General features: G+C 42.2%; 4 protein-coding genes across 5 annotated transcripts; 3 read left to right on the top strand and 1 right to left on the bottom strand.

Moving 5' to 3' along the window:
- Positions 1 to 18,529: 18,529 nt before the first annotated feature.
- On the top strand, positions 18,530 to 23,719 carry fabp3 (fatty acid binding protein 3, muscle and heart). The gene is made up of 4 exons (XM_047382752.1): positions 18,530 to 18,711; positions 21,224 to 21,396; positions 23,169 to 23,270; positions 23,354 to 23,719. Exons 1-4 carry the CDS (start codon positions 18,639 to 18,641, stop codon positions 23,405 to 23,407), a joined length of 402 nt encoding a protein of 133 aa, XP_047238708.1. The 5' UTR covers positions 18,530 to 18,638; the 3' UTR covers positions 23,408 to 23,719.
- An 11,260-nt stretch (positions 23,720 to 34,979) lies between these two features.
- On the bottom strand, positions 34,980 to 43,335 carry zcchc17 (zinc finger, CCHC domain containing 17). 2 transcript variants are annotated; one of them, XM_047383400.1, is made up of 7 exons: positions 43,252 to 43,335; positions 41,635 to 41,803; positions 36,677 to 36,777; positions 36,490 to 36,581; positions 36,314 to 36,414; positions 36,039 to 36,178; positions 34,980 to 35,727 (listed from the first exon to the last, which is right to left on the bottom strand). In XM_047383400.1, the coding sequence occupies exons 2-7, from the start codon at positions 41,771 to 41,773 to the stop codon at positions 35,560 to 35,562; spliced, it is 741 nt and encodes a 246-aa protein (XP_047239356.1). In that variant the 5' UTR covers positions 41,774 to 41,803; positions 43,252 to 43,335; the 3' UTR covers positions 34,980 to 35,559. The 2 variants fall into 2 exon arrangements, with proteins under 2 accessions (XP_047239356.1, XP_047239355.1); XM_047383399.1 differs by lacking the exon at positions 43,252 to 43,335 and adding an exon at positions 43,098 to 43,245.
- A 32-nt stretch (positions 43,336 to 43,367) lies between these two features.
- snrnp40 (small nuclear ribonucleoprotein 40 (U5)) lies at positions 43,368 to 52,836 on the top strand. The gene is made up of 10 exons (XM_047383398.1): positions 43,368 to 43,623; positions 44,814 to 44,943; positions 45,042 to 45,135; positions 45,406 to 45,571; positions 45,716 to 45,838; positions 47,804 to 47,924; positions 48,009 to 48,091; positions 48,332 to 48,393; positions 52,103 to 52,206; positions 52,362 to 52,836. The coding sequence occupies exons 1-10, from the start codon at positions 43,513 to 43,515 to the stop codon at positions 52,409 to 52,411; spliced, it is 1,044 nt and encodes a 347-aa protein (XP_047239354.1). The 5' UTR covers positions 43,368 to 43,512; the 3' UTR covers positions 52,412 to 52,836.
- Positions 52,837 to 58,797: 5,961 nt separating this feature from the next.
- nkain1 (sodium/potassium transporting ATPase interacting 1) lies at positions 58,798 to 69,727 on the top strand. The gene is made up of 8 exons (XM_047383402.1): positions 58,798 to 59,235; positions 59,540 to 59,927; positions 62,406 to 62,543; positions 62,646 to 62,726; positions 63,754 to 63,951; positions 64,087 to 64,147; positions 65,658 to 65,739; positions 68,364 to 69,727. Exons 2-8 carry the CDS (start codon positions 59,874 to 59,876, stop codon positions 68,371 to 68,373), a joined length of 624 nt encoding a protein of 207 aa, XP_047239358.1. The 5' UTR covers positions 58,798 to 59,235; positions 59,540 to 59,873; the 3' UTR covers positions 68,374 to 69,727.
- Positions 69,728 to 70,826: the final 1,099 nt, after the last annotated feature.

The raw sequence follows: 70,826 nt of genomic DNA, 5'->3' as shown, positions 1-70,826 counted from the left end.
CTATTCTACCAATCTCTGTCTATATGTTTATGTCTATAGCGTGTTTTATTGTCCTTGGTCGTGGTCGTTTCATGAAGTTTAAAATATCAGTTCAACCATCAAAGGATAAACACTAACTGTACTACCAGTTTATTACCAGCAGAGGGGGCAAGTAAACCTGGTGTATCTGGGAAGGAATTCTACTTAGACTTGCTGTCCATAAACGTGAATGCTATGCCGTAGTAAAATCGTTTTGTGGTATAGAGAAGTATTATTGTTAAGGTTTGGGTCTAAGAGTGGTGTGTATAGCAAAGATTTTAAAAAAAAAAATAAGTGGGAGGAAAACCTTAAGTGACCCTGTCTTCTTTCCATGTTTTCTCATCTCAGACTGGTTGCTGGCTCCCAGAAGGATTTGCAGAACAAATCAAGGAATGCAATCTTAATCCTTTATGTGGAGGTGATACAAAACACATACATAAACAGTGCATAACTGTGCCAATAAATGTTACCATGAAAAGGCAGTATGTTCTACTAACCAACCAGGTCAGATTTGACCTCTGTTAAAACGTGCAGGTTAATGGGCTCTTCAGATTTAACTTTCAGTTTTTACATGTGTTGCCAAAAAGGCAGCAGTTTGTACAGTTATTGTTTATTCACAGTAGACACACTAGAATAGACAAAACAGATGTTCAGTGAATACTTGTACCTTTTGTTGGAACAAAACACAGAAACTGCATCCATGTCAAAGCCAAATAAAGCATGATACATCAAAATACTGAAGCACCACAGTCTACAAGGCTCAAAATAAAAATAATACATGATATCTGAAGTTCTTTACAAGTATTAATCTAAAATGTGAGGAGTAGATTTGTATATATTGTCCATTATTCGGATTTTACTTAAGAAAAGCAATTGCAACCAACTGCCTTCAGATGTGATGTAATTAATAATTGGTGCACCAGTGTTTAATCTAATCTCAGTGTAAATTCAGCAGTACTGTGATGGCCTCAGAGGTTTGTAAGGAAAAAATAGTAAAAAAAAACAGCATCATGAAAACCAAGAAGCACAGCCGACAGGCCAAGAATGAAGTTGCAGAAAGTTTTAAGCTTTAGATATCTCACAGGGACAGTTTAATCCATCATCTGAAAGTGGAACAAGTATAACAGAACTCCAAACCTACCAGGATGTGTCTGTCTAACTACACTTGACAAAAATGTGAAAGAATGTGTCCTGGTCAGATAAGACCAAAACTGAACTTTTTGGCCTAAGTCCAAAATACATATTAAACTAGGGCTGAACACTGCATCTCTACTGTAAAACATGTCGGTGGCCACATCATGCTGTGGAGATGCTTTTCTACACCAGGGACAGAGAAGCTGGTCAGAGTTGAGGAGATGGAGGAAGCAGTGAAATATTTTGCTTTAAAAATGGTAAAATCATCCAACTTTCAGTTATTTATTTTGTTCTAAAAAGCACTTCACATGAGAAATGAAACACTTCAGTAAATAAGAATTGAAGACAGGGTGGGGTCTACTTAGTCACTTTGGATAAACATCGGTTTAAAACGTTCATTATGTAATCTAATGGCATTAAATTGACCTCCGGTAATAAAGTAAAAAACCTTGGTGTTATTTTTGACCAGGACATGTCATTTAAATCCCATATTAAACAGGTTTCTATGATTTCCTTCTTTCACCTCCGGAACATTGCCAAAATTAGAAATATCCTATCCAGGAGTGACGCTGGAAAAACTAGTCCATGCATTTGTTACTTCAAGGCTGGACTATTGTAATTCGTTACTATCAGGATGTCCACAAAATGCAGTTAAAAGCCTTCAGCTGATTCAAAATGCTGCAGCAAGAGTTCTGATGAAAATTATAAAGAGAGATCATATTTCTCCTATTTTAGCTTCCCTTCATTGGCTCCCTGTTAAGTCCAGAATAGAATTTAAAATTCTCCTCCTCACATATAAAGCCCTTAATGATTTAGCTCCATCATACATCAGAGATCTGATTGTTCCATATGTTCCTAACAGAGCACTTCGTTCTCAGACTGCAGGTTTACTGGTGGTTCCTAGAGTCTCTAGAAGTAGAATGGGAGGCAGATCTTTAGTTATCAGGCTCCTCTCCTGTGGAACCAGCTCCCGGTTTTGGTCCGTGAGGCAGACACCCTGTCTACTTTTAAGGCTAGGCTTAAAACTTTCCTTTTTGATAAAGCTTATAGTTAGAGTGGCTTAGGTTATCAGGGAGGGAGCCTTCTTCCCTCCCTGTTGGTTGGAGTAAAGGGGAGTCAGGTTTAGCCTAAACCGGCTCAGTTATGGTTGAGGTGCAAACACACCCTCCATTTCTGCTACCTGTATGACCCCTTCTCTTTTCCAATGGATATAATCAGTCTGACAGAGGGAGGTATCCCAATCATTGTGGTTTTTAGTATAACAATGACCATCAGTGGGACCCTTTGTGGGGTGCCTTGAGACGACATTGTTGAAAATAAGTGCCGTTTAACTAAATAATCTGAACTGAAACTATCTGTGTAGTTATGCTGCTATAGGCTTAGGCTGTTGGAGGACATATTGACCACTTTCACCCTCTTCGCTACATTCTCACACTGCTCTCCAATTTTGCATTATTTGCTGTTATATCAGCTTTTAACTTAGTTCTCTCTCTTTTCTCTTCCTAGAAGCTACACCTGGCATGGCTCTGTGTCTGCCTGTGACACCTTTCTGGAGAGGGGAATCGTCTGAGCTTCTGCTGGCAACAACTTAATGCTCACCCTCTACCGATGATCCACATAGCCCTGTCTTTTAGTGTTTAACCCTTTCTCTGTCCTAGAAATGGCAATTGACTGAGCTTTTACTGTAACTAATTACATGTGCTCTCTTTCAGACTCTAACCTTGAAAACTGGCTCAGAGTTTATCTGTTCTTTCTTTCTAGGTGAAACGACTAAAGGAGCTACATCCATTAACATTTACTGTTCCTTCCCATTGAAAGTACTCCTGGGTCAGTGCTTATTTGTTCTCTTTGTGTCTCTGCTCTGTTCTCTCAAACCCCCAGTCGGTCGTGGCAGATGGCCGCTCACACTGAGCCTGGTTCTGCTGGAGGTTTCTTCCTGTTAAAAGGGAGTTTTTCCTCTCCACAGTCGCTACATGCATGCTCAGTATGAGGGATTGCTGCAAAGTCAACACCAGTGACTGTCCACTGTCTCTATATGCTCATCCGGGAGGAGTGAATGCTACAAATCTCTGACTGGATGCAATCTGCTGGGTTTCCTTAGACAGTGCATAACTGTACATGATTATTTAAAGGTTGATGTTTTTTGTATTAAAAACACTTTTCTTTTATTGGTCGGATGAAATATGCTAATTTTGTGAGATAGGAATTTTGGGTTTTTATGAGCTGTATGCCAAAATCATCTGTATTAAGACAATAAAAGACCTGAAATATTTCAGTTAGTGTGCAATGAATCTAAAATATATGAATGTTAAATTTTCATCATGACATTATGGAAAATAATGAACTTTATCACAATATGCTAATATTTTGAGAAGGACCTATATTGTGCTAAGGGGAAACAGGCTGTGTGAGGTGCTACAGTACCATATCTCTTCAACGTCTTCACATTCAGTCACATTACAACAGTAAACTAAAATGTATTTTATTTGGAGTTTCATCTGATCGACTAATGCAAAGTAGTGCGTAAATATGAAGATAAAGTAAATGATAGATGAGTCTTTTTTTCACAAACATAAATCTGAAAATTGTGGCCTGCCTTTGTATTACGTCCATCTAGGTTATTATTTTTGCAGAACCGCCTTTCACTGCCATTACAGATGCAGTGTCATGTTTTAAGTATTTGAGACTCTGGAGCAGGCGACAATTAGACACAGTGCTGACTGGTTGAAAAGGGTTTATTGTGTAATATGTACCAAGATGAGGTTCTGCTGACTTCAGGACTGCGTTCTAGGACACCACTAGGAGGAGAGATTGGTAATTAGTAAGAGTTATGGAAATGATAAATAATGACCTGAAGTGAAGGGAAGCAGGATCTTACTGCTGCTGAGTCAATCCATAACCAAGGTTGGCACTAGACTGGTTCATGGTGGAGTTGTAATGTTTGGCTTTTTCCTTACAGGGAGGCGACAGAGAGGTGAAATGTTGGAGGGTGGACATGCAGGTGATTGAAGTGAGGGTGGCGATAGAAATCTAGATAGCTGTTACCAGGAGGGCTGCTAGAGGAGAAAGATTCCAGTAGGTTCCAGGATCGAGGAAGCAAACCGCTGGAGCCCAGGATTTGGTCAACAAGTGTTTGGTTTTTGTCAGAACACAAAAGCAAGAAAGCCTAATTACCACTCATGTGAGCAAACAATCTGGGATCTGCCTCATGGAACCAGCTCCTCGTTAAGCTCCTCCTGATGAGACTTGATGAGCTGCAGCTGTGGAGCCTGCACCTGCACCTGCTGTCACACCCTGGACAGAGAGGAGAAGAGACACACATACACCAACCTGTATACAGTTCTGTGGATATGACATTTAGATATAGTCTTTAGACTTTTACTGGACCTTCTAATAAACACATGCTCGTAGTTCTGGCTTCATGTTTAGGGTTAGGGTTCACCTTCACCCGTGTCTTAAGTGTTTTGCGTGCTTAAACAGGTTTTCTTTCAATTCTGTCCTGTATTTACCTCCACCAAAGAAAAGCATCCCCACAGCATGAGGCTGGCACCACCATGTTTCATCATGGGTTGGTGTATTCAGGGTGACGTGCAGTGTTACGGGATTTCTTATGGAGTTCTTTCAACATTGGCCTTGTTCCTACCACTCTTCCATAGAGACCAAATTTGTGGAGTGCCCAACTAAGAGATCCTCCCACCTGAGTTGTGGATCTTGCCTAAAGGTCAGTTAGATCGCCATGTTTTAGTGGGTTTGCAGTTCGGTCAGACTGCTAACATTGTCAGATTCAAAGAGATCAGAATTTAGCAACTGGGGGCAAATGTAATACAAATGCACAGAACACATTTTAGTTATTTGTTTGCAAAGGATTTTAAAACCATTTTCTTCCACTTCACAATTCTGCAGTATTTTGTGTTGGTCTATCTCATAAATATGTCAGGACTTGAGCAACGGACGAACCCAGAATGCAGACTAGCAGGCAGCATGACAGTAGGTGAAAAAAAGATTTAATAACAAAAAACTCACTCAAAGAAGGAGGCAGGAACCAAAACAATAAACAGACAGGCAAGACAGGCAAAAACAGACATGGGCAGCCTGGCAAGACAGGCTTGGCGTGAATGACAGGACAAGAGCATGATCTGAAAATGTTTCTGCAAGGAATAAACAGAACGGAGGTGTATATATGGAGTGTGAACCAGGTGAAGCAAGGAGACAGATTAACTAGGTGCAGGTGAATTGAATAAACTTAATCAACAGGAGAGAACAAACGTAACTGAGCAAAACAGGAATTCAAGAATACAAACTAATGGAAACATAACTAGAAAAACATGAAATGAAAGCATAACCAGATCCAAAAACCAAACTTGACAAAACATGAACAAAAACATGACCAGAAAAATAAACAGAAACATGATTCAAAACTTCAACTGTGAAATAAGACCAACAAAACCCAAAAACACCCACAAATCATAACAAAATACTTCTTTATATTTTTAATTGGACAAATTGTGAAAAAGTTCAAGAAGCATACAATATGTTATTGTAAGGTACTGTATATATGTGGGCTTTAATCACATAAGCAAACAGTTTCACCAGAAATCTGAGGAGAAAACCACATGTCATGCACTCTCAAATTAGATAGATCCATATTCAATACAAACTCATGTGATGGGGTTGCAGTGGTCACAAAATAGATAACTGTTGTTACTTACATGAGTCTTTATGCAACTTTTAGCCTGTTATCTGTATTTGTCCATGTACTGGATAGTCCTCATAAAGCCAGAAAATCCCTTGTTTTATGCAAGATTGCCAAAGGTCATAGAGTGCCCTTTACAATGAGGGTATGCAAAGGGATCAAGAGAAAAATCAATTTCAATGTGAGTTATGACCTACCTGTCACCTCAAAGTGCTTCATCATGTAACTGAAAAAAGATCAGACACACCCATACACATGTTGAAACACATTTGTGGCTCTGCCTGGGAATATACTCCACTTTAAGCAGACCCAATTGGATCCATATTCCACCCTCTTATTTATATTGTTTTACATTTAAAATCAAATGAAAGGATAATATTTTATTTGTAACCATAACACACAGTGTCAAGGAGCGTGGTTGCAGGAGTAGGACCCAATTGTAGACAGGGAGGCAAGAGTAGCATGGTGAGTTGAAGGATTTGAACAGAACCTTAAAGACTGGCACAAGAAGAACAGGACATGGATCATAAATCATCAGAAAACAGGCAGAAGAACATGGGCTAAACATGCATAGTGACAGGCATAGTACAGGAATAGAAGCAACATGGAAACAGGACTGAACACAGAATCCATGTATATAGAACACTAAAACACAAAAGAACGGACTGATAAGGAAAACACCTAACAATAATAACCATAAGGATAAAAACTAGGCAAGACCTAAAGAGCATAATAAACAGCAATAGTTAAAATACACACACAAAGGAAATTTAAAACCAAACACCTCTAGATCATGACACTTAACTCAAAAATAAAACGTTCAGCTGAAAACAGATGTTTATATACACAAGGCATGAATAAATACATGCCATTTTTTCAATATCTGAATTGAAATCAAACTAAACTTATTGGGGCCTGCCATAGCATGCCCCATGCATTGCATGGAGGCACCTATTACTCTACACCTCTAAACTGGACTCTTTATTTTTATTTATTTATTTATTTTTCTTCCGTCCACTTTAATGCGGCCCGAACCGTAGCGCGCACCCCCACAATATACATCAAAACGTCCGGCTCGGTCCGCGGGAGGTGTGCTATTACTTTTATCGGTGTTTCGAGTTACCATGGCGACGTAATTAACGAAAAACCACCTTCCAAAATCCCATGGAAATGAATGGAGTCAGGGGAGGAAGGAATCCTCAAAATTCAATGTTTTTGAGGCTCTGCTGCATCGCCATACTTTCACCTAGAAACACAGTTTGACTTTCAGTTTGTAGAGAAACCCGCCGGCTTTCAGAAGTGAAAACGGTTTGTTGATAACTGCTACGGTTTCTCTAAAATTTGACTTCAAGCGACACAAAGTTTGCGAGAAATTCCCATTCCTACAGTGGAGATGGCAGTTACTAGAGTGTAGAAAGAGGGGATTTTTTCAGGAAAAGTTATTTTTAACTCGCACTCACAGCCACAAATGTCGCTCTAAAGTCACCATTTTCGGTCAGTTTGTAGGGCCGGGCCTCTGCTTTCACACAATATCTTTAAAATTGTTCTAAGTCTCATAGTTTTCTGTCAAACCACCCTCGATTGCCAAGAGTCAGGAATTCTGTAGGCCTTCTCCCTTGTATTTTCAATGAGAGTTTGACCAGTAGTCCATGAGTGAAACCATTTCTTTCCATTTTCCTATTTTATACTGTGAATGACAAAGAGCTATGAAAATCTCCATGATCGGGGACAAGAGACGGCTGTCGCCCACAGTTAAAAAATTATTCACATACCATCTACGGTTTCCGAGATATTAGACTTTGTTTGGGAGCATGTTCAGGCATTTTTGTCTTTTTCTCCATTTCCTCCCTCTTTTCACCTAGTGTTGTGTCTTTATTATTATATTTTCAACAAAAAAGGATGAATATTAATGTTCCCCTTTCCGTTCTGATAAAAACGGTCCAAGAATGACATCGATCGCCCCTACGGTTTCCGAGTTATGGCCAGTTGTTCGGGAGCATGCGCCTCCATGTTATAAAGCCTAGACCAGGGGAGACAGAGAGAGAGGTGCTGCGTGAGTGAGAAACAGCAGGTGTCAAGTTACACTGACGCTCTTTGCTGATTGGCTGATTCATTCCTCACTGTTCTATTTATAGCTCTGTGTATCTCCTACTGTATATGTCTGGATGTGATTCTGTCTTTCTTTCTGCCTCTCTGTGTCTCACACACATCCATGGATTACTATCTTTCTGAGGACTTTGCATTGACTTTCATTGATTTTCATTCATTTCTATGGCTTAATCCTGACCCGACCCCTAACCCTTTGACCATCTTCACAGGAGGCAACTACATGGCAGCCATTTTGTGTGGGGAACTTAAACAGCGTGCACTGCTGTTCCAACATCCAGACAACAGTGATTAACCCTAATGGGCAATTTCTTTCATCAACCTTCCATGGTTACTAATGATTTTTGAAAGCTGATAATAGCATACACAATAGTTTCAGAAGAGTGTTGTGCCACCTAGTCGACCATAATATTCTCTTAAAAAGGCTGGAATATACTGTAGGGATCAGGGGAACAGCGCTAGGCTGGTTTAAATCTTATCTGTCTGACAGATTCCATTTTGTTCATGTAAATGATAAATCATCTTTAAACTCCAGGGTTAACTGTGGAGTACCACAGGGTTCAGTACTTGGACCTATTCTCTTTACTATATATATGCTTCCAATAGGTCAAATTATCAGGCAGCATAGGACACATTTTCACTGTTACGCTGATAATACGCAGCTTTACTTATCCATAAATCATGATGAGCCCAATCAGTTAGATAGACTACAAGCATGTCTTAATGACATAAAAACTTGGACGACTTTACAGTTTTTGCTTCTAAATTCAGACAAGACAGAAGTTGTCGTCTTTGGACCGGAGTCTTTAAAAAAGAAACTGCTTAGTCAATCACTTAACCTGGATGGCATTAAATTGACCTCCGGTAATAAAGTAAAAAACCTTGGTGTTACTTTTGACTTGGACATGTAATTTAAATCCAATATTAAACAGGTTTCTAGGATTTCCTTCTTTCACCTCCGGAACATTGCCAAAATTAGAAATATCCTATCCAGGAGTGACGCTGAAAAATTAGTCCATGCATTTGTTACTTCAAAGCTGGACTATTGTAATTCTTTACTATCAGGATGTCCACAAAATGCAGTTAAAAGCCTTCAGCTGATTCAGAATGCTGCAGCAAGAGTTCTGATGAAGGTTGAAGGGAGAGAGCTGGTGGTTCCTAGAGTCTCTAGAAGTAAAATGGGAGGCAGATCCTTTAGTTATCAGGCTCCTCTCCTGTGGAACCAGCTCCCGGTTTTGGTCCGTGAGGCAGACACCCTGTCTACTTTTAAGGCTAGGCTTAAAACTTTCCTTTTTGATAAAGCTTATAGTTAGAGTGGCTTAGGTTATCAGTATGAGGGAATGCTGCAAAGTCAACGCCAGTGACTGTCCACTGTCTCTACATGCTCATCCGGGAGGAGTGAATGCTGCAAGTCACTGACTGGATGCAATCTGCTGGGTTTCCTTAGATAGAAAAACTTTTTATCCAATTTGAATAAATAACTAACTCTGACTGCACTGTTCAATGGTTAGGACTAATTGGAATGGATGTACCTGACTGTTGTGAAGTGCCTTGAGACAACATGTGTTGTGAAATGGCGCTATATAAATAAAACTGAATTGAATTGAATTGAATAGTGTCACCTAGTGTTGTGCCTTTATTATTATATTTTCAACAAAAATGTGTTAACATTCTCGTTCCCCTGTCCGTTCTGAGAAAAACGGATAGCCCTTACAGTTTCCGAGTTATGGGCAGTAGTTCGGGAGCATGTGCCACCATGTTATAAAGCCAGGCCATGATGAGACACAAAGTGTGGTGCTGCGTGAGTGAGAAACAGCAGCTGTTGGGCGCTCATTAGTTACCATAACAACAGAATACAGCTGCCAGTGAACTTAAGTAACCTCTGACAGAGAGTGGCTCTGAAGCTGAGCTCAGGCTCAGAAGCTTCCATGAGTGATCACAATAAGTCAGTCATAGCTGATGTGGAGATATATTATGTGTGTGCATCATTATTATTATGTTCATAACCAGTGTGGGAAATAAAATGTATAACGTGTGTTAGTATAAGACATTGTGGCCTGCAGAATTGTTACTGCACAAACCTGGCCTTGAGTGTGATGAAGCAGAAAAATACTGAGAGCTGAAGGAGTGTGTGAAAAGTAGAGACTGACTTACTCCCTGCTTATATCAGTAGATACGGGGTGCAGGTGCAGGACATGACTGTCTAAATATGGTAAGCCGGAAAAAATGTGTACGTGACTACATGTGAGAAAAAAACTGTAAACAGGGCACTGACCATTTTCATGTGTGTTTTAATAAAAACAATGTGCCCAGTGAGAAGCTCCGAAGTCGTCTCGGTGTGTGTCCTGATCACATGAGAGCTTCCCCTGGTCCAGGTACTTTGAATAACATACAGCTGTCTCCGTGTGATTTATTCTAATGTGTTGTGAATTCCTCCAGGTTACGGTGAATAAACGAACGCGCAGAAGGCCTCTTTAAAGATGTACTTCAACACTGACAACCACACTAGACTTTCAAAATAAGACCTACACATACTCTACAAAATAAAAGCCTCTTTTTACACTGCACAGCAACCTTCCATATTAACAAATTATTTTTTTTAAAGCTGATAACAGCATGAACAATGATTTCAGCCGAGCAAGCAGGTTCTATATGACCAATGGAAATAACCCAGACTTGGAAGGACAACCCTGCTAGATTTTCAAAATAAGACAAAACATGCTCTACAAAATAAAAGCCTTTACATTTTAAACTATATAAAATTGCAGCACTGGGCTTCACACTAATGTTGGAGCTCATCCAATGTAGGAAATAGGAACAGGTCAGCCCTTTAAAATAAGACTTACTGAAATTTTCAAAATAAAAGCCTCCACCTTTCATAGTTACTAATGATTTTTTAAGATGATAATAGCATTGACAATGATTTTAGAACAACTAATTGAACTAACCCAGACCTGAAAGGACAACCTTACTGGACTTTCAAAATAAGACAAAACATGCTCTACAAAATAAAAGTCTTTAAATTTTTAACTATACATCATTGCAGGACTGGGCATTACACTACTGTTGGAGTTCACCCAGTGTTGGAAATGGGAGTATGCTGGTCCTTTGAAATAAGGCTTACTGAAACTTTCAAAATAAAAGCCTCAGCGTTCCATAGTTTGTATTGATTTTTTAAGCTGATAATAGCATACACAATGATTTTAGAATAGCAAGCAGGTTCTTTATATCTAGTGGAAGTACGCTAGACCTAAAAGGACAACTATAGTGGACTTTCAAAACAACACATAGACATACCCTACAAAATAAATGTCTTTATATTTCACACAGCAATAATTGCATCATTGGTCTTAACACTATTGCTGGGACTCTGTGATGGAAATGGATCTATTTTATCCTTTCAAAATAAACTCACTGATATTTACAAAATAAAAGCCTCAACATTCCTTAGTTGGGGCCTGCTATAGCAATGAAGGGAGAACAGTGAGTGGCCTGACTCCCATGCCATTGCCTTGTGGTACCTATTATTACAAATATCTAAACTGGACTCTTTATTTATTGGCGACTGCCAAAGCAATGCAAGAACGCATGATCACTGGTGAAACAAGAACAGGCCTAGATAGACATCTTAACCTTCTGCCCTCAATCATGATGCACACTGTTCTGTTGCTTTGGTTCTGTACCTCAGCTCCACAACCTTTGGCTCTGGTCCAAGAAGCACGCACCAAGACGCAGGCCCTGTCTAAATTTCTTCTGAAATTTTCTAGTTCTGTTTATTCTGCTCTGTGATGACCACTCTATAGCATTAACCTGGTTGTCATTAAGCAGCTGTGTAACTCATCCTCAGCGGTATGCAGAAGATCATTGTGCTTTTGGAAGACCCATTTGTGATCAACCTTTACCTTGTGGCTGATGTCTTGAGATGCTGCTTCAGTATTTCCACATTATGTTCTTTATTTACTATGCCATCTACTGTGTGATGGTGCCACCCTTGTACTTTAGGGTGGTGTTCTCAGGTTTCCAGCTTTTCCAAACGTCGCAATGGTCATTATGCCAGAATGCTTCAGTTTTAGTTTCACCAGACCACAAGATATGTCTACAAAGATGAAGGTCTTTGTCCCTAAGTGCATTTGCACACTGCAGTCTGAGTTTTTATGTTACTTTTGGAGTAATAGCTTCTTCCTCACTGGAATAAGACCAGGGTGTGTTTCACTGTGGATGAAACAGCAAAACATCTTCGTGATGTTCCATTTTTCTTTTTTCTTTTGTTGCTACACATATTTATCACCAAAATACTTTGATTTCTGCGGCACAGAGCCCATCCCTTTCCTGAACAGTTTGATGCCTGGAAAATATTACACTGGTAATACTTCCATTTAATTATTTGAAGAGATGTACGCGATATCCTCAGGCATCTGGAAAGTATACCAAAGGTTGTGGAAGTCCACTATTCCCTTCCTGAAATCTTGGCTATTTTCTTTAGATTTTTCCTGTGGATTTATTCTAACATGATGAATGTTGCACATGTTTTGAAAGCTAAAAGGACACCTGTAAGTTGAGAACCCAGATCTAAATAATGTCAACCTTTCACCTCCTCACGCTCTTCCTCAGATTTTTCCATGTGTCTCTCTCACACCTGTTTAATAACGGTCAGACTGCTTCACACCACACATTCACTGTGTCAAACCCATACATGTGTCAGTTTAGGCATGCAGACAGCAATAAAACAAGACTATAGGACAGCAAGGAGAGTGGACGGAGTGCATAACCTGGAGTGATGTAACAATGTTAACTATTGACTTTTTCAACCCCCATTCCCTTTTGGTATCACAGGTTATTAGAGTTAATGTGGGTTCATTGTTACACAACCACTAGAGACCGTCTGACCATGAGCCTGCAGATAGAAGAATTTCATCAGAAAGAGACAGACATGGATTTTATGTTTCTGCTTGAAAGCTACTGTGTTTGTTCTTCCTTTACCAGCTACTTAGGGATTCAAGTAGGCTGGTCAGCAAACCACATTTGTTATTTTGGTTTTCATTTATGTTTGTGTGCTCATCAGATCCCTGTCACATTCTCTTCATTTCTCTGTGTTCATTGGTGCCAATTAGTACTTTATTTCTTTGTGTTTTGTTTCTTAGTTTTTTCATGTGTTCTATTCCCGGTGTTCACACTAAAAGTCATACTAAGGACCTTTACAAGACAAACAAACCCAATTATAAATGATCCCAATTATATCCAAGTTCATTCAATTCAATCCAATTCATTCCAACACACTTTAAATAGATACTAACATTCAGATTCAGGAAACAAACAATACAGTTCACTTAATCTAGAATATAATATATAACTATGTTTCTAAGTAAACCTGTTAATGCTCACTTTGGTTAAATCTCTCACCCTGAGCAGCTTGGGGTGACAGTAGAGAGGAATGTCTTCCTTCAACAGGAAGATACCTCAAACAGAACCATGCTTTTGATGAATCGACATTTTCCTCAAGTGGTTTGAGAGGACTGACAAGAGACATAGACAAACAGTGATGATCTTGGTTCAGAGGCCTAATAGCAGCTTCAGTGACTTCAGTGTCCTCATACCTCCTTGGACAGAAAGAAGGCCTCCAAAGACAGAAGGAAGGCCCTCTGATTTGACTTAAAAGGGTTTTCTGGTACATTGTAGAGAGGCTCGCATGTTGTTGTGAAGCTTATTAAAGACTGCAAATTGGTTTGATGACCATAATCACTTCTTCAATGATTGTGATTGTTTCTTCCATGTTATTTTTCTCTGGGTATCCAGTAAAGGTCTCACAAATGATTACATCATAGTACCTTATTGCTTTCATAAACCTCTGTGGATTTTATTAGGATATTATGTGGTAGACTAATCAGAGCAGTGCTTAGTTGCAATATAAAAGGAAAGTTAAACATGGTTTTAAAAACGGTTTATTAAAAAATCTGAAATGTGTAGCATACCCTTGTGTTCAGCTCCTCTGAGACCATACATTTTAGAGCCAAAGTTTGCTGCAGTTACACTTGCTGGTTATTTGGGGCATGTCTCTACCAGCTTTACACATCTTGAGTCTGAAATTGTTGACCATTCTTGTTGCTTACTGCTTAAGCTCAGCCAGATTGGATGAAGTGAGTCAATTGTCAAGTTTTTCCCAAGATTCTCAATTAGATTTACATCTGGACTTTGACTAGGCCATTCTCACACGAAAATACTTTGATCTAACCTATTCCATCTTAGCTCTGGCTTTACGTTTAGGGTCATTGTCCTGCTGAAAGGTGAAGCTCCACCCTACTCTCAAATCTTTGACAGCCTTTAACAGGATCCAGGATCACCCTGCATTCACTCATACTCGTACTCGTCGTCTTCCGCTTTATCCGGGACCGGGTCGCAGGGGCAGCAGAGACGCCCAGACGTCCCTCTCCCCAGACACCTCTTCCAGCTCCTCTGTGGGGAGCCCAAGGCGTTCCCAGGCCAGCCGAGAGGCATAGTCCCTCCAGCGTGTCCTGGGCCGTGTCCTGGGCCTCCTCCCGGTGGGACGTGCCTGGAACACCTCCCGAGGAAGGCGTCCAGGAGGCATCCGGTATAGATGCCCGAGCCACCTCAACTGGCTCCTCTTGATGTGGAGAAGCAGCGGCTCTACTCCGAGCCACTCCCGGATGGCCGAGCTCCTCACCCTATCTCTAAGGGAGTGCCCGGCCACCCTACGGAGGAAGCTCATTTCAGCCGCTTGTATCCGGGATCTCGTTCTTTCAGTCATGACCCAAAGTTCATGGCCATAGGTGAGGGTAGGAACGTAGACCGACCGGTAAATCGAGAGCTTCACTTTTCGGCTCAGCTCTCTCTTCACCACAACGGACCGGCACAGCACACCCATTACTGTGGCAGCCACACCGATCCGTATGTCGATCTCCCGCTCCATTCTTCCCTCACTCGTGTACAAGACCCCGAGATACTTAAACTCCTCCACTTGAGGCAGGAACTCCCCTCCAACCTGAAGAGGACAAGCCACTCTTTTCCGGTCGAGAACCATGGCCTCGGACTTGGAGGAGCTAATCCTCATCCCAGCTGCTTCACACTCGGGTGCAAACCGCCCCTGTGCATGCTGTAGGTCTTGGCTAGAGGGGGCCAGCAGGACCACGTCATCTGCAAAAAGAAGAGATGAAATCCTCTGGTCCCCAAACCAGACCCCCTCCGACCCTTGGCTGCGCCTAGAAATCTTGACCATAAAAGTTATGATCAGGACCGGTGACAAAGGGCAGCCCTGCCGGAGTCCAACATGCACCAGGAACAGGTCTGACTTAGTGCCGGCAATGCGAACCAAACTCCTGCTCCGCTTGATCAGAGACCGGGCATCATGAGGGACACGGTCAAATGCTTTCTCCAGGTCCACAAAACACATGTGGACCGGTTGGGCAAACTCCCATGAACCCTCGAGTACCCTGTAGAGGGTATAGAGCTGGTCCAGTGTCCCACGGCCGGGACAAAAACCACACTGCTCCTCCTGAAGCCGGGGTTCGACTATCGGCCGGACTCTCCTCTCCAATACCCTGGCGTAGGCCTTACCAGGGAGGCTGAGGAGTGTGATCCCCCTGTAGTTGGAGCACACCCTCCGGTCACCCTTCTTATGAAGGTGGACCACCACCCCAGTCTGCCAATCCAAAGACACTGTCCCCGTCCGCCACGCAATGTTGAAGAGGCGTGTCAACCATGACAGCCCCACAACATCCAAAGACTTGAGGTACTCAGGGCGGATCTCATCCAACCCCGAAGCCTTGCCACCGCAGAGTTTTTTAACCACCTCGGTGACTTCAGCCTGGGTGATAAAAGAGTCCAACCCCGAGTCCCCAGCCTCTGTTTCCACCAGGGAATGCGTGATGGCAGTATTGAGGAGATCCTCGAAGTACTCCTTCCACCGGCCGATAATGTCCCCAGTCAAGGTCAGCAGCTCCCCACCCCCACTGTAAACAGTGTTGGCAAAGCACTGCTTCCCCCTCCTGAGGCGCCGGACGGTTTGCCAGAATCGCTTCGGGGCCAACCAGTAATCCTTCTCCAGGCCCTCACCGAACTCCTCCCAGGTCCAAGTTTTTGCCTCTGCCACCGCCCGGGCCACGGCACGCTTGGCCCCACGGTACCCGTCAGCCGCCTCAGGAGTCCCACAAGCCAACCACAGCCGATAGGACTCCTTCTTCAGCTTGACAGCGTCCCTTACTGCCGGTGTCCAACACCGGGTTCGGGGATTGCCGCCGCGACAAGCACCGCAGACCTTACGGCCGCAGCTACGGGCAGTAGCATCGACAATAGATGTGGAGAACATGGTTCATTCGGACTCTATGTCTCCAACATCCCTCGGAATCTGGTCAAAGCTCTCCCGGAGGTGAGAGTTGAATACATCCCTGGCCGAGGGCTCTGCCAGACGTTCCCAGCAGACCCTCACTATGCGCTTGGGCCTGCCAAGTCTGTCCGGCTTTCTCCTCCTCCAGCGGATCCAACTCACCACCAGGTGGTGATCAGTGGACAGCTCAGCCCCTCTCTTCACCCGAGTGTCCAAAACATGCGGCCGAAGGTCTGATGATGCGACAACAAAGTCGATCATCGACCTCCTGCCTAGGGTGTCCTGGTGCCAAGTGCACTGATGAACACCCTTATGTTTGAACATGGTGTTCATTATGGACAATCCGTGACTAGCACAGAAGTCCAATAACAAAACACCGCTTGGATTCAGATCGGGGAGGCCATTCCTCCCAATCACGCCTCTCCAGGTGTCACTGTCGTTTCCCACGTGGGCGTTGAAGTCCCCCAGCAGAATAATGGAGTCCCCGGGAGGGGCACTATCCAGCACCCCCGACAGGGACGCCAAGAAGGCCGGGTACTCCGCACTACCACTCGGCCCGTAGGCCGAAATGATAGTCAGAGACCTCTCCCCAACCCGAAGGCGCAGAGATGCGACCCTCTCATCTACTGGGGTAAACCCCAACACGAGACGGCTGAGCTGGGGGACAACAAGCAAACCCACACCAGCCCGCCGCCTCTCCCTGCGGGCCACTCCAGAGTAGAAGAGAGTCCAGCCCCTCTCAAGGAGATGGGTTCCAGAGCCCACGCTGTGCGTGGAGGCCAGCCCGACTATTTCTAGTCGATATCTCTCAACCTTCCGCACTAGCTCAGGCTCCTTCCCCCCCAGCGAGGTGACATTCCACGTCCCTAGAGCCAGCCTAAGCATCCGGGGATCGGGCCGCCGAGGTCTCCACCTTCGTCCGCCGCCCAATTCTCTTTGCACCGGTCCCTCGCGGTTCCCCCTGCAGGTGGTGGGCCCACTGGTACTCTCGTTCTCTCGTCTCTCGTTCGGGCTTGGCCCGGCTGGGTCCCGCGAGGAGCAACCCGGTCACCAGGCGCTCTCCGACGAGTCCCGACCCCAGGCCTGGCTCCAGGGTGGGACCCCGGCTCCGCCGTACCGGGCGACGTCACGTGCCTCGATTCTGTAGTCATCATGAGCGATTCTCGAACCGCTCTTTGTCTGACCCGTCACCTAGAGCCTGTTTGCCATGGGAGACCCTACCAGGGGCATTTAAGCCCCAGACAACATAGCCTCTAGGATCATTCGAGCACTCAAACACCTCCACCACGTTAAGGTGGCAGTTCAAGGAGGGGCACCCTGCATTCAGCTAATTTTTATTTAAAATACTTGTTAATGCTCTTCTTACATGTTGTTAGTTCACTAATGCTCTAACAAACCTCTGAATCGTTCACAGAACACCTGTATCTATACTGAGAATAAATCATATATAGGTAGACTCTATTTACTCAATGGTCGACTTCTGAAGGAATTTTATTTAGGGGAATCAAAGTAGAAGAGGGGTGGATACAAATGCGTGTCACCCTCATTAGTTTTGTGTTTTTAAAAATGTTGAGCAGGTACCAAGTATGATTTTCCTTCCACCCATTCACTTCTTTGTGTTGGTCTCTCCCATAAAATCCCAACACAATTCATTGATGTTTGTGGGTGTAATTTGACAAAATGAGGAAAAAAGTTCAACTATAAAAGCAGTTAAATGAAAAATAAAGGGTGAATCAGAGAAAACAGCCATGGTATTTTTATTTCTCAGGACCCCTCGCTACCACTCCTCCACTCAAGCTCAATCTCCATCTGTTTTTTTCTCGTTTTTATCTCTAACAGTGAAGCCTTATTCATGATCCACCCTCTCCCTCTCCCCCACTCCCATCTCCTTTTCTTTAGTCCTTTTATTCTCCAGGCTTGGGCTTCTTCATGGCTCTGCTGCTCATTGTGTTGGTCCCTTTCATACTTCCTACAGTAGAGCAAGAGTTTGATTAAAGAAACCGTTGCTTCAAGAACTGCTGCACTGCACTTTAGCTTTTTAGATTAAATCAACAAATGCGAGACTGCATATGGAAGTCGTCTAATGAACATGCAGTACCCCACATGTGGACTCAGAAAGCATGCGGTTGTCTCCACCTCCCTTCCTGCTCTTTTTGCACAGGCGGATGACATCATGAACAGCCGGTTTGCAGCCAGCCAGTAAGATTGCAGAGAAGCAAGTGCTGCTGAGTGAACTCTCCTCCGCTTGTGTTCCTCCTCTGTCATTCTGACGCTCCTCTGCCTCCCTTGTTGCTGACTACTCACCCTCTCACAGGCTTTTCGTCCCCGTTTCTCTGTTTTGCTGCAAACATGGTCGAGGCTTTCGTGGGCACATGGAACCTGAAGGAGAGCGTGAATTTTGATGAGTACATGAAAGAGCTGGGTAAGGATGATTTTCCTTTATTCGCCCGGTGCACGTTTTAATGAAGGCATTAGCATGGGTGTAAAACAGGAGGGGATGCAGAGCTGCATTTGAGCACATGCGGTAATAAGGGTGATGAAAGATAAATGTCTTTGTTTGCGTTTAAAACGGTCAGAGTAGCGGCGGAAGGATGGATGGATGGAAAGGGATGGTGGAACGGTAAATAAGGGAGAAACCTAATTGGAGAATTAGGAAAGATGAACAAGATTAATGAGTGGGTGTATGGACAGAAAAAAACAGGAGAAGATGGCAACCAGGAGGAGGGGGAGGAAGAATGGTGGACCGCATGGTCCGAGAGCTGGAAGTAAGGGAGGGGTTCTCCTTTGGTGCACTGAAGAAAACCCCAACTGTGAAAGACTATGAATGGCCAGCAACTGCCATTCTGCCACACACACACACACACACACACACACACACACACACACACACACACACAGAGTATGTCTTTCTATCTTTACAAGGACTTTACATTGATTTACATTCGTTCTCCATTCCTTTCTATGGCCTAACCTTGACACTAAACTCACTCTAACCATTACCAGTACACACCTAACCCAAAACCTAACATAAGCTCAATTCACACCTTGGTCCTACATCTTACCCCTAACCTAAAAACAGCACTGCTTCTGATGGGGCCTGGGCTTTAGGCCCTATCAGGAGAAGTGGGTCCTCACAATGTGGTATTTGTTTGGAAAAATGGCCCTTACATTGTAACAAATGCATGAAAGCTCATACTGTTTTCTCCGGACTATAAGTAGCAGGACCAGCCATAGACTTGCAACTTATAGTCCGGGAAATGCAGTACACGCACACATACACTGTTGTGCATAATGTAGGTGACCTTAGCTAAAACCTGCTCATTGTTTGCAGCCAAGGGTGGAGTTGAATATTAAAATGAACCCGACATAATGTGGTTTACAGAATGGTAACATGGCTTCAAAATCTCTCATCTGTGTTGATTTAGCTTGCAAGACAGGAACAGGTGTGGTGAATTTTACAACTGTGAAGAACTATTTGACTTTGTCAGAAAGATTGAATGACCTTTCAAGCTTGCCACCATTGACCTGTCTGCTCCATGTCAGCTCAGAATCCATGGGACTTTTTAACCCTTTGACCCCACTATTGGATCAGTGACGCATCTTGCTATGTCTTGTGCAACTACAAACAACAGTTTTAATTTGTAAACCTTATGCAGAACAGTTTCTCTACTGTGCTAGGACAGGTTGTGAGTCACTATTAGCCAATCAAATACACTCCCTTGATCCCTCATTCGCACACCCCTATCCTGAGAGGCAAGTAAGTAATCATTTGGACTCTTGCAAGTCCAGGCCTGATCTCTAGTCAATGGGACCAGTTGTGTTTAAAGAACATGCTGTAGGCCTGGTGGTTGACAAATAGAGATTACAGACTGTGTAATTTGAAGGCCCCCACAGGCCAAATCCGCAGCTTCTGCTTTAACCTTGTATCAACAGATCCCACTGAATGTCTCTACATCCTCTGTAAACTAAAAAGAATTGGTTTCATGGGACGTGTTTCAACAACTATTGCTTCATATGCTGAGTTTTTTTAAATAATTTTTTGCCCTTTTCCATTTTCCTTTTGGATCTTGGTACTTTACAATCTTAATTTTGGACTTTCATCAGAATGAAGGTCAACTATCCAAGCTTCAGCCTAATGCCAATTTTACAGTGAAATAGTTATGATAAAAAAGCAAGTACACCTATGATTTTGAGATGCAATGAGTAGTTCATTCTTTACTAAGTTCTAAAATTATTACAATATATATTTTTCCCTGTTCTTACTTATTAAACAAATATGAAGCAAAATTGGAAAATTAAGTACAACCTAAACTCAGATTTCTGGCAAAAGCTCAGCAACATAAGGTTAGCACACCAAGAGCACCATCAACTTCACATAGAAAATCTGATTTCTGGAAGATGATATCAGTTTTATTTTTTCATTGAGATCTTGGAAGTTTATGTCCAGAGATGTCTTTAAGACAGCTTTGCAAGTTACTAATCATCATTTTTAACTTTGAGGAGGAGCTAAATTTGTATGTAATCCACAGAGCAGTGGGAGGGAAATACTATACTTATTAAAGATTGATCCAAGAGGCACTTTACACAAGAAAAACAGAAGAGGGCCAAGAATATAACCGAGGGAAGGAGTAGTGCAGTGGAACCACTAGTAAATTTTGTAAAGTGCCTATAACCCGAATTGTGAACATTAATTCCTCCAAAATGCCACATTAACAACACATTTTAATCTGCAAACTAGTGACAACCTCTTCTGACTCTGTTTACAGGAAGTGTTGATTTGAATGAACTTTACAGATTGGCATCCAAGTTGTAGGCAAAATAGTCCTGCAGCTTAAGCATTAATAGCAGGCCTCAAATCTAAATGCATTCAGGCAACTGAATTTTTTTGTTTTTGTAACTCTCCCTGATCAATTGCATGTGTTTATTTTGTTCAGGTGTGGGCTTTGCAACACGCAAGGTAGGCAACCTGACTAAGCCCACCACAATTATCTCTGTGGATGGTGACAAGGTGACCGTGAAGACCCAGAGCACCATTAAGAACACGGAGCTTTCCTTTAAGCTAGGAGAGGAGTTTGATGAGACCACAGCAGATGACAGGAAAGTCAAGGTGAGAGGTCACATGCATTTTAGTCTTAGAATAAAACACTTAGGGGCAAAACCAGAAATTTCCATTTCCACATTTGATTAAAAAACTAAATTTATATTTTCAAAGCAAATTTTTAATCAAGCTAACAATAAAGAAGAAAACTGTAAATACAATATGAATTCTTGTCACCGTTTTCTTTAGATTTCTGTGTTTGATAAGGCTGATCTGTTGCAGTTAGACCTTACTGGACAGTATGCTTAAATTACACCTTTATGAAATGCTGAAGGTGCCAGATGCAATCTCTTATTATTACTTTCACAAAATGAAATGGATAGGAAAAGAAAACTGTTTTAGTCAACTGGTTAACGATGGAAGTAAACCAGAAATGTTAAAGATAATAGGTTAAGGTCCCCCAAAATCTAAATGTTGCCTTAATCAACAGTAATTAAAGCCTTTCAGTTAGAAGGGATTTCAAGATAAACATAAAAAAAATTATATTTAGAATTTTAACTCAGCTTAGTATGGCTTATATGGATTTTCCTTTTCACTGCACAACTTTAAAAGACACAGATGAAGACAAATTAATAGTGTCGACTTAAGTAAGACTTGGTAGTGTAGCAAGGTCAGTGTTAGCCATTTAAAGATTTCTGAATTAGATAGAATAAAAAGGCAAAATTGAATTAAAATGTATAGAGATTTTCTTTAAATGAAAATTTTAATTTCATTTAGCTTAGCGTTGCTAATGTTCATTACTGTAGTTGGATGAAAAGTGTATGTTGGTTAAAAAATATATTTGAGCTTAGCTTAGCATTGCTAATGTTAGCTAATGTTGATTTTCCGTTTTGTCAGATCGCATTTAAGGGAAAGGTTTTAGCTGAAAACATAGAATATTTTAGAAAATTACATTTAAAATTTTTGCTAAACACAAAAAGGAAAGTTGAAGATGAAAGTTCGTTTAGAACAACAGAATAGATTAATTGAAAAAACATGAATTTATCATTTTAGCTTAGCACAGCTAATGAAGAGGTTTTCAGGGTGTACACAGACTTTAAATACAAAGTTTTTCTTGGATTAAAAGTATTTTATCTTATCCTTGCATGGCTAATGTTGGCTAATCAAATGCAAAGTTTTATTCAGATTAAAAGTGTTTGCTGGGTTTTAAAAAAGTGGTAAGGCTAATGTTAGCTAATGAAGCTTTTTGCTTTAAATAGATAGAATCAAAAGACAAAACGTTTGTTGGATTTTATCACAGCTGATGTTAGCGAACATGTTTTTTCTGGGTAGACTGTAGGATGTTAAAGCATAGGTTCATTAGGTAGAGGAAACATTGATAATACTAGAAACATTTACCCTAATGCTTTACCTTAGCTTAACTTATCTTAGCAAATGTTACATATTATTTTTTTTCTTTCATTTAGCTTAGATTAACACAGCAGTCATGTCTGTTCAGCTTGTTTTACTTTTGCACGTCAGCATTTCCCAAAATTTTTACTTGCATCAGTACTTTCAATTGTTATTTAACCAAAGTTTCACAAGTGTAAGAAGAGGTTTGCACTTGTGCTAGGGCAACCTAAATCTTCAACAGTCTTTCATGTTTTCAATGTACATTAATATCCCTTTTTAAAAAGGTGAAGCACAGAAAGGTAACATAAAATACCAGAAAATGTAAGCACTCAAGTGAAGCAAGTGACTTAATATTACACATATACAGATTCTTGTTGCGTTACATTCAGTTATTTGTGTTTATATACATGTGTATTAAATATGTCTGATTGTATCTATGTTTTCTAAAGTCCTTAGTGACATTAAAGGACGGGAAGTTGGTACACGTTCAAAAGTGGGATGGTAAAGAGACCACTTTGGCCAGGGAAGTTGATGGAAACAAGCTCACACTGGTAAGTATCATATAATACATGTTTAACATTTATATTTGTGGTATTTTTTGTATTTTAATTTTGTCCTTCTCTCTCTGCCATAGACACTTACATTTGGAGAGGCGGTTTGCAGACGTCACTATGAGAAAGGAGAGTAAAACCCACCATGGAGTGTTTTGCATCGGCTAATGCCCCAAAACTCCAAGAAAATGCCAGGAATGGCTGTTGGTTCCCCTTTTACTGTACCTTCAGTATTATTGTTACTGCTGACCAGGAATTTCTCAGCCCTTTGCTTGTTGTGTTCATCCCTCTACTAAAAGAAACACTGAATAAATTCAAATGATTTTTTTTTAAATAAAACCACTGATTTTTTTTTTGTATTAAAAATGTGTTTTGCACACCTGGCAAATTTCTGGAATTTAAAAGTGTTCTTGTGATCTCAAACAGTCACAATAAATATGTTAACATGACAAATGGGTAAATTGGTTACTTTTTTCTATTCTATTAATGTAAATAAACAGCCTACTGTTTAACTCACTGTTCTAAGGTCAAGCAGAGCAAATTCTCTATTTCCATTGCAGTCAGACAGCAATTACATTAACTTTTATTAAACAGCCTTCTATGAGGTTATTGCCCCAATTTAATAAGTTTAATACTTGTTGAAGCTGGGTAAACAGATTCAGCCCTGCTGAACAAGGCTCTAGTATGAGCTATACTTAGTTACATCTCAAAGTAGACAGTTAAGCACACTGTGTAACCACTGTTTCCATCACAACTGACTGATCATAGTGAAGTTAATTATAGCCTCTATAAAGCTTCTTTCTGTGTGTGTATGTAAGAGTGTATTCTTTCCTTTAGTGTGATGAGGCAGTGGGAAAGTTTGGTCAAAGTGTTCGAGGATAAGGGCAAAGTTATGTCCTCTACTCGTGTATTAGGTGTGAGGTCTAAATTTGTATTCCTCCCTCTCAGATCATGTGGTAATAACTCAGCCAACTGGATGCAGGGTTATGGGGTGAAAGGGCACGGGATGAGATGGCTCAGCTCTTGTCTGCCACCACCTCCTAAAGGTACCCTAAACCACAGCTATGATGTAGAGCCAATAATGAGTTTAAATATCTTGTGTAGAAAACTCCCAAGTTTATAAAAGTGGAAATTTACGCAAACCAAATTTATTTGTACAGCAGGTTTCAGCAACAGGACAATTCAAAGTGCTTTACATGATGGAAATAAGGGCATTGCAGTGGCATGATAAAGGAAAGTTTGACTACAGCCTGAAATTAATGAATGCACTCGATGCTTTAAGGCCCATCATTTCTTAACAGAAAATGAAATGTTTCTCCCTGGGGAGGAAGTAACTCCTTAGAACTGTTCTGACTCATTATGCATCTGGATATTGGGGGAATATTCCTTTTAAAACAGGTCCACATCTAAACCAAGAGTCAGAAACTTCGGGGTGCTCTGTACTGACCTAACTGCTAGGAGAGCCCAGCTCAGCCACGGTCTGTCGGGTACGGGTCTTTTACAGTGAACTGCTTCTCACTGTGGACAGCATGGTCCATTACACCGTCTGTTCCAAGATGGAAAATCCTAATTAACCTTTATACCCAGTAGAAACTTACAAGTATTTTTTAGTTAATAGTTTAAATTCAACAATCAAATGCAACTCTAAACAAATGATAACGCATGCATGAGTTTTTCGAGTCTTTTTCAGTCCTTTAATACTGGAAACAGTTTTCTGGTGATAGAACGTTGACTTAGTGATTGTCTTTATGTGCCTCTGATGGTTCAGATCTGAGTCCATCATTACACTCAGATTTCGGGCCTGACCAGTAGTTTCTAGCTGTAGTAACTGAAGCTGTGTACTGACTCTTCATTGCTCCTCCTTTGGTCCAAAAACAATTATGTCAGTTTTGTTTTTATTCAACTAAAGAAGACTATGACACACACATGGATGGATTTGTTCTATGCATCTACCTAATAACTGAATAGGTTCACAGTCACCTGGTGACATAGTATCAAATGTCTGTATGTCAGATATCTCACTTGCACATTTTTTGGTTGTGCACTAAGAGTTTGAAAGACCAGGGGACAAGGCAATTGGTTAGAGGAGACCAATTAAAAGCCCTACATCATATTTGCAGATCCCTCTTGCAAATTGCAGTTGTGTTCAAGTCAAACCTAAGGTTCTCTGTTACCAGTGTACCAAAGTAATTACACCAGTAACACAGGTGGGCCCTTAATTATAGTTGTAACAACTGAATGGGAGGTTTTATTTAAGACTAATAAGAACCGTGTCATCTGCAGGCTTAAGTAGGTGACTATTTACATGAATATTCCTGCAGTTATTTGAATATAGACTTGGGGTGTAACACACCTAGCACATGATGCCACTCATCCTTATTAGCGTGTGGCCGGCATTTTAAAAAGTCCGGTATCCATTTCACCAAACATCGCTGGCTTTGAGCAGTGAGTGGGCACCTGAGCTTTAACTTCAATGATTTAGGTTCTACCTTTTGGTAAGAAGTTTTTGTGTCCCCATTTGTGAGTTTATTTCCACCTGACCTACGCTGGGGAGCTGCACAAGGCTCAACTCTTGGCCCTCTTCTTTATTTATTCTGCAGCAACTTACTGATATTTTTTTCGGAAACGTGACATTTCCTTTAATTGTTAAGGAGAAACACATTGCTGACATCTCTGTCCAGCCTCTTCTTGACTCCCTGGTTAAAACTAGAAGATGGATGGCACTAAATTATCAGACTTTAAATGAGAGCAAGGCTGAAGTGATACTGTTAATACCCAGCAGGACTTACTATGTTGACCTTTCCTCCCTGAGTATTATTAGAAGTTTTGGTGTGAGAGAAGATCAATGAATGTCAGGAATACGCACAGCAAAATCCTGCTTTTTTTTTTAATTGAGGCAGTTGACATAAATAAACCCTAGTTTGTCAAAAAGAAACTTCGTTCGTTGTCTTCCGCTTATCCAGGACCGGGTCGCGGGGCAGCAGACTCAGCAGAGACGCCCAGACGTACCTCTCTCCAGACACCTCCTCCAGCTCCTCCAGGGGGAGCCCAAGGCGTTCCCAGGCCAGCCGAGAGACATAGTCCCTCCAGCGTGTCCTGGGCCGTCCCCTGGGCCTCCTCCCGGTGGGACGTGCCTGGAACACCTCCCGAGGAAGGCGTCCAGGAGGCATCCGGTATAGATGCCCGAGCCACCTCAACTGGCTCCTCTCGATGTGGAGGAGCAGCGGCTCTACTCCGAGCTCCTCCCGGATGGCCGAGCTCCTCACCCTATCTCTAAGGGAGTTCCCGGCCACCCTACGGAGGAAGCTCATTTCAGCCGCTTGTATCCGTGATCTCGTTCTTTCGGTCATGACCCAAAGTTCATGGCCATAGGTGAGGGTAGGAACGTAGACCGACCAGTAAATTGAGAGCTTTGCTTTTCGGCTCAGCTCTCTCTTCACCACAACGGACCGGCACAGCGCCCCCATTACTGTGGCAGCCGCACCGATCCGTCTGTCGATCTCCCGCTCCATTCTTCCCTCACTCGTGAACAAGACCCCGAGATACTTGAACTCCTCCACTTGAGGCAGGAACTCCCCTCCAACCTGAAGAGGACAAGCCACCCTTTTCCGGTCGAGAACCATGGCCTCGGACTTGGAGGAGCTGATCCTCATCCCAGCCGCTTCACACTCGGCTGCGAACCGCCACAGCGCATGCTGTAGGTCTTGGCTAGAGGGGGCCAGCAGGACCACGTCATCTGCAAAAAGAAGAGACGAAATCCTCTGGTCCCCAAACCAGACCCCCTCCGGCCCTTGGCTGCGTCTAGAAATCCTGTCCATAAAAGTTATGATCAGGACCAGTGACAAAGGGCAGCCCTGCCGGAGTCCAACATGCACTGGGAACAGGTCCGACTTAGTGCCGGCAATGCGGACCAAACTCCTGCTCCGCTCGTACAGGGACCGGATGGCCCCTAATAAAGGGCCCCCGATTCCATACTCCTGGAGCACCCCCCACAGGGCATCACGAGGGACACAGTCGAATGCCTTCTCCAGGTCCACAAAACACATGTGAACCAGTTGGGCAAACTCCCATGAACCCTCGAGCACCCTGTAGAGGGTATAGAGCTGGTCCAGTGTTCCACGGCTGGGACGAAAACCACACTGTTCCTCCTGAAGCCAAGGTTCGACTATCGGTCGGACTCTCCTCTCCAATACCCTGGCGTAGGCCTTACCAAGGAGGCTGAGGAGTGTGATCCCCCTGTAGTTGGAACACACCCTCCGGTCCCCCTTCTTATAAAGGGGGACCACCACCCCAGTCTGCCAGTCCAGAGGCACTGTCCCCGACCGCCACGCAATGTTGAAGAGGCGTGTCAACCATGACAGCCCTACAACATCCAGACACTTGAGGTACTCAGGGGGGATCTCATCCACCCCCGAAGCCTTGCCACCACGGAGCTTTTTAACCACCTCGGTGACTTCAGCCTGGGTGATGAAAGAGTCCAACCCCGAGTCCCCAGCCTCTGTTTCCACCACGGAATGCGTGATGGCAGGATTGAGGAGATCCTCGAAGTACTCCTTCCACCGCCCGATAATGTCCTCAGTCGAGGTCAGCAGTCCCCTGCCCCCACTATAAACAGTGTTGGCAAAGCACTGCTTCCCCCTCCTGAGGCGCCGGACGGTTTGCCAGAATCGCTTCGAGGCCAACCGGTAGTCCTTCTCCATGGCCTCACCGAACTCTTCCCAGGCCCGAGTTTTTGCCTCTGCCACAGCCCGGGCCGCAGCACGCTTGGCCTCACGGTACCCGTCAGCCGCCTCAGGAGTCCCACAAGCCAACCACAGCCGATAGGACTCCTTCTTCAGCTTAACAGCATCCCTTACTGCCGGTGTCCACCACCGGGCTCTGGGATTGCCGCCACGACAGGCACCGCAGACCTTACGGCCGCAGCTATGGGCAGCAGCATCGACAATAGATGCAGAGAACATGGTCCACTCGGACTCTATGTCTCCAACATCCCCCGGGATCTGGTCGAAGCTCTCCCGGAGGTGGGAGTTGAATACATTCCTGGCCGAGGGCTCCGCCAGGCGTTCCCAGCAGACCCTCACTATGCGCTTGGGCCTGCCAAGTCTGTCTGGCTTTCTCCTCCTCCAGCGGATCCAACTCACCACCAGGTGATGATCAGTGGACAGCTCAGCCCCTCTCTTCACCCGAGTGTCCAAAACATGCGGCCGAAGGTCTGATGATGCGACAACAAAGTCGATCATCAACCTTCTGCCTAGGGTGTCCTGGTGCCAAGTGCACTGATGGACACCCTTATGTTTGAACATGGGGTTCGTTATGGACAATCCGTGACTAGCACAGAAGTCCAATAACAAAACACCACTCGGATTCAGATCGGGGAGGCCATTCCTCCCAATCACGCCTCTCCAGGTGTCACTGTCGTTCCCCACGTGGGCGTTGAAGACCCCCAGCAGAATAATGGAGTCCCCGGGAGGGGCACTATCCAGCACCCCCGACAGGGACGCCAAGAAGGCAGGGTACTCTGCACTACCACTCGGCCCGTAGGCTGAAATGATAGTCAGAGACCTCTCCCCAACCCGAAGGCGCAGGGATACAACCCTCTCATCCACTGGGGTAAACCCCAACATGAGACGGCTGAGCTGGGGGGCAACAAGCAAACCCACACCAGCCCGCCGCCTCTCCCCGCGGGCCACTCCAGAGTAGAAGAGAGTCCAGCCCCTCTCAAGGAGATGGGTTCCAGAGCCCACGCTGTGCGTGGAGGCCAGCCCGACTATTTCTAGTCGATATCTCTCGACCTCCCGCACTAGCTCAGGCTCCTTCCCCCCCAGCGAGGTGACATTTCACGTCACTAGAGCCAGCCTAAGCATCCGGGGATCGGGCCGCTGAGGTCTCCACCTTCGTCCGCCACCCAATCCTCTTTGCACCGGTCCCTCACGGTTCCCCCTGCAGGTCGTGGGCCCACAGGGGGATGGCCTCGCGTCTCTCGTTCGGGCTTGGCCCGGCCGGGTCCCGCGAGGAGCAACCCGGCCACCAGGCGTTCTCCGACGAGTCCCGACCCCAGGCCTGGCTCCAGGGTGGGACCCCGGCTCCGCCGTACCGGGCGACGTCACGTGCCTCGATATTTTGTTCTTCATGAGGGGTTCTTGAACCATTCTTTGTCTGACCCGTCACCTAGAGCCTGTTTGCCATGGGAGACCCTACCAGGGGCATTTAGGCCCCAGACAACATAGCCTCTAGGATCATTTGAGCACTCAAACCCCTCCACCACGTTAAGGTGACGGTTCAAGGAGGGGCAAAAAGAAACTTTGAAACAATAATCTAGCAATATTTGTAATTAGTCCACTTTCTGCTGACATCTGCCACAAACAAACAAGCGCACATTTCTCTATCTATGCTTAAAAATGAAGGGCATTGCATGGTAAACCAACATCAAGATTTAAACAAGACAAAGGTTTGTTTGGTAAAATGTTAAAAGCTGAAGAAAAAATTGACCAAATATAAGTATTTAGTTAAATGTCCTTCGGGTTATTTACTGTAGAAGGTATTCAGTGAGCTCCGTTCTGGATTGAACTGGTCCCCTTTGCATAAATAACAGGGTTTAATTCAATTAAACTGACAGATTCAAGGGCGAATAAACCGATTAGTTTAAAAAAAAAAAAAAAGTTTATGTTTGTACCTCATGTCTTTGCCAGACCAGCCAGTTGTAGATGATCTTGATGTAACACAACAGTTTCGGCCAAGTTGCACGTGGTAGTTTGAAGGAAAAATGATGAAACAAATAAGGCATTTTGTATCATCTGATCTACATGGTGTAATATACCAGTTCCCCTTTGTAGAGCCAAAAACCCAGAGAAGCAAACTGCCACCATGACAAAAAGCTTATGTGTTCTTTTAGTTAAACATTATCCATTCCATATATAACTCAAGTCATTGTGACCAACAGCTGAAGTTTTTAACAAAACGTTTCCTCAACAAGGTTTTTTTTTCACTGTTCATTTCATCTGCGGTCAAACTTTAATCAGACTTGAGAGTTTGGAGGCATGGCTTCTCTCTCCGGCTCTCTGTTAGGAAACGTAAAACTGACTTTAAAGCTCCTTGTAACAATCCGGTAGCTTTTGGGAAATGGCAGACAAAGCATGTCTTGACCTGGTGGTTCATGAACCGATCCTCACTGTGTTGAATTTATTTTAAGCTGATTACACCTGTTCTTGAACAGGCACTTCTTGGTATATTATAATTTTCATCAAAAAATGAATTTATTTCTGTAATTTGATTCAAAAAGTGAAATTCTTCTTTTATATATTTATTACACACAGTTATTATTAAAAAAAACGTCTGTTAATTTTGATGATTATGGCTTAAAGGTAATGAAAACCCAGAATTCAGATGAAAAAATTAGAATATTCTATGACCAATAAAAAAACAGGACTTTCACTATAGAAATGTCATGTAAAGTATTTGTATGTACTCAGTGCTTGGTACTGAGTACTAAATGAATTACTGAATCAATGCGGCGTGGCACGGAGGCGATCAGCCTCTGGTTCTGCTGAGGTGTTAATGAAGGCCAGGTTGCATTGATAGTGGCCTTCAAGTCATCTCCATTGTTGGGTCTGGTATCTCTCGTCTTCCTCTAGACAATACCCTAAAATAGATTCTCTATGGGGTTCAGATCAGGCCAGTTTGTATCTTGAGTTTTGTGTCATTTCAATGTGATATAAGTCTGGCTGAAGGCCAGTCTGTTTAAATCAGTATGAAGGTGGAGGCTCTAACCCAGTCATTCTGGTAGAAAAGACTCATTTTGTCAGAAATAAACAGCATTCTCCTATTTTATAAACATTTTACTATTTAGTTTTCATGTTCCCAATATATTTTGCGCTATGTAGGTTATATTTTAGTGTAGACATTTCCCGTACAGAAGAAAAAAATATGCAGTCAGGAAAATCTTATCTGTAATTTAATTCATTTCTAAGGAAACAGATAAAAAAAAATGCTGACGTCAGATAATTCCCAATAACCACATGGTTAGAACACTGGTTGTGAAAGTTTGGGTTTGTCTATTAGATCCATGTGGAGTGAACAAGAGAAGAAGAAATGGAGAGGATTCTTGAGATTAAATTTATTCCCAGTGGGTTGCGCTGGAGCCATCTGGAAATAATCACAAGCAGAAACCTGAATCTAGTTCAATCCACAGCAAATCATGGGAAATGTAGGTTTTTGTAGGATTCTTACATTGGATTAAACTTTTCTCCTAACCTCAATGTAACAGCATTGTCTCATAACAACTATAAACGTAAATGTACTTTACTGACATGTTATATGATGGACCAACACTAAGTGGTGCATAATTATGAAGGGGAAAGCTCTACATGCTTTATACATCTAGCGAGTAATGTTTCTGCCTATTCTTTGTTGTTCTGTCAGACTGAATGGAGAACATCTCTGAACATCAGCTGTCAGGTCTTTCCCCAGATTTCTAATTGGATTTAGTTGTGGACTTGGCAAGGAACACGTGAATATCTTTTGATCTCTACCGTTCCACTGTAGCTCTGGCTGTACGGGTGTTGTCCTTTGTGCGAACCCTTGCCATCTCAAGTCTTTTTCAGCTTCCAACAGGTTTTTTCCACAACTGGTTTGTAATTAGCTCCACACATCTTCCCATCAACTCTGTTTAGTTCACCTTTCCCTTATAAAGAAAAGCCTTGCTGCAGCCTGTGGCTGCTGCCACCTTGTTTTACGTTGGGGATGGCATGTTAAGAGTGATGTGCCACACATAATGTTTTGCATGAAGGCCAGGAAGTTCAGTTTTGGTTTCATCTGACCAGAGCACCTTGTTCCACTTTTGCTGCATCCCCTACATGACTTGTGGTGAACTGCTAACAGGACTTCCTTCTTTCAACTGTTCCACGAAGGCCAGATTGGTGGAGTGCACAACTAATAGCTGTCATGTCAGCTCATTCTCCACCTGAGCAGTGGATCTCTGCAGCTCTGCCAGTTACCATGGGCCTCTTGGCTGCTTCTCTGATTAATGCTCTACTTCCCAGAAGAGACAGTTTAAGTGGATGACCATCTCTTGTTGGAAATATAGTTGTGCCAAACTCTATTTCCAGATGAAGATACGATGTCATAACCTAAATCTGCTTTAAACTTCTCCACAACTTTCTCCCTGACCTCTCAGCTGTGTTTCTTGGTCTTCATGATGCCGTTTGTTCACTATTGTTCTCTAAAAAAACCTCTGAGGCCTTCTCATAACTGGAAAAATACTGAAATTAACTTACACTCAGGTGGACTATACTTATGTGACATCTGAAGGCATTTAGATTCCACTGGATCTTATTTAGGAGTATCTTTTTAACCATTCTTTTAACTCTGACCACCTTTGATGTTGATATACGATGTGAGTGATGGGTATCGTAGTCAAATTCTTGTTTGTGCACACAAACTTGGCCAATAAAGTTGATTCTGATTCTTCTCTGTCGCTGCTGAAGGAAAGCATCCCCACAGCATGAAACTGCCACTAACCTTTTTCTGTGTTACCTTCCTGCTACACATTGTGTTTTGCTTACAGGTTAAATAGTGCCCCTTAAAAAACCTCTAGTTATACTAAGATTCAGTTACACACAGGTGGACTCTGATAATAGTCGATGGCATCTCAAGATTATTGGTATTGATTCTATTTAATAATCATGTGACTTCTGGGGCAGCTGGCTGCACCTGATTCTATTGAGGGGTATCAGAGTAAAGGGGACTAAATAAAAATAGAACTGCAAAAAGTGTGGGTGCATTTATAAAAAAAAACAAATACAGGTCCTTCTCAAAATATTAGCATATTGTGATAAAGTTCATTATTTTCCATAATGTCATGATGAAAATTTAACATTCATATATTTTAGATTCATTGCACACTAACTGAAATATTTCAGGTCTTTTATTGTCTTAATATGGATGATTTTGGCATACAGCTCATGAAAACCCAAAATTCCTATCTCACAAAATTAGCATATCATTAAAAGGGTCTCTAAACGAGCTATGAACCTAATCATCTGAATCAACGAGTTAACTCTAAACACCTGCAAAAGATTCCTGAGGCCTTTAAAACTCCCAGCCTGGTTCATCACTCAAAACCCCAATCATGGGTAAGACTGCTGACCTGACTGCTGTCCAGAAGGCCACTATTGACACCCTCAAGCAAGAGGGTAAGACACAGAAAGAAATTTCTGAACGAATAGGCTGTTCCCAGAGTGCTGTATCAAGGCACCTCAGTGGGAAGTCTGTGGGAAGGAAAAAGTGTGGCAGAAAACGCTGCACAACGAGAAGAGGTGACCGGACCCTGAGGAAGATTGTGGAGAAGGGCCGATTCCAGACCTTGGGGGACCTGCGGAAGCAGTGGACTGAGTCTAGAGTAGAAACATCCAGAGCCACCGTGCACAGGCGTGTGCAGGAAATGGGCTACAGGTGCCGCATTCCCCAGGTCAAGCCACTTTTGAACCAGAAACAGCGGCAGAAGCGCCTGACCTGGGCTACAGAGAAGCAGCACTGGACTGTTGCTCAGTGGTCCAAAGTACTTTTTTCGGATGAAAGCAAATTCTGCATGTCATTCGGAAATCAAGGTGCCAGAGTCTGGAGGAAGACTGCGGAGAAGGAAATGCCAAAATGCCAGAAGTCCAGTGTCAAGTACCCACAGTCAGTGATGGTCTGGGGTGCCGTGTCAGCTGCTGGTGTTGGTCCACTGTGTTTTATCAAGGGCCGGGTCAATGCAGCTAGCTATCAGGAGATTTTGGAGCACTTCATGCTTCCATCTGCTGAAAAGCTTTATGGAGATGAAGATTTCATTTTTCAGCACGACCTGGCACCTGCTCACAGTGCCAAAACCACTGGTAAATGGTTTACTGACCATGGTATCACTGTGCTCAATTGGCCTGCCAACTCTCCTGACCTGAACCCCATAGAGAATCTGTGGGATATTGTGAAGAGAACGTTGAGAGACTCAAGACCCAACACTCTGGATGAGCTAAAGGCCGCTATCGAAGCATCCTGGGCCTCCATAAGACCTCAGCAGTGCCACAGGCTGATTGCCTCCATGCCACGCCGCATTGAAGCAGTCATTTCTGCAAAAGGATTCCTGACCAAGTATTGAGTGCATAACTGTACATAATTATTTGAAGGTTGACGTTTTTTGTATTAAAAACACTTTTCTTTTATTGGTCGGATTAAATATGCTAATTTTGTGAGATAGGAATTTTGGGTTTTCATGAGCTGTATGCCACAATCATCCGTATTAAGACAATAAAAGACCTGGAATATTTTAGTTAGTGTGCAATGAATCTAAAATATATGAATGTTAAATTTTCATCATGACATTATAGAAAATAATGAACTTTATCACAATATGCTAATATTTTGAGAAGGACCTGTACATCCATGCATCATTTTCCTTCCCCTTCACAATTGTGCAATAATTTGTTTTAGTCTATCAGATGAAATCCAAATAAATCTTACTAAAAGTTTTTGTTTTAACATGAGAAAATATAAAAAAGTTCACTACAGGTATGAAAACCTTTCTTAGGCAATGTATAAACAACTTCATCTGACAGACTGCCTTGCTTGAAAACATCAACAGAACACGACCTTGTGTTGGTATGCGCTCTGACCCCTAAGGCACATTTTAACAACAACATTATGACCTCAACGTCTTTGAACAAAGAAGTCAGGTGCTCTGTTGCCTTTACAGGTAAAAACATCTTTAATGGAGCCAGACCTTCAGGAAGAAGGTTGTGGAGGTGATACACAACACAAACATGCATGTACAACGACATAAAAATGCAAACGTAAATCAGAATGTCACCAGAATATGAGGATCCTGTTGTAATCACTTGTGTGTTTCTTTTGTTAATTTATTTCCCACAGCATCAGAAACCTCATAGCTATAAACATCTGTATTTCAAAAAGAGGGGCTGCTCCTGCTGCCATATAAGTTACACATATTTGATTACACAAGATGTGTGGACAGGTCTCGCTGTGGCTGTCAGAGATTACTCCAGGGCAAAGGGGATGGTCACATGACCATTTTTTCTTCTCCTTTTCCATTTTTCTTTTGGCTTTCACAGGAAACTGTTTACCATCAAAATAAAATAGCTTGATTATGACTGAATTTTCCATACTTAGCTTGTGGTGTCTAAGGACTAATGAAGAGATCAGTGGCTGCAAGCCTACCGCTCTGTTTTACTGACATTTGCATGTGTCTGATAGTGGTGGTGTGACTAACTGGAGGAGTGTGTGTGCTTTTCCGGCTGTCTCAGTTGTGTTTGTGTGATTTCTGTTTTTTGTGTTTCTTCTTTTTCTTATCCTGTCTGTCCAGACTGTTGCTATGACGCCTCCTCTTTGATTTACATTCACTGCTGCTGCTGCTATCGCTCTCTGACTCCTTTCTCTCCCTCTTCTTCTTCTTCTTCATTTTCTTTTCCTGAAGGACACATATAGGAATACACAGCTCTGTGAGGACATATGGGTAGGTATGAGGTATGGATAGTTCTGCAAGGCACTATAAAAGGAAATATGATCCTGAAGATACAGACAGAAAGCTGACAGCAGTTTCATTACCCACAAAACTGGGTCCGTTTTTCAGTCGACACAGCATAAAACAGGAGGTTATCATGAGGCTACAGCTACAGACATGTAGGATCACATGAGCTGTCGGACAGCCGAGGTGAGAAAAAGCGAGGGAAAAAACAGGAAGCGAAAGCTGGACAGGTTTGTTAGGTTTATCATATTCACCTTCTTTTTCTTCTTTTTGTCTGAATCCTGTGGTGGCCTGAGTGTGGCTGTCTGCTGCTGCTGTGCCTCTTCATCGTCCTCTTCAGGCACAAGAGCATACTGCAAGCCGGGAGCTGAGAAACAATCCTTGGTAAAGTGACCTGAAAGGAGTCCTAAGTTATTTAAACTGACTTTAAGTGCTTTCAACATCTTTAACCAAGAGAGCTGCAGTCTCAAAATGATTTTCCTTTAATTTTTTGACCCTTTCTGTTGTAGCAGTACTCATGCTGGTGCACCTTTGCAGCCGCACTTTGAACATGTTGTGTTGAGGACAGCCTCCAGAGTGATCCTGTTGCCAGTGTGATCTCTGAACTGCTTTCGTCGCCTCGCATCCTGACTGCAAACACAAAAGGATGATGATAACACTCCCCTGTGCAGAAACCCACACACACACAAAGCTGCAAGCACTTACTCTGCCATAACATTGTTTGGGTCCAGGTCCTGTCCTGTACCCTGATTGACAGCCTTCATGGAGAAAGAAAGCTTCACCTTGTCACCTTGAATCTGACAGACAGAGGACAGTAGTGGTCGTATTGTGGTGACACTGTATTTACATGCCACACCTGTGTGTGTGTGCGCTTCTTTTTGGATGTCGTTACCTCTCGCCCAATGACTTTGATCCACACACGTTCCCCAACATCCACAATCTCAGAGGCATTTTCAACTCTAGAGGCAGACATCTCACTCACGTGAACCAAACCTGTTTGTAGTGGAGTTAAAGGGTTTTTTATAAAGATATCACTCAAGGCAAGCAAAAATAAATAACATACAGTTCCACTAAGGCTAAAGGCACACTTCATTGGCATATATATATATACACACACACACAGTTGCTTGTCGTAAAATTAGAATATCATGAAACATTTGATTTATTTCAGTAATTCCATTCAAAAAGTGAAGCTTGTATATTATCTTCATTCATTACACACAGACTGATATATTTTAAATGTTTATTTCTTTTAATTTTGATGATTATAACTGACAACTAATGAAAACCCCAAATTCAGTATCTCAGAAAATTAGAATATTACTTATGACCAATACAAAAAAAGGATTTTTTGAAATGTTGGCCAGCTGAAAGTATAAACATGAAAAGTATGAGCATGTACAGCACTCAATACTTAGTTGGGGCTCCTTTTGCCTGGATTACAGGAGCAATGTGGCGTGGCATGGGGTTGATCAGTCTGTGGCACTGCTCAGGTGTTATGAGAGCCCAGGTTGCTCTGATAGTGGCCTTCAACTCTTCTGCATTGTTGGGTCTGGCATATTGCATCTTCCTCTTCACAATACCCCATTTTCTACGGGGTTAAGATAAGGCGGGTTTTCTGGCCAATTAAGAACAGGGATACCCTGGTCCGTAAACCAGGTACTGGTAGCGTTGGCACTGTGTGCAGGTGCCAAGTCCTGTTGGAAAATTTAATCTGCATCTCCATAAAGTTGGTCAACAGCAGGAAGCATGAAGTGCTCTAAGACTTCCTGGTAGACGACTACGTTGCTCTTTAACCTCAGAAAATACAGTGGACCAACACCAGCAGATGGCATCCCAAACCATCACCGACTGTGGAAACATTAGACTGGACCTCAAGCAACATGGATTCTGAGCCTCTCTCTTCCTCCAGATTCTGGGACCTTGATTTCCAAAGGAAATGCTAAATTAACTTTCATCAGAGGACATAACTTTGGACCACTCAGCAGCAGCCCAGTCCTTTTTGTCTTTAGCCCAGGCAAGATGCTTCTGACGCTGTCTCTAGATTCAAGAGTGGCTTGACACAGGGAATGCAACAGCTGAAATCCATATCTTACATACGTCTGTGCGTGGTGGTTCTTGAAGCACTGACTCCAGCTGCAGTCCACTCTCTGTGAATCTCCACCACATTTTTGAATGGGTTTTGTTTCACAATCCTGTCCAGGGTGTGGTTATCCCTATTGCTTGTACACTTTTTTCTACCAAATCTTTTTCTTCCCTTCGCCTTTCTATTACTGCGCTTGGACACAGAGCTCTGTGAACAGCCAGCCTCTTTAGCAATGACCTTTTGTGTCTTCCCCTCCTTGTTCACGGTGTCAATGGTCGTCTTTTGGACAACTGTCATGTCAGCAGTCTTCCCCATGATTGTGTCGCCTACAGAACTAGACTGACACCATTTAAAGGCCTTTGCAGGGATTTTGAGTTAATTAGCTGATTAGAGTGTAGCACCAGGTGTCTTCAATATTGAACCTTTTCACAGTATTCAAATTTTCTGAGATAATGAATTTGGGGTTTTCATTAGTTGTCAGTTATAATCATCAAAATTAAAAGAAATAAACATTATATATCAGTCTGTGCGTAATGAATGAATATAATATACAAGTTTCACTTTTTGAATGGAATTACTGAAATGAATCAATTTTTTCTTGATATTCTAATTTTATGACTAGCCCCTGTGTGTATATATATATATATATATATATATATATATATATATATATATATATATATATATACACACACACACACAGTGCCTTGCGAAAGTATTCGGCCCCCTCGAACTTTTCAACCTCTTGCCACATTTCAGGCTTCAAACATAAAGATATAAAATTCTAATTTTTTGTGAAGAATCAACAACAAGTGGGACACAATCATGAAGTGGAATGAAATTTATTGGATGTGTCAAACTTTTTTAACTAATAAAAAACTGAAAAGTGGGACGTGCAATATTATTCGGCCCCCTTACATTAATACTTTGTAGCGCCACCCTTTGCTGCAATTACAGCTGCAAGTCGCTTGGGGTTTGTCTCCATCAGTTTTGCACATCGAGAGACTGAAATTCTTGCCCATTCTTCCTTGCAAAACAGCTGGAGCTCAGTGAGGTTGGATGGAGAGCGTTCGTGAACAGCAGTCTTCAGCTCTTTGCACAGATTCTCGATTGGATTCAGGTCTGGACTTTGACTTGGCCATTCCAACACCTGGATACGTTTATTTGTGAACCATTCATTGTAGATTTGGCTTTATGTTTTGGATCATCGTCTTGTTGGAAGATAAATCTCCGTCCCAGTCTCAGGTCTCTTGCAGACTCCAACAGGTTTTCTTCCAGAATGGTTCTGTATTTGGCCCAATCCATCTTCCCATCAATTTTGACCATCTTCTCTGTCCCTGCTGATGAAAAGCAGGCCCACACCATGATGCTGCCACCACCATGTTTGACAGTGGGGATGGTGTGTTCAGGGTGATGAGCTGTGTTGTTTTTACACCAAACATATCGTTTTGCATTGTGGTCAAACAGTTTGATTTTGGTTTCATCTGACCAGAGCATCTTCTTCCACATGTTTGGTGTGTCTCCCAGGTGGCTTGTGGCAAACTTTAAACAAGACTTTTTATGGATATCTTTGAGAAATGGCTTTCTTCTTGCCACTCCTCCATAAAGGCCAGATTTGTCCAGTGTACGACTGATTGTTGTCCTATGGACAGACTCTCCCCCCTCAGCAGTAGATCTCTGCAGTTCATCCAGAGTGATCATGGGCCTCTTGGCTGCATCTCTGATCAGTCTTCTTCTTGTTCGAGATGAAAGTTTAGAGGGACGGCCGGGTCTTGGTAGATTTGCAGTGGTCTGATACTCCTTCCATTTCAATATGATTGCTTGCACAGTGCTCCTTGGGATGTTTAAAGCTTGGGAAATCTTTTTGTATCCAAATCCGGTTTTAAACTTCTCCACAACAGTATCTCGGACCTGCCTGGTGTGTTCCTTGGTCTTCATGATGCTCTCTGCACTTTGAACAGAACCCTGAGACTATCACAGAGCAGGTGCATTTATACGGAGACTTGATTACACACAGGTGGATTCTATTTATCATCATCAGTCATTTGGGACAACATTGGATCATTCAGAGATCCTCACTGAACTTCTGGAGTGAGTTTGCTGCACTGAAAGTAAAGGGGTCGAATAATATTGCACGCCCCACTTTTCAGTGTTTTATTTGTTAAACAAGTTTGACACATCCAATAAATTTAATTCCACTTCACGATTGTGTCCCACTTGTTGTTGATTCTTCTTTATGTTTGAAGCCTGAAATGGTTCAAGGGGGCCAAATACTTTCGCAAGGCACTGTGTGTATATATATGTATATATATATATATATATATATATATAGACACACACGTTTTTTTTTCTTAACTCAGTTAATTGTATGCTCTATGTTTGTGCATCTTAGTCTTAACCCATCCTTGATACCCAACTTCTGGTGAGGTTGCCCTCTAGGGATGAAAAATATTAGCAATCATCCAGAGTGGCTAATGATCAGCCTTCACTGAATACATAACTCATAGGCTATATATGGAGATAAGATGACCTGCTTCATACAACACTCCCATTTCTGGAGAAAACGTATATTGTACTCCTTTTGCAAACATATATAGCATTAACATTTTAAAAGCATGTGTTTGTTAAGCATAATCACCCAATTCTTCTCCTAAGTTGAAAATAATTCCTGCGTAATAAGAATGAAATTGGACTGTGTTAAATTATTCAGTTTTTTGTCTTGAAGTTTCTCATAAAGTGGCACAGACATAAATCACATGATTTTCAGGAATAGTTTGACCATCACCTGAGAACCCTCTGATTTAGTAGCCATGGTTTCATTCTGATTTCTGATTTCGTCTCTTCTTTTTGCAGATGACATGGTCCTCCTGGCTTCCTCTAGCCAAGACCTACAGCATGCGCTGGGGCGGTTCACAGCCGAGTGTGAAGCGGCTGGGATGAAGATCAGCTCCTCCAAGTCCGAGGCCATGGTTCTCGACCGGAAAAGGGTGGCTTGTCCTCTTCAGGTTGGAGGGGAGTTCCTGCCTCAAGTGGAGGAGTTCAAGTATCTTGAGTTCTTGTTCAGAAGTGAGGGGAGAATGGAGCGGCAGATCGACAGACGGATCGGTGCGGCTGCCGCAGTAATGGGGTTGCTGTGCCGGTCCGTTGTGGTGAAGAGAGAGCTGAGCCGAAAAGCGAAGCTCTCGATTTACCGGTCGGTCTACATTCCTACCCTCACCTATGGCCATGAACTTTGGGTCATGACCGAAAGAACGAGATCCCGGATACAAGCGGCTGAAATAAGCTTCCTCCGTAGGGTGGCCGGGCACTCCCTTAGAGACAGGATGAGGAGCTCGGCCATCCGGGAGGAGCTCGGAGTAGAGCCGCTGCTCCTCCACATCGAGAGGAGCCAGTTGAGGTGGCTCGGGCATTTAACCAACCTTCCTGGACGCCTTCCTCAAGAGGTGTTCTAGGCACGTCCCACCGGGAGGAGGCCCAGTGGACGGCCCAGGACACGCTGGAGGGACTATGTCTCTCGGCTGGCCTGGGAACGCCTTGGGCTCCCCTTGGAGGAACTGGAGGAGGTGTCTAGGGAGAGGGATGTCTGGGTGTCTCTGCTGAGTCTGCTGCCCCGCGACCTGTTCCCGGATAAAGCGGAAGACGCCGAGTACGAGGTTTCATTCTCCTCACAAACTCTAACCCTTAACTTCTCTTTGACACCAACATTATTCTCCTGTTATGGTCCCTTACTTTCAAGTCCCTTTGCCAGCCCTTTTTTAACCAACCTTCCTTCTTGTAACCTGGTAGTCGAACAAAGGCTCCGTAGCTTTGCACAGAGACCACCTCTCCTTTGGCAATGCTGTGCATCGGTGGTAGACCATCCAATCCGGCCGGCTCACGACTTTGCCCACCTCGGTCAGACATCGTCCCAACAAGGGTTGTCTAATGGTGGACCTGGTTGACAAGAAATTAAACATGTTTTAGGGTTTGCAGCATCATGAAATGCGAGGAAAGAAAATATGTAAAGTACCAGAAGGCACAGTAAGTAGCAATGTCTATTTGTTTTGTTTTGAAGTAAACGTTTTTATTGCAACAGCATATTCTCAAACCAAAATTGTAGAAAAATATAACCCTTAATTTGAGTACATTCATTCAGTGGGAATTCAAAATCCATGTTAAGCAAAACATTTGTTTTTATCTTTATTGTTTTACAAAATATTTTTTATTATCTTTTTTTTTTTTTTAACAAAATAATCAGTGGTGAAACTGTTGGCACAACTAACACCCCCTAAGGAATAATAGTAACCGAAGCATTTTTATAGTGTATGACTTCCTGTTTTCCTTGGGTATAAACAAGACTAGAAACAGATGTACATGTCTTTTAGTCACACTCTTCAAAATAGGAAAGAGAAGAGAACATGGCACTCTAGTATGGATAATGCTGATCTTCATAAGATAGAGAAAAAGGATCCAACAAAAAGGTTCTAGTCTTCAAGTCAGAGCAATGATTTGGGAGGTTTACAACAATTTGAACTATGATAGACAAGGCTGGAAAAAGACCAGTTTGTCTTGTCGACACACACTTTGTGCATGATGGGAAGGAAGACTTTAAAAAAAAAATCTCCTGAACCTAAGTGCATCGCCCTGTGCAAAACATGGTGGTGGCAGCATCATGCTGGGGAGATCCTGTTTTCAGCAGGAACATGAAAATCTGTGCAGAGTTGATGAGAAGATGGGTGGCGCTAAATAAAGGAGAATCCTGATTTTAAAAATCCTGTTGAAGTCTGTAAGACTAGACACTAGGTCAAAGGTTCGCCTTCAAGCAGAATACTGAACTGACACATATTACAATGAAATGGATTAGATAAAAACACAGGCATGTACAACACTGACCCAGTTAAAGCCCAGATCTAAATTCAACTGGCCATGTGAGACTAGACTTGACAATGACGCTCTCTATTCAATCTGACTGAGTCTGTTATTTTGCAAAGAATGGGCAGAAATGTAAGACTCCAGATTTGCAAAGCTTATCAAAAAAAAAAGGGTTGCAGAGATGGATGCGATTATTAAAAACAAACACGTGTTACATACCAACCACTTAACAATTATGCACTGTTTTCTGCTGGTCTATCACATAAAACCCCAATAAAATACATTGAAATTTGTGGTTCTAATGAGAATAAATGTAAACGGTTGCTGGGCTCTGGGTGAATTAATCATGCAGAATAGAAAAAAATAAAACACTAACCGGTGGAACACACTGTTTACGTTTTCCCACGTAATAAGAAAACACATTCACATCTTTATCCTTGTTAAACCGACAGTTCGTGCCGTAGCAGATTGGGTGTTAATAAAAACAAACTGAGCTAACTTAGACAGCCTAGCAAAATATGTCAGTTTACCTTTAGCGTTGACTGAACTGTGGTAGTTTTACATCCGGTGTAAATCACTCCGTAAGAGGCAGAACAGCCAATCATAGCGGCCGGCTCAAACTTTGACCAATAACACGCCTGCTATCTAGCGGAAGTATTTCGGGCTCTGTCTTTTTCGTTGTTGCTGCTTCCGTCGACATTCTTTTTAGCTCAACAAACTCCATTCATTTTTGAGGGGGAAACTGTAGCTTTGTTTTATAGCATTTTGTGCGTGTTTTCGGCTGACCCGGGATGATTGAGCCAATTAAGAGAGCCGGCGACATGGCGGTGGTTTCCTCCGCCATGAAGCGGCCCCGGATGGAGCTGGTGGCGGCGGCTCAGTCTCAGCAGCTCGTGGCCGCGGTACGGACCTTTAGCTCCTGTGACCTCAGATTTACTTCTTTTAGATAAACATTACTAACTTTATCTCCTAATATTATAGAGGATGATTTGTTAAACGTTTAATATAAACAGCTTTTCTACTTTCGTATCCCTTAAATGTCACATTGTTGATACTTTAATTGCATACATACTGTGACCGAAGTCACTTTATTAGGTACACCTATCCACCTCTTTACGACACAAATACGGAATCAGTTACATGCCAGCATCACAATGCATTAAGGCATGTTGACATGGTGAAGAAGACTTGCTGCAGGTAAAATCGAGCATCAGAATGAGGAAGGAATGGGATTTAAGTGAGTGGCATTGCTGACCATGTCCATGCCTCTATGACCACAATGTACCCATCCCCTGTTGGTTACTTCCAGCAGGAGAATGCTAAATGTTACAAGCCTCAAATCATCCTAAACTGGTTCCTTGAACACGACTGTGTGCTCACTGCAGTCCAGTTTCTCCTCATGGATGTGCAGCCAACAAATCTGCAGCAAAGGCGTGATATTACCACCTCAATATGGTCCAAAATCTCTGAATGATGTTTCTGACACCTTGTTGATTCTATGCCAAGGAGATTTAAGGCAGTTTTGAAGCCAAATGGGGATCCAACCTAGTACTAGAAAGGTTTATCTAAAGTGATTGGCGTGTGTATGTCACTTGTGGGCTTTGTGTTGCACCTTTGGCAGTTTGATCCCCATTTTGATAAACAAGCCTTTTCTTTTCATTGATAAACAAGCCATCAGAAAAGTAATTTAACCGTGATCAAATGCCTGGATATTGATTATAACTCTAAGCAGTTACAATCTGTTATAGAACATGTTTTTACAAAATTCAGGCTTTACAGACTTTTAAAGTTGATTCAACAAAGTACACTGAAGCTGATCTGGGGATACATGAAACTCTGAAAGAACCAGTAGATCTGCTCGTTGCTTAATTACTTAACTAATTATCATGAATCACTTGCAAGAAGTAATCCTCTTTTTAATGCTGCACTCAAACATCATTGTCAAATGTTTTACTCTGCTTTAAAACTACCATATTGCATGGTATCAGTACAGACTCAACAATACTGTCAGATCTGAGTGTATGCATTTACCAGATCATATTTAATGCAATAGGTTTGATGCAGAAACTATAGATCTGTGTGATCCCTGTAGGGCCCTCCACGGACCTCCAGCCTGCAGGCTCCCATCATGTTGATGTCAGGCCACGAGGGAGAGGTCTACTGCTGCAAGTTTCACCCCAATGGAGCCACACTGGCCTCTTCAGGATTTGACAGGCTGATATGTAAGCCGTTGCCAAAGTTAAACTACTTCAACCAGTGGACCAATCCGGATCCCTGTTCCAGTAAATAACTTGTTGTGCACTTTGGTATTTTGCTGCAGTCATGTGGAACGTATTTGGAGACTGTGAAAATTACGCCACTCTGAAGGGTCACAGTGGAGCAGTGATGGAGCTGCATTATAACACAGATGGCAGGTATGGACAACTGTTATAAAAGATGATCCATTCTGAAAAAATTCCTGTTACCCATTTTCTCGAATTGCAGAGCAATTATTTTTTATCACTTAACAAATTCTACATGACATAGAACAAATTTTTAACCATATCACCCCTGCTCGGTAAGCACTTTGTTGGTGTCATTTAAAGAGATGACCACACCTTACTTGTTTGGTTCTGAACCCACAGTTTTATATAGCATCTTGATAAGTGCTCTGTTTAGCAGCGACATATTTTTCTGTATTTCAGCTTGTTGTTCTCGGCAAGTACAGACAAGACTGTGGGTGTGTGGGACAGCGAGACAGGTGAGAGGATCAAGCGTCTGAAGGGCCACACCTCTTTTGTGAACACCTGCTACCCAGCTCGTAGGGGGCCCCAGCTGGTGTGCACTGGCAGTGACGATGGGACAGTGAAGGTAGGTTATTTGTTGAATTAATTTGTATTTTGGCTCGGGTATGTTACTGAAACAAAACACATACTGATCACTCTTTTGCACTTGTGAAGTTGATCATAAGTAAAGTGTGCAATTTTTTGCCTTTTTATTCTTGTCACATTACAGCTTTGGGACATTCGCAAGAAAGGGGCCATCCACACTTTTCAGAACACCTACCAGGTGCTTGCCGTGACCTTTAATGACACCAGTGATCAGATCCTGTCTGGAGGCATCGACAATGATATCAAGGTACTGAGATGAGAGATGCAAAGATAACCAGGGAACATGGTTGCTCTTGCAGTTAAACATGCAATGTTAATGCCAATGACGTATTGAGCCTTACTGAAGTAGATGCCCACACCTGACTCAGATGATGATGCCTAAGATGGTAGAGGTCACAGGCAGTTGATCCATTTGCTTTTATTTAAAACAGGGAAGCAACAGTTATTCCTACTGCTGTTAAAATAATATCACATATTATTAAAGGAGTGGATGAGTGAAGCTGCAGCTTAATGCGTTTGGGCACTTCTAACTTTCGCTAGGACCATCTTGCTGATGAATACCCAATATAACAGCACAGATGTTGTCTTCTATTTATGTGACTGACCAATTTGTCATTAAAGATTATGAAATTAATTAATTAAAAATGAAAGAGGAACAGTAACCTTGTAGTGCTCTAAAACTGGATGCAATTATAAACATAGTCTTAATGGACACCATTTTAACCTTTCAGACTCGTTTTGATTGCAGAAGCATTAAAATATATGCATTAAAGCAGCTGTGTTGGTAATTAGACCTCAATAAAGAATGAGTTAATGTGTGCAAAGAGAATTAATGCTAATGTTGCATCATGACCTAATCGGCATGCTGATTAGTAAATGACTTCTTAACCTACTTTATATCATTTTTAAAACCCTTATTTCAGGAACAAAAATATGCTGAAGGAAAGACAACTATGAGCATGAATTCACTCATTTGACCTCGGTCAACTAAACTAGGAACTAGTTCTTGTTAAGGGTGAAGTGGCGCTACACTGTTTATACCATTTAGTAATTTAAGTTTAAAAAAAAAAAGGCTTAAGCAAAAACATAAAATAAACACCCACTAAATTTAGAGGTACATTAGAAGTGCTTTTTGCACGTCTGCTCTTTTTGAGTAACAGAACCATTTGATATTAGCTAACAGCGGTTAATTAGTCAGCTGCTAAGTAGACTTATTGTAATTTACCAGCTGTAGTTTTAAAACGGTGTTATCCTAATAAAAATGCTGGCCCTCAGTTAGTTTCCACACTATGATTTTTCATGTTTTTTACAACTGGTAATATTTCCGACTTGTTTTGTCTGTCTTGTGAGCGTGGAGAAAATGTAGTAGTCGTGTTTCAGCCAGCTGACCTGCAGGTGAGGAAGGGGCTGAGGTATGTTACTCTATGCTACAAACAGCCAAAGAAAATGCTCTGGTGACACTTTCTCTGATTTTTGTTTCATTTTCTATGCATTCTGTGCCCCTGAGCAGCACAGCTGCAGTGTGTGCTTCAGACATGTCATTTTTCAAAGAAACGTAAACGTAACCTCGTGTGGGTTGTACTATTTTTGGTCCAAATGGAAATAAATCGGAGGGTAAAATAAGACTTAAGAGGTGGTTGTTGGCATGTTGTGCTGTCTGTTCTCTCCTGCTCGTCTGCTCTAATTGCAGATTTTTATTTGGGCTTCCCATCCATCCTGGAAAAAAAAACCATACTTCTACCTTTAACTGACAAAGTAGCACTTTGTGACCAAGTCAATGCACACTATGATCTCAGTAAATACAAACAGAACACCTGGTGGCATTTTAACATTTTAACATTTTTAGATTCTTGGGTTTTGCTGCTGTGTCTAAATAAACACATTTCAGTTCTAGTGAAAAGAAAATGTTATTTTTCTAGTATGCAGTGAAGCTCCACTTATTAGGAACGTTGGCCCTGTTGAGTACACGGATACAATACTGAACTAAACAGAACAAAAACAGTTCAACATTTGATAAAATCCAGAAACTCTCAGGACATTTATAGAATAAAGATGCTTCACAATCACACCGTTCTCTGTAACTCGTGTTTATGTGCCTTACAACCATTGGTTTTGTCCACCATGGCTTTCTGGTCCCTCAAACGTAGTTTCATGTCTGCTATCTGCTCTGATGGTCCATTTAAAGTTCTCTGCTTATTTTCTCATCGTTCAGGTGTGGGACCTGCGGCAGAACAAGCTGATCTACAACATGCACGGCCACGGTGACTCTGTGACCGGGCTCAGCCTGAGCTCCGAGGGATCGTACCTTCTGTCAAACTCCATGGATAACACGGGTAGCGTTGGACTTTATGTGCCTCATGATGCTGTTTGATGCATGGATGAATTTTTGTCTTTTAAATCTTTGTGTGTCTGCGTAGTGCGAATCTGGGATGTGCGACCATTCGCACCCAAGGAGAGATGTGTGAAGATTTTCCAGGGTAATGTTCACAACTTTGAAAAGGTAATCCTGACTTATTAGCAGGGTCTTCATGCCACAGGATGAAGGATTAAAAATAGAAAATATGTGTATAACTTTCTAGCTGTGTGGGGATTTTTAAGTCCCTTCCTCACTCTAACTAGGCGTCAGTTAATTATTTAATCATGGAAACCTAGCCTCCATTCAGATTTTCCTGAACTAATTGCAGCTCTGGATATGTCTCATTGCTAAAACAGCCTGTTGAATGTTTTGCTATTTGTCCAGAACTTGCTGAGGTGCTCCTGGTCCACTGATGGCAGTAAGATCGCAGCGGGCTCAGCTGACAGGTGAGAAGAAAGCTCCCAGACAGCACTGTCACGTTGCTGCTTGCTAGCAACACCACTGCATCGCAGAGAAAAGTAAAGCTTTAGAGTCTAAGATAGGCTTTTTCATTGCATTGAACATAGTTTGCACCCTTCAGAGTAAACAAAATGTGTTTGAAATCCTTTAACTACATACTTTGCTTCTACTAAAAAATAAAAATTCCTAGTAAAATTCCCCACTCTTCTTATTTATTCAGTCTCTTCAATTCTGTTTTCACTATATTGCACATTTAATACACTGCTCAAAAAATAAAGGGAACACTCAAATAACACATCCTAGATCTGAATGAATGAAATATTCTCATTGAATACTTTGTTCTGTACAAAGTTGAATGTGCTGACAACAAAATCACACAAAAATCATCAATGGAAATTAAATTTATTAACCAATGGAGGCCTGGATTTGGAGTCACACACAAAATTAAAGTAGAAAAACACACTACAGGTTGATCCAACTTTGATGTAATGTCCTTAAAACAAGTCAAAATGAGGCCCAGTATTGTGTGTGGCCTCCACGTGCCTGTATGACCTCCCTACAACACCTGGGCATGCCCCTGATGAGACGGTGGATGGTCTCCTGAGGGATCTCCTCCCAGACCTGGACTAAAGCATCAGCCAACTCCTGGACAGTCTGTGGTGCAACGTGACGTTGGTGGATGGAGCGAGACATGATGTCCCAGATGTGTTCAATCAGATTCAGGTTTGGGGAACGGGCGGGCCAGTCCATAGCTTCAATGTCTTCATCTTGCAGGAACTGCTGACACACTCCAGCTACATGAGGTCTAGCATTGTCCTGCATCAGGAGGAACCCAGGGCCAACAGCACCAACATATGGTCTCACAAAGGGTCTGAGGGCCTCATCTCAGTACCTAATGGCAGTCAGGCTACCTCTGGCGAGCTCATGGAGGGCCATGCAGCCCTACAAAGAAATGCCACCCCACACCATTACTGACCCACTGCCAAACCGGTCATGCTGAAGGATGTTGCAGGCAGCAGATCGCTCTCTACGGTGTCTCCAGACTTTGTCACGTCTGTCACATGTGCTCAGTGTGAACCTGATTTAATCTGTGAAGAGCACAGGGCACCAGTGGCGAATTTTCCAATCCTGGTGTTCTCTGGCAAATGCCAAGCGTCCTGCATGGTGTTGGGCTGTGAACACAACCCCCATTTGTGGACGTCGGGCCCTCATACCATCCTCATGGAGTCGGTTTCTAATCGTTTGTGCAGACACATGCACATTTGTGGCCTGCTGGAGGTCATTTTGCGGGGCTCTGGCAGTGCTCCTCCTGTTCCTCCTCGCACAAAGGTGGAGGTAGCGGTCCTGCTGCTGGGTTGTTGCCCTCCTACAGCCTCCTTCATGTCTCCTGGTGTACTGGCCTGTCTCCTGGTATCGCCTCCAGGCTCTGGCCACTACGCTGACAGACACAGCAAACCTTTTTGCCACAGCTTGCATTGATGTGCCATCCTGGATGAGCTGCACTACCTGAGCCACTTGTGTGGGTTGTAGAGTCCGTCTCATGCTACCACGAGTGTGAAAGGACCACCAACATTCAAAAGTGACCAAAACATCAGTCAGAAAGCATAGGTACTGAGAAGTGGTCTGTGGTCCCCACCTGCAGAACCACTCCTTTATTGAGTGTCTTGCTAATCGCCAAAGATTTCCCCCTGTTGTCTATTTCATTTGTACAACAACATGTGAAATTGATTGTCAATCAGTGTTGCTTCATAAGTGGACAGTTTGATTTCACAGAAGTTTCATTTACTTGGAGTTATATTGTGTTGTTTAAGTGTTCCCTTTATTTTTTTGAGCAGTGTATAAGGCTTGTTAAGCTTACCACCTCACCTGGTGGTTGCCTCTGGCCTCACAGTTCATTAGAAATAGCTTTAAGGATGAAAGGTAAAATAAAAGCATCAATCTTTGGAATCCCCTGTTTTTTCTTGAACTGATCAGAATGTAAAAATGCCAGGTTACCGTGATTTAAAAGATCAGATCTTAAGACATTTTTTGTTAACTATATCCTGTATAACTGAACTAAAAAAACAAGTTGTACACAAAATATAAAAAGCAGCTGAATAACCTAGCTGAATTAGAGGGCACACCCTAAAACTAGTTGATTGAAACACCTTTTGATTCAGTGTCGGCATTCTTTCTTCATTGGTAGGGGTCAGGCAGCATGTTACATCTTGACTCGGTTATATTTATCCACTCGCATGACTATGAGGAGGTCTCTTGTCCCACTCCAGTTGATCTCAGGTTTTCTCTCAGATTTAGCTGTGGACTATAGCTAAGCCATTCCAAAACTATCATTTTCTCCCTGTGAAGTCTATACTTGGACTCACAGCGACACTGAAGAGTAAAATCCCTTTTCATCTTCTCCTTTCTAAAGACACCTGAAGGTCTGGGGTCAGAACTGATTGATATTTAGATATGGTAATGATTTTCATCTGACATATTCACCATCATATGTCATTGTGGGACTGATGTTATTTTGGTGCCAAACTTGTCTTTATATAATTGATTTAAGCTGTGTACCTAAGAAGCCTGACAGTTGATACTAGATCAGAAGTTGCATAAAACTAAGCGTTAGTTCAGAGATGTGCATCAGTGACATCATTTTACACCTTCTTAAAGGTGTAGGCATTAATATTCAGAACTAAGACAAGTTTTTTTGTTTAAACTAACGTTGAGTCGAGCTGTCATAATACCTGGGAAGGTTCTGGAGAACGAAAATCTGCTAAGTTTTGGGTATCAAGTGTTTTTCTTTGGGTAAATGAGAAATTCTTCACAGACAACTTATTTAACTCTAAATATGTTGACTAAATAAACTGATGACACTAAAGAAGCATTAAAAAGAAGACTCTTTACCAACGGAGACTTCACAGCAGGTGTTTAACTGACTCCTGTCTAAAGCCTTGGCTGTGGGACTGAAAACAAAGGCTAAAGAGATAAATGACAGTTTGTAAAATAACTAACTGGTGGAAAGGGTTGAGAGCAGCTGCAACATGGCCGACTTACTAAGCTCTTGTGAAAATGCATCTCAAAATATGCTGTTGTTTGGGGAAATGTTTGTATCTCTTAAAATAGAGGATAACTCATCCCACTAGTGAGCAAGTTGCCACATGTTCATATTTATTTCTACTATTACAAATATTAGTGTGATTATTCTGTAATTTGTTAGTCCTTTTTAGCTTTCACTCAGATTTATTGGGGGGGGGGGGATCATCACCTTTCAGCTTTTGGGACAGAATCCCAATTGGAACTTAGGTCAGGACTTTGACTAGGCCAGTCAAACACAATGATATGCTTTGATCATGAGTATACTTTATGTTTAGGGTCTTTGTCCAGCTTGAAAAACTTGTGAAAATTGTTTCATTTTTTCTCCAATTCACAAATTTATGTTGATGTATCATAAAAATCAAATACAGTACATTAACGTTTGTGATTGTAACGTGGCAATAAATAAAAAAGTTCTGACTGGGACATTAAGAAAAACATACAGGATCATAAAATGAGTTAAATGAGTGCATGCATGAGCGAAACATGCAAGCACAAACCTTTCCTAATTCTTCCTGTTGTTCTGAAAATGTACCTTTTACAAAAGGAGGGCAGAAACCAAAGAGTGAAATGGATTCAGTAAATTGTTTCTTTCTGCTGCTCTGTCTCTGCTTACAGATTTGTGTACATCTGGGACACCACGTCCAGAAGAATCCTGTACAAGCTGCCGGGTCACGCCGGGTCTGTCAATGAGGTGGTCTTCCACCCAGAGGAGCCTATAGGTGAGTCACTCAGCTGCTCTCGTCTAAGGTTAGCAGAGTTCTTTAAAGCATCGGGGAAGTGTTTACCTTTAGAGCATAAGCTGACCTCAAATGCAGTCTTGATATGGTTTCTAAATGGATGAAATCTGTTAATTTGATCTGTTTTCTCTCTGCAGTGCTGTCTGGTGCCAGTGATAAACGTCTGTACATGGGAGAAATTCAGTAGTGTGTGTGTGTGTGTGTGTGTGTGTGTGTGTGTGTGTGTGTGTGTGTGTGTGTGTGTGTGTGTGTGTGTGTGTGTGTGCGTGTGTGGGGCCACCCTTGGAAGTGTTTTCTGAGGACTAATGGAGTTTATTTTATACGCTTCATCTTGCCTCAGAAAAACCTCAGGATGACTGTCCGTCACAAAAGCCTCAAAAATTTCCCTTTTTTTTTTTCTTTTTTTTTAACTTTGATTTATTTCTTTTTTTAAATAAACTTTGGTATCGAGTAAAAACAGCTCTTGTCACATTATGTTGTCACTCTGGTGTTTTTCTTTGATGGGGGGAAGATTTACATTTGTCCTGGTCAGCATTTAAAACAGACTCAGTTATTTTTACTTCACTGCATTGTTTTTTATTAAAGAACAATAATAAAACCTTTTCAAACAAGGAAAAAGGAGAAGTGATTTTTGCATGTTTTAAACATGTTTTTTCTCTTTTTGAATCATGGGGTTTTTGCAGTTTGTCTTCATACATGCAGTAAACGGTTTTCTGATTCCCCACATATCTTGGCCCTGGAAATGATTCTGCAGCTTTTCCCACTGGTTACAGCTTTCATATAAATTTTCTACAATAATTTAGTGATTATGTGATTAACGGTTCTCACAATGCCCTGTTGTTTTGGAGAATATTCATTTTTTTTAGGGCATTTCTATTTACAGGTAGAAAAAATAACATAAAAAGATATATTTAATGTAAATGGAAGAATGGGAGAACAACTGCTGAGTGGCAGAACCGTATGGTGATCTCCAGTTTGAGAAGTGTGCTCCAACTATCAGGGGATCATGCTTCAAAGTATTCCTGGAAACATTGTTACCTTAGGGTGATTGCAGAACCTCGGATTTTGGAGGAGCATTGTGGCTTTCATCCTGGCTGTGGTACAGTGGTCCAGATCTTCACCTTTGTGGAACAGCTGGTTGCATCATGGGCATTTGGATCTCCGGTCCACATGTGTTTGTAGGCTCTAGAGAAAGCTTACAATGTCTCCTAATGGCTTTTGTTAGGGTTACTGTTGTAGCATGAAGTACTGAAGGTGCTTTTAAGGTTTTTCTGGTCCATGCATCACCAAAGAAAGAGCAATGTCCAACATTCTCAGCACAAAGTTGAGCTTGTTGCCTTTGTGGGTTGGGCTCCGCCATGGCAGCCCCTTGTTTGCATCCCTTTTTGTGATGGTCATGGAGGGGAAGGTGTTTGTTTAAGGAAAAGGTAAATGGCCTGCACTATTATAGCGCAAGTCCGAGGACCCCAAGGCGCTTTACGCTACAATCATCCACCTATTCATACAGACATTCACACACTAACAGTGGTGAGCTACATTGCAGCCACAGCTGCGCTGGCGCAGACTGACAGAAGTGGGGCTGCCATACAATCGGTGCCACCTTGCCCTCTGACTATCATCAGCCATATGTGGGTTATGTTTATAAACAAGGTCTGTACAATTACTCAAAACAATTTCCATTAGATCTGCAAATTCAGCTAAGCAGAGTAGTCAAGTATCCAGCCAGTACAGGTCCTTCTCAAAATATTAGCATATTGTGATAAAGTTCATTATTTTCCATAATGTCATGATGAAAATTTAACATTCATATATTTTAGATTCATTGCACACTAACTGAAATATTTCAGGTCTTTTATTGTCTTAATACGGATGATTTTGGCATACAGCTCATGAAAACCCAAAATTCCTATCTCACAAAATTAGCATATCATTAAAAGGGTCTCTAAACGAGCTATGAACCTAATCATCTGAATCAACGAGTTAACTCTAAACACCTGCAAAAGATTCCTGAGGCCTTTAAAACTCCCAGCCTGGTTCATCACTCAAAACCCCAATCATGGGTAAGACTGCCGACCTGACTGCTGTCCAGAAGGCCACTATTGACACCCTCAAGCAAGAGGGTAAGACACAGAAAGAAATTTCTGAACGAATAGGCTGTTCCCAGAGTGCTGTATCAAGGCACCTCAGTGGGAAGTCTGTGGGAAGGAAAAAGTGTGGCAGAAAACGCTGCACAACGAGAAGAGGTGACCGGACCCTGAGGAAGATTGTGGAGAAGGGCCGATTCCAGACCTTGGGGGACCTGCGGAAGCAGTGGACTGAGTCTGGAGTAGAAACATCCAGAGCCACCGTGCACAGGCGTGTGCAGGAAATGGGCTACAGGTGCCGCATTCCCCAGACCTGGGCTACAGAGAAGCAGCACTGGACTGTTGCTCAGTCGTCCAAGGTACTTTTTTCGGATGAAAGCAAATTCTGCATGTCATTCGGAAATCAAGGTGCCAGAGTCTGGAGGAAGACTGGGGAGAAGGAAATGCCAAAATGCCAGAAGTCCAGTGTCAAGTACCCACAGTCAGTGATGGTCTGGGGTGCCGTGTCAGCTGCTGGTGTTGGTCCACTGTGTTTTATCAAGGGCAGGGTCAATGCAGCTAGCTATCAGGAGATTTTGGAGCACTTCTTGCTTCCATCTGCTGAAAAGCTTTATGGAGATGAAGATTTCATTTTTCAGCACGACCTGGCACCTGCTCACAGTGCCAAAACCACTGGTAAATGGTTTACTGACCATGGTATCACTGTGCTCAATTGGCCTGCCAACTCTCCTGACCTGAACCCCATAGAGAATCTGTGGGATATTGTGAAGAGAACGTTGAGAGACTCAAGACCCAACACTCTGGATGAGCTAAAGGCCGCTATCGAAGCATCCTGGGCCTCCATAAGACCTCAGCAGTGCCACAGGCTGATTGCCTCCATGCCACGCCGCATTGAAGCAGTCATTTCTGCAAAAGGATTCCCGACCAAGTATTGAGTGCATAACTGTACATGATTATTTGAAGGTTGACGTTTTTTGTATTAAAAACACTTTTCTTTTATTGGTCGGATGAAATATGCTAATTTTGTGAGACAGGAATTTTGGGTTTTCATGAGCTGTATGCCAAAATCATCCGTATTAAGACAATAAAAGACCTGAAATATTTCCGTTAGTGTGCAATGAATCTAAAATATATGAATGTTAAATTTTCATCATTACATTATAGAAAATAATGAACTTTATCACAATATGCTAATTTTTTGAGAAGGACCTGTACTGTAGGTACTAGATGTTTAGAACTGTTTGAGTTGATTTTGTAAATACCCATTTGAGAGCCAACTAAAACCTATTGGTCTTGCTGACATGGGTCGTTATAGTATTTAGTCATCCCAGCTAAGTTGAATAAAAGCAGCTTGTTGTGGGCCCAGTACAACTACCCATCCAGCCCAAAGAAAGCCCATAAGGAACCCACAAAAATTAATTAGCTAGTGTCATGATCAGACTCAGAATTTGAGCAAAATATACAGTGAAGATTCGAAAGAAAAACTTCTAAGGACCTTTAGAGAGATTGGAGAACTGTTGGTCAAGACCACTTTTAAAGATCACGAGAAGCTCTGGCTCTTCGGTCAAAAAAGATATTAGGAGTGTTGGACATCTTGCAAGCTTTTTTATGTGGCAATTTGACTAGAAATAAATTCCTCAAAGTCTTGCATACATGATTTTAAGAAGGGGCAAAACAAGTTTAACACAATCTAAGCTAAAGACAGATCAGAAAGAGGACCTATCTAATCTGTCTGAGACTCAGAAACATAATGTGTGCATTATAAAAACAGAGGCTAGTTTTGCAGATAATTATGTCCTCTCCGTTTGTTCACTTTATCAACTAACATGTATATGTACAGACTGACTGTAATAACTCCGATATTACATGATGGGTGCTTTTTTTCCATGGTCATGAAGCAGTCATTATCTACTATCAGTATTTGCTGACTTAGCCCACTTTATTGGACAGAGGGACTGCCTGGGCTCTGGCGTAAATGAATCACAGCTGTTAAAATGTATCTATTATTTCCCCTCTGAACAATAATCACAAACTGGACTCTCGTTGGTCTGAATCCACACTGATATTTGTGATAACATGCTTAATTATTCTCCACCTTTAGTTGAAACTCTCTGATCCTCATGTGATTGCTTAGGTAACAGAAGTGGCTCCTGAATGTTTTCAAAGATGGTGGCCAGATGGTGGCTACTGTTAATCTTGGGGGTGGCACACCAAAAGCCATAACAGAAATTCAGCAGATAATTTCTGCTGTCGTCAGATATCAGGGGGAACAGGCATTGAACATGGAGAAAAATGGATGCACAAAGCCATGAAAAGTCGAGAAGACTGTCAGCATTTACAAAGCCATCTTGCTCCCTATTAGTGGATTTCAATATAGCCTTATTCAGTCTTAATTGATGGATTATAAAAAAAACACCTTGTCATGGCCAAGGTATTGCACAAGAAGAATTTCATAATAGATAAAAGCAAAGAGCAATGAAACAGAAGACTGACTTCCACATTTTCAGAAAGATTTGAAATTAGCAGGTATTTGTTTCATTAAAAACATAGATTATGCACTCAACCTCAAATGTCTCTATTAATGCTTACTGCACATGACTCCACTATTGAAGAAAAAGTGTTAAAGCTTGCTCAAAGTTTGTCGTAGAACATTTGGAAAACATGCATGTGCATGAGTGGGTTCTCTCCGGGTACACCTCCTCCCACAGTCCAAAAACATGAATGTTAGGTTAATTGATCTCTCTATGTTGCCCTAAGGGGTGAGTGTGTGGTTCTTTGTACTACATGTCTCCTTTTTGCCCTGTGATAGACTGGCAATATTCAAGGGTGTACACCGCCCTGCAACCCAGCAATGATAGGCAGTAGACAATGAATCGATGGGTAAACATTTGAAAAAGCCAAAGAAAGGTTGTGGGAATATAGTCTGATTAAATGAGACAAAAAATACATTACTTGGATGTCATTGCATACTCCATGTTTTAAGGTTAAATGCTACTGCACATCGGCCCAAAAACACCATCCCGGCAGTGAAGTTTGGAGGTGGGAACATCATGGTGTAGCGTTATTTTTCAGCACATGGTATTGGAAGTGTTCGTATAAATCAATTTGAATCAGTTTATAGCTCCAATTAAGAACAAGGACTTATGAATGAGCTTTACAAGGCAAACAGGTCCAGCTTATATCAAGAAATATATAAACCTGTAGCATTAGTACTCACATGCCATGTGCACAACTGGTGGTGCATTTACTGCAACTCAAAATTGTAGCAATAATCCGATAATATTACCCAATGTCATGCTACACTATACAGGCGATCACTCAGCTTGGCATGCTGGATGCTTGAAACTGAAAGCAAAACCCATGGGATGTCCAACTTTCTAATTAATTTGGATAGTAGTAATCTGATCACCATTCATAAGAAGAGTGACCGGAGGGTATGTTCCAACTACAGGGGGATCACACTCCTCAGCCTCCCTGGTAAGGCCTACGCCAGGGTATTGGAGAGGAGAGTCCGGCCGATAGTCGAACCTCGGCTTCAGGAGGAGCAGTGTGGTTTTCGTCCTGGCCGTGGAACACTGAACCAGCTCTATCCCTCAACAGGGTACTCGAGGGTTCCACATGTGTTTTGTGGACCTGGAGAAGGCATTCGACTGTGTCCATTGTGGTGCCCTGTGGGGGGTGCTCCAAGAGTATGTACAAGCGGAGCAGGAGTTTGGTCCGCATTGCCGGCACTGAGTCGGACCTGTTCCCGGTGCATGTTGGACTCCGGCAGGGCTGCCCTTTGTCACCGGTCTTGTTCATAACTTGTATGGACAGGATTTCTAGGCGCAGCCAAGGGCCAGAGGGGGTCTGGTTTGGGAACCAGTGGATTTCGTCTCTTCTTTTGCAGATGACGTGGTCCTGCTGGCCCCCTGTAGCCAAGACCTACAGCATGCGCTGGGGCGGTTCACAGCCGAGTGTGAAGCGGCTGGGATGAAGATCAGCTCCTCCAAGTCCGAGGCCATGGTTCTCGACCGGAAAAGGGTGGCTTGTCCTCTTCAGGTTGGAGGGGAGTTCCTGCCTCAAGTGGAGGAGCTCAAGTATCTCGGGGTCTTGTTCACGAGTGAGGGAAGAATGGAGCAGGAGATCGACAGACGGATTGGCGCAGCTGCCGCAGTAATGCGGGCACTGTGCCGGTCCGTTGTGGTGAAGAGAGAGCTGAGCTGAAAAGCAAAGCTCTACATTCCTACCCTCACCTATGGCCATGAACTTTGGGTCATGACCGTAAGAATGAGATCCCGGATACAAGCGCCTGAAATAAGCTTCCTCCGTAGGGTGGCCCATCACTTGAAGTTGTCATTAGCAAAAAAGGCTTTTATGTTAAGAATTAATTTCACTGAACATGTTCACTACTTATTCTCTGTGTCATTCCACTATATAACACATACAAATAATTTCAGAACCAGTTTGTGTTGATGTCTTTATATGCATAAATTGTATGGTTGTTACTGACATTTGCTGTGAATGTCACCTTAATAGGATTATAAGCAATATATTTATATTTAATACATATAAAGGGGTGGCAATAAGGATTAACCAGTAATTAAGTAAATAAAGTTACTCATTAAAGCTTGGTCTGTCTTCTTTTAAGTTTATAATTACCAAACATAAATAAGACACTTTCTGGGTGATGGGGAAGAAAACTGAAGAGGTGGCCATTGCCCCCCACTCCCCTTTGGAGTTCCTAGTGTTTTTAAACGCCTCTGCAGAATCCTCACAGCTCCTCCCCGAGGTGGGGGGGGGGGGGGGGTCTATCGGTGACTGTAAACCCCCACCCCCTCATCGCGCTCCCTCTCTCTCCCCCCGGCTCCTCTTGCGCTCGCCCCGGCACCGATTGTTGACAAAAGACGCTGCGAGACGGAGACAGACGAGGCCAGAGTCGGTGCTGGTGAGTAGATCTACCCGTCTATTTGATTTTTTTAATCCAGGTGGCAGATCGGGCAGGGTGGGATCCCGGCAGGGACGATCCGAGAGAAACCCGCCGTGTAATCCAGGCGGGCTGCTTTGTGTCCGCGGCGGTGGAGCCGACCGTAGTCGTAGAGCCAATGCGTGGTCGACCCCCTCCTCTCCGCCGCTCCCCCTCCGTGTGATCCACTATCATATGACGTTCATTTCAGTCTGTAGCCTGGGGCAGGTTGTGACAGCTTTCCGTCTCTCTTTGTGCCTTTGTGTGTGTCCCCCCGCTCCGGAAGGTGTGGCCGAGGTGATTTGGAATCGGTCGGACCTCGCAGCAGCAGGCCGGTTTGAAGCGGACTCCCCCAACACCTCCTTGCTTCTCCTCAACTGTCCCTTTCACCTCCTGAAAACATCACCGCGACTGGAATTTTGTAGACAAAAGCGGAGGCTAGAGATGGATCAGCCACTGTAAGTGGAAACGCCGGAGGAAGCGGTGGCGGCGGCCTCGTACAGGTCTGTTCATCCCGGGAATGGTGTGAGCTGAGACGGCCAAGCAGTCTGGATCTGACCGGGGACTCATCGTTTCCCCGGAGCCTCCGCGGCTCAAAGCCGCGACCCGAGCCCTCCAAAATGGGGAAGTGTGACGGCAGATGCACGCTGTTGGTGATCTGTTCTCTGCAGCTGGTAAGTGAGCATGCTTTTATACAGAGCCGGTCCAACTCTGCATGGGGCCCTAAACACATTTCATAACTAACCTCTAGCTCTACTAATGTTGCTTTGATTAACTCAAGTTCAAATCCTTGCAGTTCTGCAAATTACATTTAATGTACGAGGTATATATTAACCTTTAAACTCTAATAAAGAAATAATAGTAAGAAAATCATGTAGCCTACATTAAAAATATAGCTGTTTATTAGATGCTTTTGACCAAATATCTATCTAAATGTAAATTTTGTTACATTATTATTAAATTGTATGTTTACATCTGTACATATGGAATTCTAATAACAATATGTTTCTCCTTGAAAATTCAAGCTTAGATGCAGTTTTTATTTTGTTAAAGTAAAATTAAATCAGGAATAAAGGCAACACACCTAACATATAAAATATGCTTTTAAGTATCACCAATGATACACACAATTTTGCAAGTTGTTCTACAAATCATTATATATATATATATATATATATATATATATATATATATATATATATATATATATATATATATATATTATTATTATTATTATTATGTGCTGTATGAGTCTATTAACAGACGTTTTTTAAAATAATATTTTACTTTCTGTAACCATTCCAACATACAACTTTCACGAAGACTCTTCTTCTTAAAGGTGCACACAGCCATCCTGGACTTCTGAATAACACTGGTGCTTCTGCAGTAGTTAGATGATCCAGTAAAGGGCAGAAGACAAGTCTATTCTTGATACAGAAGGTTTTTGAGGAAAGTTACTTTTTTAAAGATCTGGATGTCTAACAAATCCATGTATCAAAATGGATTCATTTGGCATTATAAGGTTAACAGCATTCGTGTCAATAGTTTTTCCTGTCGATTTAAGTAGTTTGTCCTTCTGTTGTTGAGGTAGAAAGTTGAGCGTAAAAACACCTGGCTTACTTCTTATACATTAATCTATTGAAAACGCTTTTTACTCATTAAAAAGCTGTTGCAGTGTAACTACACAGATTTGCATGCAACATTTTACATTAAGGACCAAAAATTTTGTTTTGGACAATTACCATTGATATTTCCCCCTCGTTGGTTTGGGAGCCCCAAGCAGCTACTTAGTTCACTTTTTGCCTTGAGCCGGCCCTGTTTTAATACACGTGTGTGTTTGTGTGTCCACAGCTGAGGCTGCCTGTCTAACAACCAAGATATAATTAGAGTTGCGTGCTACAGACACACACATTGTAATCATACATTTCTGTCCAGCCTCCCTGTACAGTCACACACTCATACACACAAAGCTTTGAGCTGCAGCTGCTGGGGCGCCATGTCACATTACAGGCAAGGCTGTGGTTCCCTGAAGAGAGGGAAGCCTCTGCATGTTGGTGTAGGCACAATCCTGTGAATCTTAAAAAGAGCTTGCTCATGGTTGTATGGGACCCTAAACTGAATATAATTTTGGGCCCCACTTCTTGTTAAAGTCACCAGGTACCACAGCGCCATTAATATGTCATTTAAATTGTCCAGGATTGATTTTTTTCATGTTGTGTGCATTTTAACACCCTTAGTTTCATAGTTCTTTAGCATACTAACAGAAATACTGATTGAACTGATATTTTGGTGATAATTAGTTTCTTGGGAGTTGTTCTGAAGTACACCCTTTCAATAGAGACATCATAGACTTGGAACCTTTGCTGTCTATGGCCCCCTACTGGCCCGGGGGCCCAAGACAGCAGCTTAGCTAGACTAGGGTTTTCCTTTCCTTTAGCTCCTTGTGGACAATTAGGCTCAAATTGCCCCAAAGCAATGGTGCAGAATGTATGCCACTGATGCCTGTTGATTCATATTTAACACATACCAAGGATCATTTTGAAAGCAGTTTGCTGCCATGAAGTTATGACAAATGGTGCCTAATTTAGCTAAATTTCTTGCTAAACAGATATAAACCCATCTTTATATCTATTGTCAGTGCTATATTCAAAGGACCAATCTCCACCGAATTTAGAATCTGTTACACAGCAAAAATGATATTTAGGTTTTATATTATTGTAAAGATATTCAGGTAGTAAGGTGACAAGACGTTCCTTTTAAAACGTATAATTAATGTTTAATAATCATAACCTGCTGTGGATGTGTCTAACAACCCAGTTAGAGCTGCTCATTGTGGCCATTGTTTGCTGTGCTGATGAGTTTTTGTGCAGCAGAGGGATTTGGCCCATAGATTCTCATTAGTTTGGCCCAGCTATTTCTTTTCTTTTTTTTTTTTTTTTTTTGGAAGGGGTGGTCCTCTTTACAGTCCCTGGACTGGCTGGTGCTCCAGGCAGTTTCCATGGTAACAGCTGCAGCAGCCCTGTGTATGTGTGTGTGTCCCTGTCAATGTGCGTGTGTGATACCTTGATTAAGTGAGGACGGTTTGTGCCCTTCCATGCATTTGATTATGCCTCTTCTAATAGGCCTTTGTGTTTTTTTCTAAACCTCCATAGGTGGCTGCCCTCCAGAGGCAGGTGTTTGACTTTCTGGGCTACCAGTGGGCTCCCATTCTGGCCAACTTCCTGCACATTATGGCCGTCATTCTGGGCATGTTTGGGACTGTGCAGTTTCGCTTCAGATACCTCATTTTTGTGAGTGCCTTGTACCCCCACAACCACCACCAGGATTGCACATTCTTGTTACTGAACTGTTTTAATTTCACACAAACAAATTTGATTGGATCTTTTTGGCAGTATGCAGTGTGGCTGGTTCTTTGGGTTGGATGGAACTCCTTCATCATTTGTTTCTACCTGGAAGTGGGAAAGCTGTCTCAGGTAAAAACAATGGTTTCTGCGAGTCTCCATTAACACCTGTGTTGCTTTGAAAAACACCCTTTTTATGCTACTTCTCAACTTCTGAAATCTTATTTCAAGAAACAAAACTTGCTTTGAGAAAGTATGGTGATTAGCATAGAAAAATGAGCAGATCTTTCACCATTCAGTATCGCTGTCATGACACCAGAAAATAATCAGAAAACAGTAATAGTTTGGTTTGTAATAGATGTGTCAGGTTAGTCCAGCATAATTAGTTATCTCAAAATTTTGCAAATAACTTTAAACACTGACACTTCAAAATTCTAAAAGGAGCAATTTCATTAGACTACCGTGAACATCAATTCATATTTTTGTGGAAGATGGCAGTATTAATTTTTTTTTTTTTTTTATCCACAACGATTTTCACCCTGCTGAAAACTTGATAAAAACCTATATTGAATGACTAAAACTAGGATAAAAATGACATTTGTCATGAGTAATATAAGATTGGAGAGATAAAAAACCTAGTTAGTTGTATTCAAAGGCGGGATGAGTTTGAAAAACAGCCAATGAGATTTAATCTTGGGTAGATAGTGGATCAGGTGATATAGTATTCCCCTAAACATTTTAAAATTTTATAAATAAATTTATTTTTTTCAGGTCAAACAGGCTTAATGGTAATTTTTCATGTACACTTTTGAAATCTGATCATTTCAGCTGTTGAGTGGGCAAATTTTACCTTGATGGTTCAGATTTTTGCACTGCTTTCAGAGTTTTTTAATTTAATAAAGAATTTGAAAAGTTAGAAAAATGAAATTTTAATTAATATTGTTTCAAATAAAAAATTGTCTCTGTTGTATCAGATTCCATTCTAGGATGGAAATTGCATCTAGGTTTAGAACAAAGAAACATTTTCATTAAACTGATCTTCAAAACACATTCAGCCTGGTTAGGGCATTTTGAACAGAATCGGACCTACTCTTCTGTAAAATCTTTATGTTGTGTGGAAAATGGTCTGTGACCAATCGGATGCTTTCCGTGTGTCCAGAACAGGGACTTTCTCATGACTTTCAACACTTCCCTCCATCGTTCGTGGTGGATGGAGCACGGCCCCGGCTGCCTCGTGACGCCAGTGCTGGACTCTCAGATGGCCCCTGACGACCATCACGTCATCACGGTGTCAGGATGCCTCCTCGACTACCAGTACATCGAGGTGTTGAGTTCGGCCATCCAGATCCTTTTGGCTGTAAGTATCTGACACGACATAAAATTGTGTACAATTTGCTTTTGTATTTTAAGATTTACGACGCCTGATGTCTTTGAAAATTGAGGCTAAATCAAAACATGCGCTCCATTTGAAATGTCTCTAATTTCTCGACAGCTCTTTGGCTTCGTGTACGCCTGCTACGTTAGCAAAGTCTTCCAGGATGACGAGGACAGCTGTGAGTGCTCTCTGATGGTCTTCTAGTGTCTCCTTCACTTTATCAGGTCTACTTCACCTGCTGTCGAGGATTTTCTTGTGGGGGCTGGAGGATGCTAAAGATGCTATCTCAGTTTTTCTCTTGCATGAGTCATGCTTAGAGATCTCAGAGCCCAGGATTCCCTCTGGGCGATCTGAGCTCCCCATCTGTGGGGGGGTCTTATGTGAGCTGGAATACTCCCACCACAACAGTGGCCGTCCGTCGGGGAGGCCATCTGTGTGTCTGGCAGGTCTTTCTCATTGGGGGTTTTATTCCCACTCAGTAAGACACAGGAATTGGTGTAGGACATCATATGTTTGATGTTTTCTCTGTGAAGTCGGAACAGATTTGCTGTTCTACGAATAATGGTAATAGCATCCATCAGTATGTATCCTCCTCAATATTATATTTTGTATAGGTGTTGATAAATGGCCCCATCATCCTCATGTGTAATTTAGATACAATATATAAGCAGCATGGACAAATATTATTTATGTAGATGTTTTTTGATTTTTTTATCACGATCGAATGTATTGGTCTTCACATTTATTGGTGAAATCCTTGAAATAAGTATTTTTTTTGTATTGCAGCACTACAATCCTTTGTTATTATTACTACCATCATTTTAGTACATGTATTCAGTGACCGAAAAAAATCATTTTATTTTTTATTATATTTCTAAACCTGAATGAAACTAAAACATTCTTTAAATGTACTTTTAATTTGTAATTCATGACTTCTGTTTTCCCTGGAGTGTAAATATGACATGGCACAGGTCCCTTCCTCTTCACCACTTTATAAAATGGGAAAAAGAAGAGAACATGACATTCAAGTGAGGCAAGAAGTTGATCAGAGTGTCTAGGATCTTTTAATTAGTAATCCATGAGCTGTTTCCCTGGGTTAGAAGCGTGTCTACTAGCTACTCCTGAAAATAGGAAAGAAAAGAGAACATACCAATTAAGTAAGGCAGACGTTTGGCCTAAACTCGAGTGGCTTGTTCTGTCATCTTTCCCATTTTATTTATTTTATTATTAATACTCCGGTGTAACAGAGGCCCATTCTAGACCTTCTTCAAAATGGGAAAGATATAAGAACATTCAATTAATGTCCATATCCAGTGGCAAAGAAGGCTGGAGGAGGAACCAAAGTTATCCTGCCACAGCGCGCAGTGAGCAAGATGCTAAAGAAGGTTTAAAAAACTGTTCAACTGCAGCAAAAAGTTGCATTTTGTGAACACCAGCTCTGCAGACCATCACTTCATTTGAAGGTTTTTGAGCACCACTTTTCCAAGGGTGCCAATACTTCTGAAGGTTGCTGTATTTTGATGCCAGCAGGTTTACAGTGTTGCTATAAATACAAGATAAAATCAGACTACTTAATGTACTTTCATTTAGAAATAGATTGTGATTAAAATAAAGCACTGGGTAAAAAGATAAGGCTTAAGACAAAATAAATGATGTCATATTTTTCTTTTTTTTTTTGCCTTTTGTAGTTGATTTCATTGGTGGATTTGACTCGTACGGCTACCAGCCACCTCAGAAGTCCTCTCACCTGCAGCTACAGCCTCTTTACACGTAAGTTGAACTATATCACATTTTGTCACAATAAAACCACAAAGGTCTTTTGTTGGGATTTATAGAACTGACCATCATAATGGAGTTAATAACTGTGAAACAGAAGGAGAATTAGTCATGCCTGTTAAAATCGTTTGCAAATAAAATGGGAAAATTGTGCATTTCTATTTAGGTAACCTTACTCTGATACCTTTTAATAGAAACCCAGTCAAACAAATTGTCTTTAGAAGTCACTTAATTAGTAATCAAATTGTGTAATGTAATCTTAATATAAATCCAGCTGTTCCGAGAAAGTACCAGAGGAACATTAGAGAAGGAAAAGCCTCATGAAGACCAAGGAACTCAACATACAGGTCCTTCTCAAAATATTAGCATATTGTGATAAAGTTAATTATTTTCCATAATGTCATGATGAAAATTTAACATTCATATATTTTAGATTCATTGCACACTAACTGAAATATTTCAGGTCTTTTATTGTCTTAATACGGATGATTTTGGCATACAGCTCATGAAAACCCAAAATTCCTATCTCACAAAATTAGCATATTTCATCCGACCAATAAAAGAAAAGTGTTTTTAATACAAAAAACGTCAACCTTCAAATAATCATGTACAGTTATGCACTCAATACTTGGTCAGGAATCCTTTGGCAGAAATGACTGCTTCAATGCGGCGTGGCATGGAGGCAATCAGCCTGTGGCACTGCTGAGGTCTTATGGAGGCCCAGGATGCTTCGATAGCGGCCTTTAGCTCATCCAGAGTGTTGGGTCTTGAGTTTCTCAACGTTCTCTTCACAATATCCCACAGATTCTCTATGAGGTTCAGGTCAGGAGAGTTGGCAGGCCAATTGAGCACAGTGATACCATGGTCAGTAAACCATTTACCAGTGGTTTTGGCACTGTGAGCAGGTACCAGGTCGTGCTGAAAAATGAAATCTTCATCTCCATAAAGCTTTTCAGCAGATGGAAGCATGAAGTGCTCCAAAATCTCCTGATAGCTAGCTGCATTGACCCTGCCCTTGATAAAACACAGTGGACCAACACCAGCAGCTGACACGGCACCCCAGACCATCACTGACTGTGGGTACTTGACACTGGACTTCTGGCATTTTGGCATTTCCTTCTCCCCAGTCTTCCTCCAGACTCTGGCACCTTGATTTCTGAATGACATGCAGAATTTGCTTTCATCCGAAAAAAGTACTTTGGACCACTGAGCAACAGTCCAGTGCTGCTTCTCTGTAGCCCAGGTCAGGCGCTTCTGCCGCTGTTTCTGGTTCAAAAGTGGCTTGACCTGGGGAATGCGGCACCTGTAGCCCATTTCCTGCACACGCCTGTGCACGGTGGCTCTGGATGTTTCTACTCCAGACTCAGTCCACTGCTTCCGCAGGTCCCCCAAGGTCTGGAATCGGCCCTTCTCCACAATCTTCCTCAGGGTCCGGTCACCTCTTCTCATTGTGCAGCGTTTTCTGCCACACTTTTTCCTTCCCACAGACTTCCCACTGAGGTGCCTTGATACAGCACTCTGGGAACAGCCTATTCGTTCAGAAATTTCTTTCTGTGTCTTACCCTCTTGCTTGAGGGTGTCAATAGTGGCCTTCTGGACAGCAGTCAGGTCGGCAGTCTTACCCATGATTGGGGTTTTGAGTGATGAACCAGGCTGGGAGTTTTAAAGGCCTCAGGAATCTTTTGCAGGTGTTTAGAGTTAACTCGTCGATTCAGATGATTAGGTTCATAGCTCGTTTAGAGACCCTTTTAATGATATGCTAATTTTGTGAGATAGGAATTTTGGGTTTTCATGAGCTGTATGCCAAAATCATCCGTATTAAGACAATAAAAGACCTGAAATATTTCAGTTAGTGTGCAATGAATCTAAAATATATGAATGTTAAATTTTCATCATGACATTATGGAAAATAATGAACTTTATCACAATATGCTAATATTTTGAGAAGGACCTGTACAGCTCAGAGACAAAGATGTGGAAACGTTTAAAGCAAGTTTAGGTTCTAAAACAATTTCCCAAGCTTTGGACAAGTCACAGCACTTTTTAAGCCATCAATAGAAAATGGAAGGGGTATGGCATAACTATGGTTGCACAATATCAGAAAAAGCTAAAAGAGACTGGAGTAGAAGTTTCCCTTCCAGCAGAATGACGACCCTGAACATACATCCAGAGCTACAATGGAATAGATTGGACCAAAAGCATGTATTAGAATGGTCCAGTCAAAGTCCTGACGTAAATACAACCAAGACTCTGTGGCAAAGCTTGAAAAGGAATTTTCAGAGATCCTCTCTATCCAGTCTAACTGAGATCGAGATATTGATCGAAAAAGAATGTGGTAATATTTTAGTCTCCAAAGCTGGTGAGAACATACCCCCCAAAAGATTTGCAGCTCTAACTGTAGCAAAACGTGGTTGATAAAAATACAGCAGTTTACTTTTCTATCAGTTCTATTGAATAAATTAACATCTATGTATTATTTCTCTTCCACTTCATAGTTATGCACTGCTATATGTGGCTCTATCACATAAAATCCCAATAAAATACAGTGTTTTCATTATATCAAAGAGAATTTTACCATAACTCTGACAACTCGCTATGATCTCATCCTCTCCTCCCAGGGCTGGTTAAGTGTTTGTAGCGCCCCCTCGAGGCCCAAGCCTGAAGTTGTCACTGTGGATTGAAAGAAAGAAGCGGCAGGTCACCACCCCCTTAATTACACTCACTCTTTTGTGTCACGGTTTAGCGTGAGAAGCAGACTTTGACCCTGGGGAGGAGAGAGGTGTGAGTATGTTTGCGTGTGTGTTTGTGTCTGAGGAAGGAAAAACAGCATCAGCCCTGAAACAAACGTTGCAGAGCTCAGGGACGGACCAGCATGCCAGGTGAAAGAAGAGCTGGAGGGAACCAAGAGAAGAGAAGATTCACAAAAAACTGCCAGCACTAAACGCTTCCTCCTGAGTCGGCGTGTGTGTAACGTGATTGTGCAACTCTGAGCTGGTGCTTTGTGGTTGTACTCTGGACTCTATGACCCCTTGGCAACCTCTGTGTTTGTTTGTTTTTCTTGTTTGGGTGAATGTTCCTGTGTACGCATGTCTTTTGAGGGGTGGAGTCACGTAATAAACCGAGGCACAGCTCGTACCTGTTGTTGTTTTAGAGTGTGATGTCCAGCTAGAACAGTCCTGCAGCTTCCTCTTCCCAAAGCCGTCTTTCTTTCTTCCCATGCTGCTGCAACTGCACACCTCAGGCCTAAACGAGGGCATCAGCCACAACTTCTTAAAGGATCATCCTTGCATAAATTGGCGTTTGTTCTAATATGAAATAACTGAACAAACAAGCAATCAAAGTGTTAAGTCTGTCGTGCAATAATCTCACAAACATCAAAAAATAAAAGGTGCCAATTTATATTTCGTTTCCAGGAATATCAGGTTAGCCTATTGGGCATGTTTAGATCTGATTGCTTTGGGATGAGGCATTAGTGTGTCTTTTTTGTGGGGGTGGGAAGGAGTAGCGTGCATGTAAATAACCAGCCGATGATTGTTTTGTTGGTTCCATTTTCAAAAAAAGAGCGGGGTCACATTATGGAGGGTGGGGGGATTACAAGACTTTGTTTTTCTTTAGACCTGTTTCCCTCGTTCTCCTTTTGTTGTACATATCCTCATGTTGCCTTGTTTTTTTTTAGCCATTTTGCAGTATTCTTGTTTGTTATAACAGTAAGATATTGAGTCGAGCAGCTCGTTTATTGATTCTCATCTGGATGAAGGAGACTTTCTGGGAAGTTCTTTGTTTTTTTCAATAACAAATGAGACAGAAAGTGAGAATGAAGGAGACAGGTATGCGGTGCAGACCCTAATGGGTGTAAGGGTAAAGTTTGAAATAATAAAATAACACTTTCTACTTTAGATGTGACTTCTGTCGTCATCTGCAGACACATTTGTCTCACCAAGAGTGTCAAAAGATTTAATAAACTGAGTTCTGTCACAACTGGTTTTGTTTCAATATTCACTGTCTGAGACTGCATCCCATTTCACTTCATAGCCCTCATTGTTGGAGTTGGACCTCAACCTTGTGTATCTTTGCAGTATTGGGGAAAGGAAGGAAATTAAGAGATAAGGGCTATGCCTCTATATATACAGGTCCTTCTCAAAATGTTAGCATATTGTGATGAAGTTCATTATTTTCCATAATGTAATGATGAAAATTTAACATTCATATATTTTAGATTCATTGCACACTAACTGAAATATTTCAGGTCTTTTATTGTCTTAATACGGATGATTTTGGCATACAGCTCATGAAAACCCAAAATTCCTATCTCACAAAATTAGCATATCATTAAAAGTGTCTCTAAACGAGCTATGAACCTAATCATCTGAATCAACGAGTTAACTCTAAACACCTGCAAAAGATTCCTGAGGCCTTTAAAACTCCCAGCCTGGTTCATTACTCAAAACCCCAATCATGGGTAAGACTGCCGACCTGACTGCTGTCCAGAAGGCCACTATTGACACCCTCAAGCAAGAGGGTAAGACACAGAAAGAAATTTCTGAACGAATAGGCTGTTCCCAGAGTGCTGTATCAAGGCACCTCAGTGGGAAGTCTGTGGGAAGGAAAAAGTGTAGCAGAAAACGCTGCACAACGAGAAGAGGTGATCGGACCCTGAGGAAGATTGTGGAGAAGGGCCAATTCCAGACCTTGGAGGACCTGCGGAAGCAGTGGACTGAGTCTGGAGTAGAAACATCCAGAGCCACCGTGCACAGGCGTGTGCAGGAAATGGGCTACAGGTGCCGCATTCCCCAGGTCAAGCCACTTTAGAACCAGAAACAGCAGCAGAAGCGCCTGACCTGGGCTACAGAGAAGCAGCACTGGACTGTTGCTCAGTGGTCCAAAGTACTTTTTTCGGATGAAAGCAAATTCTGCATGTCATTCGGAAATCAAGGTGCCAGAGTCTGGAGGAAGACTGGGGAGAAGGAAATGCCAAAATGCCAGAAGTCCAGTGTCAAGTACCCACAGTCAGTGATGGTCTGGGGTGCCGTGTCAGCTGCTGGTGTTGGTCCACTGTGTTTTATCAAGGGCAGGGTCAATGC

This window comes from Girardinichthys multiradiatus, chromosome 13 (assembly GCF_021462225.1).
Source record: "Girardinichthys multiradiatus isolate DD_20200921_A chromosome 13, DD_fGirMul_XY1, whole genome shotgun sequence".
Taxonomy (NCBI): domain Eukaryota; kingdom Metazoa; phylum Chordata; class Actinopteri; order Cyprinodontiformes; family Goodeidae; genus Girardinichthys; species Girardinichthys multiradiatus.
Note: the sequence above shows the minus strand (reverse complement) of the source record. Positions and strands in the feature narration are given on the sequence as shown.

Excerpts from the sequence above, each read along its gene's own strand:
- nkain1 (XM_047383402.1), top strand. The coding sequence starts at position 59,874 with ATGGGGAAGTGTGACGGCAGATGCACGCTGTTGGTGATCTGTTCTCTG. Across the intron at positions 62,544-62,645 it reads GCTTCAGATACCTCATTTTT|TATGCAGTGTGGCTGGTTCT; the intron begins GTGAGTGCCTTG and ends TCTTTTTGGCAG. Across the intron at positions 64,148-65,657 it reads CCAGGATGACGAGGACAGCT|TTGATTTCATTGGTGGATTT; the intron begins GTGAGTGCTCTC and ends TGCCTTTTGTAG.
- fabp3 (XM_047382752.1), top strand. The coding sequence starts at position 18,639 with ATGGTCGAGGCTTTCGTGGGCACATGGAACCTGAAGGAGAGCGTGAAT. Across the intron at positions 21,397-23,168 it reads CAGATGACAGGAAAGTCAAG|TCCTTAGTGACATTAAAGGA; the intron begins GTGAGAGGTCAC and ends TGTTTTCTAAAG. Across the intron at positions 23,271-23,353 it reads ATGGAAACAAGCTCACACTG|ACACTTACATTTGGAGAGGC; the intron begins GTAAGTATCATA and ends TCTCTGCCATAG.
- zcchc17 (XM_047383400.1), bottom strand. The coding sequence starts at position 41,773 with ATGTCTGACCGAGGTGGGCAAAGTCGTGAGCCGGCCGGATTGGATGGT. Across the intron at positions 36,415-36,489 it reads CCAAACAATGTTATGGCAGA|TCAGGATGCGAGGCGACGAA; the intron begins GTAAGTGCTTGC and ends TTGTGTTTGCAG. Across the intron at positions 35,728-36,038 it reads ACAAAAAGAAGAAAAAGAAG|GAAAAGAAAATGAAGAAGAA; the intron begins GTGAATATGATA and ends TGTGTCCTTCAG.
- snrnp40 (XM_047383398.1), top strand. The coding sequence starts at position 43,513 with ATGATTGAGCCAATTAAGAGAGCCGGCGACATGGCGGTGGTTTCCTCC. Across the intron at positions 43,624-44,813 it reads CTCAGCAGCTCGTGGCCGCG|GGCCCTCCACGGACCTCCAG; the intron begins GTACGGACCTTT and ends TGATCCCTGTAG. Across the intron at positions 47,925-48,008 it reads AAACTCCATGGATAACACGG|TGCGAATCTGGGATGTGCGA; the intron begins GTAGCGTTGGAC and ends GTGTCTGCGTAG.